Here is a 72,089-nt window from a genome sequence, read left to right as displayed (position 1 = left end):
GGAACAGAACCAGGACACACTTGATGATACAGTGACAGATACTGATCTTTTATGATTATATTGCACATGTATTGATAGAGACTAATGCATTTTCTATGATTATCCTTGATTGAGTTGCATTGATATATGCTTTACTTGTTGGGTCTGAATTTACTGTAGTATTGATTCCTTACCTTTTGGGGAAAGAATTTGATATCAGTGATATTCTGTGATATATTGTATACTGCAGTAAGTTGAGAATGAGATTGAATTAGACTAGATTGTACTTGTATCGTCTCATGATGACTGCATGATGGATATTGATATATCGAACAAGTACAGAGCTATTTTTGATTCTTGCCAGGAGATGGTAAGATTCGGACCTGAAATGGCCAAGGAATGAATGATATACGGTAACGGATTTAGATTTTAAATTCCTTGATATCCGTATTAGGTCTGATTCGATGATTATCGAAAGGAATGGAGTTATTCCTTTATGTTCGTTGATGACTGAAGTAGAGCCTATCAAGGATTGATTTACTAGTAGCATGAAGTTTGCTATAGTCTTGCAGATGAGATTTCAGGCTTGTCCTATATCAGGGAGAGTGATTTCAGCCTTGATTTGATTTCAGGTATTGTTTCATTTTAGAATTCCTTATGGACTGATACTGATTGAATTGAGAAAATTGAGATATCAGTTGAAAGATTTATTGCCTGAAGAGTTAGAGTTACATCTGATTATATGTTTCTCTGTAAAGTACTTCAGTTCCGTTTATGGGTTGATAAATCATGTGCTCGGAAGTGTTCTGATGATTTTATGCTCGGTTTATCTATGATATTTTGATATATTCGCAGCATATGATTGATTGAATTGAACAGTTGAAATGGTATTGAGTGTTCTGGGAACTGAGATTGTTGTATACAGAATTGTTCGGATATGAATCGGGATTGTAACAGATTGTATTCAGAGTCTGTGATATCTGAAAATAGTATACTGATTGATTGTAGCACAGTGAGACCGTGATCAGTGGCTGAGAATGACATTGAATATGGCAGAATTTTCGAAATGTCAGAAATTGCGTTCTATGCAGTTATTAGATCAGTATTGCGTATTGATATTTTGAATCTGATCCGATATTATTATCATTCTGAGTCCGTGTTTGATACCGATTGTTATGAACCGTTGAGCTTATATACAGTTCAGTCGAGTCAGAACTGATTGTGAAAATTAAAGCAGTTCAGAAGTTTGATCAGACTGTCCAGAACTTGATTTTGATAGTCAGAACCGAATACCAGGTAGGTATTTTTCTTTAATTTATATTATTAGCTGATTTGTTTGTGTCAGATATTCGAATTTGAAATGACAGGTATTGTCAGATGCACACAATGGTAGATTCAGTATTATTCTGGTAACAGGAAATGTGTGATAATTTGAATAGACAGTTTTGATATAAACAGATGAAATCAGTTAAGTCAGAATTTGTATTGGAATGTCTAAATCGCTGACAGATGAAGACAGAAAGATAGAAACTTTTAGATTAATGATCTTGATTATTGATTTCTAAATAGAAATGGGAGTACATTTCTATGGATTGTGTGATGACACTACTGCAATCTTGCAAAATAGTGATTGTGATTGAACGATTGTTCAAATCTGTACATGTTATATTATACAGGAAGAGGTACATACATGACCAGATGATGGGGATTTATGTCAGAAACAGAGGTTAGATTGTATTGAATGCCAAAGTTAATTATGGTAGACTGTGATTTTCGTTTGATTTTGTACTTTTGGCAGAATGTATATCATGAATTTTGATCTATGATTTATAGATTGAAGGATAGTCGGAGTGAACTATCCGGATACTGGAGAATATCCAGGAATTGTAGTGCTAGGTTTTATCACTAGTTGACATGATTGATTGTCATTTATGAAGTATTGTACCATAATAGCTATCAGATGAGTATCGAAATAGCTTTAGTCGAAGTATTGTACAGTGAGAACTGCGAATTTCCTTCGTATGGGAATGATATTGCAGTGATGCTTGAAAGCGGATTTGATAAGATCAGAGATCTGATAAAGAAAATGAAACTGATTCAGAAGGAAATGAAGATAACTCAGAATACATAGACTAAATAAGTCCAACGTCGGATGATGACTGTGGGAATTGAAGCCAAAGATTATATATATCTTTTACAGGTATTAACAAATTTGGTAGCAAATACCCATATTGAATTGTTATGGAACTGTTGAACTGGTGATTGGTATATACGGATGTTGTATAGCCAGTATTGCGATATTGATTTTGTCAGAGCTATTTTGAGAGATAGAATCTAATATAAGATTGAAATTCCAGAATAGATTCCTTGAGATGAGTTTTGATTTAAACTCTGTATACATTTCTTCTGATATATCTGAATTAATTGTTTGCGAGTTGGAGGACGAACTCAGATCTAAGAGGGGGAGAAATATTATGCCCGAGACTTAATTACTGTCATCATACGTTGATTATTGACATGATTGAGGTTATACGAACTTGAATGAAGAAGTCGGGCATCGTTACATTATAAGCCAAGATGTTCAACCGAACATCTCAAGATGTTCGGCCGAACATCTCAACGGCTGGCGCACATGCGCGAAAAAACACGCGCATATGCGCGAGGGGTCCAGAAGGACTCGCGCATATGCGCGAGATGAAGCGCGCATATGCGCGAGTAGATGAACTCAGAAGTGCCGGGCAGAAAGCCAGGCACATATGCGCGGTAGAACAAATGATCAGCACTTGTCATAACCGTGCACCGTGTATGTATGTATATATGTATACACGATTCCTTCCTCATTTCCTTCAGTAGAAAATCGAGAATTCGAGGGAAGTTTACTTCTTGATTTTAGAATTCGATTTACGTGAAATCCGTCCGTTAGATTTTGAATCCGACTTCAGTATTGTGTTCCTATCGACGCAGGCTACAACAGGACGTAAGTTTTGTTACGTTTAGATATGATTTGAAATTATGATATTGTCAGAATTGAATAAGAATCATATATGATGTTCTCGACATAGTAGACATCGTATAATTGAAGCCAGAGTAAGGAACGAACTGTTTATGTAATTGTTATGATTTTGGGAATCGATTTGACTGAGAATTCATATCAGATATGTATTCTTATTGAGATTATGACTGGTATCGATATTGATTATGAGTTCTTGTATTATATCTGTGATGTTCGGACTGACTGGGATTATCGAGACTGTATTGTTATACCGTCGAAACATCATTTAATTGATATTGATCAGATTCAGTAGTGATTTCGATTATATCGTGATATCGTCGATATGGATTAGATTGTATCTCAATTGACATTGATCAGATTATGGGTTTTGATTTGAGTATTGATCAGAACAGGTTCTGAATTGAGTTGTTTATTGATATTATATCTGTTCGGTATTGTTATTACCAGATTGGGAATGGACCGAGATAGAGTCGGGACTTCTTCTTCTTCTTCTTCTGAGCGAGAAGATAAAGGTATAAATTAATGTTGAGTTGGGATTGCACAACTCGAGTGAGGTTTGGCTCGAGTTTCCCTAAATCACATACTTTATTTTATTGCATAGATAATTGCAATGAATGTATTGGAAATGCTTGTTTTCTTGATTTATAGTTAGCAGGTATTAGTCGAATAAGCTTGTGACATAAGTGCCTGATAGTGGCGGGATCGCCACGGGCACATTGCACGATGTCACAAGATAGTATAGAAATCTTGTAGACGGAAGTGCCTGATAGTGGCGGGATCGCCACGGACACATTGCACGATGTCTCAAGATAGGATATTAGCGATAGAGCTACAGTCCATGACGGTTAGGTCAGGACATCGGATGTTTGGTTATATCGAGTAAATAGAATCGGAATTTCTTCTATTACGGAACTCGATATAGGAACACCACATATGGTTATATCGAGTAAATAGAATCAATGTTCCTTCTATTACGGAATTCGATATAGGAACACCACATCTGGAAATCGGGATCCCTAGGCTAGGATTGAGTCTAGTCTAAAACGTAGAGTCACGAGTCTGAGTGACAGTTATATCGATTTATATCTATTGATGTTGATTTATGTTCCTGAATATGGTTCATGTCCCTTTATGTTCCTGATATTGGTACATGTTTAGAATAGGAGTTATTCTTGATATTGATTATGTTCCTGATTAGGGTACATGTTTAGAACATGAGTTAGTATGGTATTGATTCATGTTCTGATTTTGATACATGTTGGAATTGTTTGTTATATGCTTTTATATTGTTTATATGATTGCATATATACATGATTTATATTGGGAATGTAGTTCTCATCGGAGTTATCCGGCTGTTGTCTTGTTTGTATGTGTGCATGGCAACAGGTGGGATAGGATCAGGGTCAAGAAGAGAACGAGGCTGGACTAGATAGCGTGGAGATCCGGGCTTCATAAGCAACTTAGGATTCAGTACTGATATGTAGTTGAACCGAGTTGAATTATTGTAGATCATACAATAATTGTATGTTATGTTTAATATGTAATTTGAATTTAATTACATTACATTTCCGCATTGTATTTTTTTTAAAAAAAATTTAGACCCTGTTTATTATAATTGTTTGGGATATTCCTAAAGACGATTAAGGAATGAATTAGCGTCCGGGTCCCCACAACAGGTGGTATCAGAGCCGTAGGTCTTTGAACTGTAGGTTCCTTAGCACTGAGATAGAGGAGAGTGAGCGGGGTAGAATGAGTTTTCTTTCCTTGCATGTGGTTGCTAGCATGTGATTGGTTATAATGTGGACTTACATTGTGTATGCTAGCATAATATTATGTTTTACTGCCTGGATTTATATGGCATATGATTGAATATAATGTTGAAATTACATTGTATATCCTAAGATTTCAGTATGTTTTTACTGTTTAAGCTACATGTTACCTGAATATCTGAGTTGATTTGGTAATATGTATTATTTGAAACTGGATCAGAACCAGTTCTTGATCAGGGGTAAGCTGATCAGGATTGGGATTGAGACGGATTTGTCTCCTGTTACTACTAACATCTGTGATTATCAGATATTCCTCATAGAAGAGTTCCAGAAAGGGGTAGTACTTCGTCTGATCAGATAGATGTATCAGAAACTCAAATGGAAATAAAGTTGAAAGAGTTTCAGTTACTGCAGCCACCGATTCTGAGTGGTATCGAGACGCCTGAAGACTGTGAGAACTGGCTTGATGACATGGAAATACTGCTCGATTTACTTGATTGTACAGATGAACAGAGTGTTAAAATGGTGCCTAACCAGTTACGAGAAGCCGCCAGGAGTTGGTGGATTACAAGTAAAAGAATGTTAGAACAGAAAGGTACAGTGATTTCGTGGGAAATATTCAGAACTGAATTTTATCGAAGATTTTTCTCAGTTTCGTACAGAGAGGACAAGAAAGCAGAATTTGAGAACTTAAGGCAAGGTCAACTGAATATTGAAGAGTATGTTAATAAATTCTCTATTTTACTGCGTTTTGCTCCTCATGTAGCTGGGAATGATGAAGCTGTAACGAATCAGTTCATCAGAGGATTGAACTCAGAGATAGTTGCATTGATGAATATGCAGCGACCGTACCAGTTTACTGATGCCTTGAGTAGAGCGAAGAGAGCGGAGGCGAGTCTGATTAGACAATTAGGAAGTTTGTGTGCGATGCAACCCCAGACACAGCAATCCCCTCACAGATTTGATAGCGGTAGCACGAGTGGAAAGCAGGATTTGCTGAAAGCTCGAAAGAAGCCATTCAAGAAGTTCGGGAGTGGTTCATCTAGCTCCAGCAGTTCTAGTCCGAGTTATATTGGAACCTCACGGAGCAATGCCAGGGAGTGACTGGTAGGTGCAATATCTGTAAACAGCAAGGACATTTTGCTAGAGCTTGTCCACAGAGAGGTCCCCGAAGATTTCAGGGAGCAGAATCCTCTGGTGGGAGGGATCGAGGAACAGAACCAGGACACACTTGATGATACAGTGACAGATACTGATCTTTTATGATTATATTGCACATGTATTGATAGAGACTAATGCATTTTCTATGATTATCCTTTATTGAGTTGCATTGATATATGCTTTACTTGTTGGGTCTGAATTTACTGTAGTATTGATTCCTTACCTTTTGGGGAAAGAATTTGATATCAGTGATATTCTGTGATATATTGTATACTGCAGTAAGTTGAGAATGAGATTAAATTAGACTAGATTGTACTTGTATCGTCTCATGATGACTGCATGATGGATATTGATATATCGAACAAGTACAGAGCTATTTTTTATTCTTGCCAGGAGATGGTAAGATTCGGACCTGAAATGGCCAAGGAATGTATGATATACGGTAACGGATTTAGATTTTAAATTCCTTGATATCCGTATTAGGTCTGATTCGATAATTATCGAAAGGAATGGATTTATTCCTTTATGTTCGTTGATGACTGAAGTAGAGCCTATCAAGGATTGATTTACTAGTAGCATGAAGTTTGCTATAGTCTTGCAGATGAGATTTCAGGCTTGTCCTATATCAGGGAGAGTGATTTCAGCCTTGATTTGATTTCAGGTATTGTTTCATTTTAGAATTCCTTATGGACTGATGCTGATTGAATTGAGAAAATTGAGATATCAGTTGAAAGATTTATTGCCTGAAGAGTTAGAGTTACATCTGATTATATGTTTCTCTGTAAAGTACTTCAGTTCCGTTTATGGGTTGATAAATCATGTGCTCGGAAGCATTCTGATGATTTTATGCTCGGTTTATCTATGATATTTTGATATATTCGCAGCATATGATTGATTGAATTGAACAGTTGAAATGGTATTGAGTGTTCTGGGAACTGAGATTGTTGTATACAGAATTGTTCGGATATGAATCGGGATTGTAACAGATTGTATTCAGAGTCTGTGATATCTGAAAATAGTATACTGATTGATTGTAGCACAGTGAGACCGTGATCAGTGGCTGAGAATGACATTGAATATGGCAGGATTTTCGAAATGTCAGAAATTTCGTTCTATGCAATTATTAGATCAGTATTGCGTATTGATATTTTGAATCTGATCCGATATTATTATCATTCTGAGTCCGTGTTTGATACCGATTGTTATGAACCGTTGAGCTTATATACAGTTCAGTCGAGTCAGAACTGATTGTGAAAATTAAAGCAGTTCAGAAGTTTGATCAGACTGTCCAGAACTTGATTTTGATAGTCAGAACCGAATACCAGGTAGGTATTTTTCTTTAATTTATATTATTAGCTGATTTGTTTGTGTCAGATATTCGAATTTGAAATGACAGGTATTGTCAGATGCACACAATGGTAGATTCAGTATTATTCTGGTAACAGGAAATGTATGATAATTTGAATAGACAGTTTTGATATAAACAGATGAAATCAGTTAAGTCAGAATTTGTATTGGAATGTCTAAATCGCTGACAGATGAAGACAGAAAGATAGAAACTTTTAGATTAATGATCTTGATTATTGATTTCTAAATAGAAATGGGAGTACATTTCTATGGATTGTGTGATGACACTACTGCAATCTTGCAAAATAGTGATTGTGATTGAACGATTGTTCAAATCTGTACATGTTATATTATACAGGAAGAGGTACATCCATGACCAGATGATGGGGATTTATGTCAGAAACAGAGGTTAGATTGTATTGAATGCCAAAGTTAATTATGATAGACTGTGATTTTCATTTGATTTTGTACTTTTGGCAGAATGTATATCATGAATTTTGATCTATGATTTATAGATTGAAGGATAGTCGGAGTGAACTATCCGGATACTGGAGAATATCCAGGAATTGTAGTGCTGGGTTTTATCACTAGTTGACATGATTGATTGTCATTTATGAAGTATTGTACCATAATAGCTATCAGATGAGTATCGAAATAGCTTTAGTCGAAGTATTGTACAGTGAGAACTGCGAATTTCCTTCGTATGGGAATGATATTGCAGTGATGCTTGAAAGCGGATTTGATAAGATCAGAGATCTGATAAAGAAAATGAAACTAATTCAGAAGGAAATGAAGATAACTCAGAATACATAGACTAAATAAGCCAACGTCGGATGATGACTTTGGGAATTGAAGCCAAAGATTGAATATATCTTTGACAGGTATTAACAAATTTGGTAGCAAATACCCATATTGAATTGTTATGGAACTGTTGAACTGGTGATTGGTATATACGGATGTTGTATAGCCAGTATTGCGATATTGATTTTGTCAGAGCTATTTTGAGAGATAGAATCTAATATAAGATTGAAATTCCAGAATAGATTCCTTGAGATAGAATCTAATATAATATTGTATCAATATTAAACAGCAAATCAAGATAACCACTTCAATGGTATCAAGTATTTGAGGTAAATTTATAACAACAAATAATTCATTTTTATGCCTACAATAAAAAGAAGTTAGCTAAATGAAAAAAAATAAAGAAAGAATATACAAAATATAAACAATCTTACTTCACCAAGAATTCATCATCTTCACCTTTACATAATAGATTTAGCTTGTCCTGAGCTTACTTTTGATCAACACTAAAATCATCGCTCATAGTTGGGAAAATGAAAAATATATTGGAACTTAGAACTTTTATACACACACATACACTATATTTTACAATGGGATAGAATTCTCAAGCTAGCACAATGCATTTATTTAGAGGTCAAATGAGAGAAAAGGTCAAAAATTTTATTAATGCCATGTAGTTGTAGTAGTAGTTTTTGTCTCCTTCAACTTCAATTTCATGGCCCTTCTTTCAATGCTATGTTCCACGACTTTACTCTCCGAAGTTTGACTTTGCTCAAAACAGCAAACATGTAGGGCATTGTCTGTAGATGAATTTGGTCATTTGGTTCACCTCATTTGGTTAACTATTGAATTATTTATGATTTTTTTTTTACTATAAGCTGGTCATAGTAAAAGTAAATCTGTCCTCCTTTTGATATTTGCACAATTTGATCATCTTAATAAACTTTTTAAGCATTCATGTCTTCTGCAAAGTTGTAGATAATTTCTCAAGGATTCCAAACATGTTTGAATCATCTCTATTTAAGTTTTGTAGCTTGAGTTATCATTATTTTACCAACACGTACAAAACCTGAAAATAAAACAAATTTAGTAAGACATTTAAATATAAACAAACAATGTTAAAATAACATAATTTTATAATTTTAACGAAACTTAAATTTTAAAATAAAGGTTTTAACATATAATAAATAATTAATTTTAAATTTCATCACACTTCCACACTATCTTATTACTAGTCCCTTAGTAATAAAATAAAATTTATCGGAAAATCACAAGCTATATTCTTTATTCTTTTTATATATTCAAATATACAAAAATATTCATTTTAAAAACAAAATCATATACCGATATATATATATATATATATATATATATATATATATATTCCGTTTAATATATAATATATAATTAGATGTGTTTTTATTATTATTATTATTCTTATTTTAACATAATATATAAAGTAACAATATATATATATATTTTAAATTTCTAATTTTTTTTATAATAATATAGTCAAAAAGATAATTCACACCACCCACAATAACATGTATAATATCAAGAATATTATTATAGAAGCTCCAACTCCATATTTTTTTAGGTCAAAATATTTAATGAATAGCTAGTTTCCACTCATGGAGTTGGAATGAATATTAACTCTCATTGAGAAATGATAAGTATTAAAGCAAAAAATTAAATAAACAAATATTGAAAACAAAATAGGAAAATTTACAAAGAATAAAATCTCCATACTTTTTTTCCTTCTTTTTTTTTTCTTTTTTTTAAATAACGTGACTGCAAAATTTTCAATAACATAAAATTTTGGGGAAATTGCATATACTACCCCCGTGATATCTCGAGTTGACATAAATCTCCTCGTGAAAAATTTATCATCTAAAAACTCTCTGTGTTTTTAATGTCCAGCTCACGCATGACAACCATGCTTTTAGTCAAACAAAATTTTTTATTGTCCAAAATATCCCTCCTTAAATAATAAGTTCAATTATTTCATTTTCAGCCTCCGCCTCCTAATTATGGTTGGGTTGCTCCGAACTTGCAGAATTATGCAGCAAATTTCTCAAATTTAAATACCATTATACCAATGCTGCAGCTCAACCTGAATATCAGAGACCAGCTCAAAGTATTCAACCAAATATATATCCTCCTGCCGTGCTCGATGCTACCAACACTGGCTGGGGTACTCCACATGCGAACGCTAGCATGGGATGGGGGAATCCAGCACCGGCAAACTCAAATACGTACATGGGACCACCTATCCAACCCACAGTCAACACAAATTCCGGCTGGCTTGCTCCCACTGGAAATGCAGGGGATAATGTTCCAGGACAGGTGCAGGCTCTCTGGGCCCCGGTTGGGTTGCTCCGGCAGTTCAAGGTTCAATACATGGGAATGGGTGGGGCCCACCGAGTGCTAATTCGGGTGCTCCCGCTCCTGTTCAAGGGTCCACTTCGTTCGGCGGTGGAGGCTCTAGAGGTTCTTCTAATAGGCGAGACACTTCTTGGGTTTTGGTGGTGGCAGACCTTGTGGATATCTTACCTCAACATTTGGATTCATAATTTTGGATCAATCTTGGGTTTTTAAAAGGAGAAAATGCAGAAGTCCCGAAATGAAGAAGAAGAAGAGGTCTTCTATTTCTATACCGAACGAGGGCATTTTAGACAAAAAACCTCATAAAACAATGACAATTCGCAACTTTACGCACGTGTCGTATAAACCATACTGGCGAGGGGGCGTGAGCTGGACATTAAAAAACACAGGGAGATTTTAGATGATACATTTTTCACGAGGGGATTTATGCCAACTCGTGATATCACGGGGGTAGTATATGCAATTTCCCCTAAAATTTTTTATCCAAACATTCTACCATAAATATCAATATATATAAAAACATTTATATAATAGATATATCCGATTACCTTTGAAACTTATCTAGTACAAACAAATCTTTTTTTTAATACATTGATAGTATATCAATCAAATCTATAAAAATTACAATAAGCAAAGTACTTTGCAGCACGTTATTTATTTACTTTTTTTAATAAATATTTTTTTCTCTCTTTTTTTTAGGGGAGTTGTATTCTTGTAATTAACCATTTTCTTAATAATCAATAAAAGTTTATTACTTGTTTTCTCATTTCTCACCACTTACTCACAAAAGATGTGTGAGTATATATTATACTTTTACAAAAAGAATTCTTTCAATTATACATGTTAACAACCATACAAACCCTATCTTTTAATATATATATATATATATATATATATATATATATTTATATATATATATATATATATATATATAAATAAATAAACACATCTATTATACATTTTATATTAATTGATAATATATATATATATATTATATATATATATTATCAATTAATATAAAATGTATAATAGATGTGTTTATTTATTTATATATATATATATATATATATATATATATATATATATATATATATATATATATATATATATAAATTGGTACATATGAAAAACTAATGTTTTTTGAAGCATGTAATTTGAATATAATGAATGTTAAAACTAGAGTATTATGATTTTCCAATAATTATTAACTAATGCGTCTCAGGTGAATTTTACTGACACCTTACTCGAAATTAAATTAAAAATTATTATTATTATTACTATATATAAGTATATATTTTTAAAAGGAGAAGAAGAAGAAATTATTCATACTTTAAAAAAACACATTAAAACATACCGTTGAATTACAAGTTTAGCATCACATGAATTTTATTTTCTTACTCTTGGATGTTGGCCAATTAAGTTGAGATAAGAATGGATCTGGTTCATGACTAAATTCTTGCAGTAAATCAATAAGTTCACCTTCACTTGTAGCAGAAACTAACATCTTTCGTGAAGCTAATTAAATAAATCCATGTTCCACAACATCATCAAGAAACGATAATAGTTTATCATAATAGTTGTTAACATTTAACATACCAATTGGCTTATGATGGATATTTAATTGTGCCTAACAAACAGTATGAAATATTTCCTCCAAAGTACCTAAACCTCTTGGAAAAGAAATGAAAGCATCTGAATGTTCAATAATTTGAGTCATTCGTTCATAAATGTTGTCCACTTTCATTTCTTCTCCTATTGTTGGTCCAGTAAGACTGGCTAAGGTAATCGGAATAATGCCTAAGACTTCACCTCCACCTGCATGCGCAGATTTTGAAACTTTTCCCATGAGACCAACTTCACCACCACCATATACCAAATGAATCTTTTTTTTAGCAAGTGTTATGCCAAGATTTTCTGCTACTTCTTCATAAATTGAATCTTTTTCTGCACTAGATCCACAAAATACAGAAATATTTTTATTTTACTTACTTTGGATGTTGACATGTTTAGAAATATGTTTTCTGTAATTGTTAGATAACATCATATGAATTTATAAGTGAAATATTCCAAAAGTCAATATTTGAACAGAAAATTATTACTAATGAAATAAAATAAAATAAAAATGACATAAAATTAAAACACATATATACAGCGTAGTTGTGATTGTGGCTCACATATTTCTCTGATTTTACGTTCAATAACGACTTCAACGCCTTCTATGAGTCGAGGATATGCCTCCCATCCAATTTCCTCATGTTGAAATTTCCACCATAGTTTGAGAAGTTCATTTTACACATACCCACTAGAATGCGTATCAAAAACCTCTAGAAAATTATCCAAAAGCTCTTTACTCAGACCATTCGTAATGAATAAAATTTTATCTTCTCTATTCATTGATGTCATTCCAACATTTTTGCATTTTCCCTTACAAGTCCACCTTGCACATTTATGACATCATTCGGACTTTTACTTCAATTATCAAACGGACATCATTCGGTATGCCATAAGACATCATCAACCTTATTCACTCACATCTAGATTTATATTTTTTTCCAATGCATTATTAAATAAACAAGCAAAATATTTACGAAGATTCATAACACACTAAGACATCATCAACCTTAGTCACTCACATCTAGATTTATATATTTTTCCAATGCATTATTAAATAAACAAGCAAAATATTTACGAAGATTCATAACACACGCATCCATATTATTATTATTATTATTATTATTATTATTATTATTATTATTATTATTATTATTATTATTATATTTCAATTATTTTGAGGAAATTGAAAAAAACCGACTTAGACAGTTACGGAGTACCGTTATCTACCATTTAACTGAGAAATGAACTAGAATATGCAAAAACAGAATGAAAAAATCAAACAACTATTGTGGATCATATAAAGGCATAAACTCATCATTAAGAATTTCATTTTCTAGAAAGGGCTTAAGTCTTTGCCCATTAACTTTAAACACGTCATTATTTTTAGGATTTTCAATATAAACAGCACCATGAGGATAAACAAATTTAACTATAAATGGTCCTGACCACCTCGATCTTAGTTTTTCTGGAAATAAATGCAAACGAGAATTATAAAGTAGAACTTTTTGTCCGATTTCAAATGACTTTCTCATAATATTTTTATCATGAAAGGCTTTAGTTCTATATTTTTAAATATTTGAATTTTCATATGCATCATTTCTTAATTCTTCAAATTCATTTAATTGAAATTTTCTTAATTTAGATGCATCATCTAGATTAATATTAAATGCTTTAATTGCCCAATAAGCTTTATGTTCAAGTTCAACTGGTAAATGACAATACTTATCAAAAACTAACCTATATGGTGGCATCTCTAATCATGTTTTAAATGCAGTTCTGTATGCCCATAATGCATCAGTTAATCTTAAAGACCAATCTTTTCGAGTTGGATTAACTGTTTTTTCTAAAATTTGTTTTATTTCTCTATTTGCAAGTTCAACTTGACCATTACTTTGAGTATGATATGGAGTAGAAACTTTATGTGTAATGTCATATTTATTAACAAATAAGAAAACGATTTATTTATAAAGTGGCTTCTCCATCACTAATTACTGCTCTAGGTATTCCAAATCGGCTAAAAATATTTTCTTTTAAAATTTTTATAACAACTTTATGATCATTACTTCTACATGCAATTGCTTCAATCTATTTTGAAACATAATCAACAGTGACTAAAATGTAGGTAAATCCAAAAGATAATGTAAATAGACCCATAAAATCTATCCCCCAACTATCAATATTTCAATACCGTTTTGAAATTGATCTCATCTTCTAACAGTTTTCACAAGATTTGAAAAATAAATGTGTATCTTTGAATAAAGACGGACAATAAAATCCACATTGTAAGATTTTTGTAGTTGTTTTATTGGATGAAAAATGATCTCCACATGCTTCAGAATGACAAAATTTAATAACATTACTCATTTCATTGTCGAAAAATTTGGTCAGGACAATACTTAAACAAGAAAGGATCATCCCAATAAATTTTTTAAACTTCTATCAAGAATTTATTCTTATCCTGTGAATTCCAATGAGAAGGAATTTTATTTGTCACAAGAAAATTTACAATATTTGCAAACCATGGCATAATAGTAGCATAAAAAAACTGATCATCTGGAAAATTTTCATTTATTGGTATTTCATTATGATATGGTTCAGTCATTATTCTATAGAAATGATCGGCTACGACATTTTCTTTTCCTTTTTATCTTTAATTATAATATCAAATTCTTGTAACAATAAAATCCAACGCATTAATCTTGGCTTAGCATCTTGTTTATTTGTTAAATATTTTACGGCAGAATGATCAGTTTAAACAATAGTAGTAGAACCAATTAAATAAGATCGAAACTTATCTAATGCAAATACTACTGAAAGTAATTCTTTTTCTGTAGTTGAATAATTTATTTGAGCATTATTCAATGTTCTACTAGCATAATAAATTGCATAAGGTTTTCCTTCTTTTCTTTGTCATAACATAGCTCTTATAGCATAATCACTTGCATCACACATTAATTCAAATGGTAAAGACCAGTCCGTAGGTTGTAAAATAGGTGGTGTAATTAAAAGATTAATTATTTTTTTAAAAGCATTTTCACATTTCTGAGTCCATTCAAATTGTGTATCTTTTGTTAAAAGATTTGAAATGGTTTAGATATTATGCTGAAATTTTTTATAAACCTTCTATAAAATCCTGCATGACCCAAGAATGATCGAACTTCTTTGACCGTTTTTGGTGATATTAAATTAGCAATAACATCAACTTTGGTTTTATCAACTTCAATTTCTTTTTTAGATATCACACGTCCTAAAACAATCCTATATTTAAACATATAATGACATTTTTCCCAATTTAAAACACTATTTTTTCTTCACATCTTTTTGATACTTTTTCTAAGTCTTTAAGACAATTTTCAAATGAGTTTCCAAAAACAGTTATATCATCCATAAAAACATCTACAAATTCTTCAATTATATCACTGAAAATACTTAACATGCATATTTGAAAAGTAGCCAGAGTAGTACATAAATCAAATGTCATTCTTTTAAATACAAAAGTTCCAAAAAGGCAAGTGAAAGTAGTTTTTTCTTGATCTTCTAATGATATAGGTATTTGATAATATCCCGAATACCCATCAAGAAAACAGTAATAATGTAATGCCCGAGAATTTGGATATTGTAATTTGCAATGATTTATTGATAATTGGTGTGATTATAGACGGAAAGAATCAGACCGGGAAAGACGAGAAAAGACACGAGATATGTGCGAGGACAGTACCCCTCGTGCATATGCGCGGCACTGATGCGTGCATATGAGCGAGATGGGCAGAGGACCTAGCGCATATGCGCGAGCCTATGAAAGGAAAATTGCCAAGTACAGAGGACCTCGCGCATATGCGCGTAAGTGGTGCGCGCATATGCGCGAGCTGCCGAGAAGGAAATTGCCGAGACCAGTAGGTCTCGCACATATGCGCCGAGGTGGGTCGCGCATATGCGCGAGACGTGCTGAACCAAGAATGAGCCACTTGCCCCTCACCATGCATGATATATATACAAACTTCATTCCTCAGCATTTAGAAAAAGGAGAAAGAGAAGAACGAGAAGCTCCGGGGAAAAGTTTCAATTCTTGATACTAGAATTGTGATTTTGTGAAATCCGTCCGTCCGATTTTGAATCCGAGTTTAGCACCTTGTTTCTATCGACGAGATCTTCAACTGGACGTAAGTTTTACTATATTTTGATATGATTTGAAAATATGCTATGGAAGAAATTAGATATGATTCATATAGGGTGTTCTTGACATAGTAGACATCGTATAATTGAAACAGGATGGAAGAACATATATTGTATGAAATTTTTATGATTTTCAGAATGGATTTGATTGAGCTTTGATATCAGATTTGTATTGTTATTGATTATGAGTTATTGGTATATACTGATCTGTGTTACCGGTACTTTAGAATTTATACTGTCGTGCGGTCAAAATTTGATAAGACTGAGATATCTTGATTTGAATGCTATATTGATACAATATATTCGATATTGTCGTTGCCAGATTGATATTGACAGGCTTTGAATCCGAAACTTCGATCGAGTCAGATCGACAGAAAAAAAATATAAATCAATGTTAACCGGGAGATCGACTTGAGTCAGATTGAACTTGAGTTTCCCAAAAACCACATACTTTACTTTATTGCATTGATGTTTGCAATTTAATGAGATTGATATGCTTAGTCTATTGATTTATAGCAAAGCATGTATTGAGTCATGGGCGGAGATGCCTAGTCATTGGCGGATATGCCAAGTCTTTGGCGGATATGCCAAGACACTGGATGATTGAATTATATCGATGTTGCTTAGGAGTGGATAGACTCCTATCGCTGAGATTCGATATATGTTCAAATGTCCAAGAATTGGGATCCCTAGATTAGAGATGAGTCGAGTCTGAGATTACGAGTCACTAGTTGATTTACAGTTTTATATCGATATCATTTTTTCATATTTGATACATGTTATTGATGACTGTTTATGCTTTTATATTTTTTTTTATATGATTGCATGAATACATTGTTTATACTGAGATTATATTCTCACCAGAGTTATCTGGTTGTCGTGTTTGTATATGTGCATGACAACAGGTGGGACAGGATCAGGGTCAAGAAGAGGATGAGAGAGGACAAGTTAGCGTGGAAATCCGGATAGATAGGCTTCAGCACTTGATATATAGTAGTTGAACCCTAGTTTGATTTAAATGTAATTGTACAAGACTTGTACTTTTTTGTGAATGTTTATATTAGATGAATTCCATTACGTTCCGCATTTGTAGTTTTTTTAAAAAAACTTTAGACCATGTTTATCTTAATTGATTAAATTATTCCCACGAATGATTAAGAAATGAATTAGCATCCAGGTCCCCACAGCTAAGTACTACCTTCTATGTTTTCTAGAGTTTGATCTAAAAATGATAGTGAGAAATGATCTTTTCTAGTTGCATCATTTAATTTTCTATAATCAATACACATACGCCAATTAGATGGAATTTTAGCTTGTATTAACTCTCCCTTTACATTTTTTATAATAGTGATACCTGAATTTTTTGGTACTACTTGTGTTGGACTTACCCATTTACTATCTGAGATTGGATAGATAATTTCAACATCTAATAGTTTTAATACTTCATTCTTTACAACTTCTTTCATATGTGGATTATACTTCTTTGTGGTTGTTGATATGTTTTAGCATTTTCTTCCAAGTGAATTCTATGTGTGCAAATTAAAGGATTTATACCTTTTATATATTTCAAAGTCCATCCAATTGCATTTTTATTTTTTAAATTAAGTTAATTAGATCTTCTTCTTGATTTGGTATAAGAGTGGAAGAAATTACAACAGAAAACGTTTTATTTTCACCAAGAATTACATATTTCAATTTTACTGCTAAAACTTTTAATTCAAGTTTTGTATAATCATCTTCTTTAAAATTATTTTCAGACTCAAAACTTTTCTTTAAAAAAACTTCAGATTGTTGATTTTATTCTTGTATATTTTCTTCCACAATTGTTTCTATTTCATTATCATATTCATTTTCATTTATACTTGGTTGTTTACATAAATTGAACACATTAAGTTCTATAGTCATATTTCCAAAAGCCAATTTCATTATTCCATTTCGAAAATTAATTAAAGCATTTGAAGTTGCTAGAAATGGTCGTCTCAATATTACTGGAATTTCATTATGTACTTCTATTGGTTGTGTATCCAAAACAATAAAAAATACATGATATATAAATTTATCAACTTGAACCAACACATCTTCTACAATACCTCTAGGTATTTTGATTGACCAATCCGCTGGTAAGAAAGTAACAAAAGTGTGTTTTAAATCTTCTAAATTAAGTTTTTCATAAACTGAATAAGAAAGTAAATTCACACTTGCTCCCAAATCTAACAGAGCTTTTTTAATTTTATTTTCTCCAATAATACATGAAATTGTTGGACAACTAGGATCTTTATATTTTAAACTAGAATTATTTTGTAGAATAGAAATTACTTGTTCAGCCAAGAATGCTTTCTTCTTCACATGCAATTTTCTCTTCACAGTACATAAGTCTTTTAAAAATTTTGCATATGAAGGTACTTGTTTAATAGCATCTAATAATGGAATATTTATCTTTACTTGTTTAAAAACTTTATAGATATCATAATCACTTTTTTGTTTTTTATGATTTGTTAATGTAAGAGGAAATGGTGGAGGTTTATTTGACTCATTTACTATTTCAGATGATTTACCACTCACTGTATTATTCTTAGAATTTAAGGTATCATTATTCTCAAAAGTATCAGGATTATCATCATTAATATTTGATTTTAAATGATCTTTGTTTTCATTACTATATGGATCATTAACTATTGTTAGGTGCAATAATTGTCCATGTTTGGTAGAGCGATCAAATCGTGGTTCTTGAGCCGTTGTGTAGTTTAAAAGATTTGAGTTGCACCATTACCACCAGCTATAGCTTTTGGTAAAGCGGCAAGCGCTCGGTCCTACGATTGGTATAAGAGCCAAGGTCACAGGTTCGATTCCCATTACTTGCAAGGAGTGCAATTATTGGGAGGGAGATTGTTGGGTTCAATAATTGTCCCTGCTTGGTAGAGCGATCAAACCATGGTGCTTGAGCTGTTGTGCGGTTTAAAAGATTTGAGTTGCACTATTACCACCAGCTATAGCTTTCGGTAAAGCGGCAAAGGCTCTGTCCTACAACTATTTTACCACTTCTAAGGTAATAACATATTTTATTTGATCAATTTTGTCATTATTTAATTCTTGATTTTGATTTTTAGGATTAGGTTGAGGTTGAGATGGAATTTTCCTTTTTCATGAATATTAATTGCAGATGCAAATTTTGCAAGGGTTTCTTTCGAATCACTCATAGATTGACTGTTTTGAATATTGATAGACTCTTGCTTTTGGATAAATGCATGAATTACGTCTTCAAAGTTTTTTCTTGAAGGTGAAACATAAGGAATATAACCTTGATGATTTTGGTTATTTTGAAAATATTGTTGTGAAGGTTGTGCATTATTATCATTCCTCCAACCAAAATTTGGATGATTTTTCCATCCAAGATTATATGATTGTGAAAACGGATCTAAAATTGGTTTTTTATAATTGTTAACATAATTTGCTTGTTCATGGTGACATTCTTTAAATGAATGTAATGTTGGACAATATTTTGTAGAATGGTCATGTGTATCACATATAAGACAAACAATTTCATGAATACTTTTTTAATTGACCACTCTTTTTCATTTCTAATGACTCGATTTTTCTTGCTAAAGATGCAAGTTTAGCTTGAATATCTATATCATCTTTAAGATTTTAGATAGCACCCTCATTTGTTGAATTATTGATTTTAGTTGTTAGTGGTTCTATTGTTCCTATATTACCTCAATTTTGAGCATTTTCTGCTAATGAATCCAAATATTCCATAACTTCATTTGGGTTTTTATCTTCAAAAGTTTCATTATACATAAATTCTATCATTTGCCTATCTTTAGGTATTAGACCTTCATAAAAGTGAGAAACTATTCTCCATGTTTCAAAACCATGATGTAGGCATGTATTATGTAATTCTTTATATCTATCCCAACATTGATAAAATGTTTCTCCTTGTTTTTGAGAAAAAATTGTAATTTGTCTTTTAAAAGAGTTTGTTCTATGGGAAGGGAAATTTTTTTTGAGAAATTGTTGTTGCATTTCTTCCCATGATCTTATTGAACTTGATCTCAAATTTTGTAGCCATGTTTTAGCTTTATCTTTTAAAGAAAAAGAGAAAAGATTTAATCGATTTATATCCATGATAAAATTTTGATCATTATAAGTGTTACTAACTTCCTCAAATTCACTTAGATGTAAATATGGATTTTCAAAATCTAAGCCATGAAAATTTGGTAAAAGTTGAATAATTTGAGGTTTAAAATTGAAATTAGATGCATCAGGAGGAAAAACTTAACAAGATAAAGCACTAGTTCTAATAGGGTTCTTATGGTGCCTAAGTGTTCATAATTGATTATGTTCTTGATTATTATTATAATGATCATTTTCTTGATTATTAGAATTATCATCCATGTTTAAATTATTTTCAGATACTCGAATAATTCTACCACTTTTTTTACGACTCCAAACACTCATACAAGTAAAAACAACATAATACTTAAACATAAATGAAAAATGTAAACTTAATTTATACCTCCCCGACAACAGCGCCAAAAACTTGCTACTACTTAAATTTTAATTCACCCAAGTGTAAATTTTCTGCAAGTGATATATTTCGTAAGTACGAGATCGATCCACAGAGAGGTTATTTTAAATTTAAATTTATTAATTTATAAATTACCGAATGTAAGAATGAAGTTTACAAATTATAAATTTGTCAAGGCTCAAATATTTATTATTGGTTTATTTAATATTGTTTAACTAACATTAAAACAAAGGAAACCACAATAAATAATGGTTCCAAGAATTAAACACACACATAATATAATATAGTTCCACTATAAAAAATACCGAATTAAACGATATTTTATATATGGCACCTATGATTATCTATATAACTATATAAATGTATAATTACATAAAGTAAATATTAAATTAAATCATTATATTTCATTTAGAATAACCGGCAGAGCCACGCTATTGCCTAAATGAAATATATGATTTAATAAGTTAGTTGCAGTAAAGTAAAAGTTAGTTGCGAAAAATAAAAGTTATTTGCGGTAAAATAAAAGTTAGTTGCAGTAAAGTAAAAATTAGATTATGTTAGTATTAAATCATAATATTGCATTTAGAACAACGGCAGAGCCAAACTATCGTCTAAATGAAATAAATGATATAATTATATATATATATATATATATATATATATATATATATATATATATATAATATAACAATAATAATAATTGATGAAATATTTATTGTATCAATATTAAACAACAAATCAAGATAACCACTTCAATGGTATCAAGAATTTGATGTAAATTTATAACAACAAATAATTCATTTTTATACCTACAATAAAAATAAGTTAGCTAAATGAAAAGAAATAAAGAAATAATATACAAAATATAAAAAATCTTACTTTACCAAGAATTCATCATCTTCACCTTGACATAATAGATTTAGCTTGCCATGAGCTTACTTTTAATCAACACTAAAATCATTACTCATAGGTGGGAAAATGAAAAATATATTGAGACTTAGAACTTTTATACACACAAACTCTATATTTTACAATGGGATATAATGATTTTCTAGCTAGCACAAGGCCTCTATTTATAAGCCAAATGAAATAAAGGGTCAAAATTTTTATTAATGCCATGTAGTTGTAATAGTAGTTTTTGTCTCCTCCAACTTCAATTCTATATCCCTTATTTCAATGATATGTTCCACGACTTTACTCTTCGAATTTGACTATGCTTAAAACAGCAAACATGTAGGACATTGTCTGTATATGAATTTGGCCATTTGGTTCACTTCATTTGGTTAAATATTGAATTATTTATGAATTTTTTATTATAAGCTGGTCATAGTAAAAGTAAATCTGTCTTCTTTTTTATATTTGCAAAATTTGATCATCTTAATGAACTTTTTAAGCATTCATCTCTTCTGCAAAGTTGTAGATAATTTCCCAAGGATTCCAAACATGTTTGAATCACCTCCATTTGAATTTTGTAGCTTGAGTTATCATTATTTTACCAACATGTAGAAAACCTGAAAATAAAACATATTTAGTAAGACATTTAAATATAAACAAACAATACTAAAATAACATAATTTTAGTGAAACTTAAATTTTAAAATACAATTTTTAACATATAATAAATTATTTAAGTTTCATCACTCGCTCTCGAGCAAAATAGGTGACATGACACAACTTATTATCAATATTACCTCTCTCAAATTGCATTATGATCCCTCACTAATTTAGATTATTTTATTAAATTAAACATGAAATTAAACATTTAATAAAATAATAAAAAATTCATATAAATTACAATTATAATGTTATACACAAATCGTGTGTGCATAATTTACTAGTTAAAAATATTAATCCATCGTAACTGTAATAATAATTTATTTCATTCTCTCTAGTTGGGCTCAAATTCAATCGGATCGTGGCCCTTCCGAAGCTGCTTCTTCTCCAAAACCCTCGCAGTCACTCCAAAGGACAATTTCAAGCTTCCGTTCTCTCTAGTTGGGCTTAAATTCAATCGGATCGTGGCCCTTCCAAAGCTACTTCTTCTCCAAAACCCTCGCAGTCACTCCAAAGGATAATTTCAAGCTTCATATAGCTCTAGGAACAATCACCCGTTCTTGTGAAATGGCGTTGACAAATTTCCTACTGACGGTTGCCAGAGTAAGCACTGTGATTTTGCTGATGAGGAGTGACGCCAAACAGTCAGCTTCCATCTTCCGCCGCAACGTCGGTCACATCCGTAACTGGCTTGAAGAAGAGTATACCGCAGACGCCAAGTATGCTCCTTTCAAAATTATTGTTTTTTTTTTGCATCAAAGATGATTAGTTTTTCGTTGTTTTCATTTCACTTTCGTTATGTTTCACTATATTTTCGACTTCTGTTAGGTTATGGTTCTCTGGATGTTTACATTTATTGCTAATACTAGGCAATCAATGTGCTTTGGCTACTGCGTAATTTTTTTGCATAGAAGATAGCTTATGAAATGTGGGCTTGGATGCTTTGGTTTGATAAGGCCGTCCAAATAGGTTTATGTTATTTGTTTCCTTTGGTGAAATGCTGATAAAATTAACAATAATTCCTTAATTAGGAGTGTCCTTAGGAACATGACGATCTTCTTATTTTTGTAAAAGCTAATCAAGTTTTTATTACCAAAATATAAATTTTTTTGGTTTGTGCATGAATCCTTTACCTATGTGCGACGTAATGAAGGGAAATGTAGAAGGAAAGATCCAATGAGATACCTGAGAAAGACATTCCAACAGAGAACAAGCACCAGAGCTTCTTGATATCTAGGAGGATGAGCATGGTTGAAGTGTGACTCCATATGAAATTTTTTGAGCATATCTGTGTACATTTGTTTTAGAGTAATTGATCCTTTGTTTTTACCTTCATGTTGTTGGATCTCGGTTTTCTATACGCCCAAAACGCAGCGGAAGTTTAAAATTTTTTATTTTATTTTGACAATCAAAATATGTTTTGCTTTGGGCCCTCGTATGATTTTAACAAAATCAAACATTCATAGGGCGTTAGAATCGTTATAACTTTGGTGAATAAATCACATTACTACAACTACTCCGGTATTAGCGGACGTAGCTCTTGTTGTAAATCCATACGAATGTTCTTCGATCTCCTAATCCTGTCCACGACTAGGATACATGTTCCTCTTCTAACTTGCACTAGAAAGCATAGAAGATATTTGCGTTTGAGATCAAAAACTCAAAAATTGTTCAAAACCCATTTGAGAGCAATTTTAATGGCCGGGAGAATTTTTCTTTTGAAAGCAACATCAATGAATTGGGAGGAGCCGAAAGATTCTAAATTGATATCTATCAAAAATCTTTTTGGATGCCTGTACACGTAAAATAAGATTCAAAAATCTTATTATATTTCATAATCTTATATTTACTTAATTAATCTCATTAATTAAGTTAATTAAAGATCCTAAAATTGCATGCCAACTTAAAGTCCTTTTCCTTTTCAAATCATTGACCAAACTTTCGAAATGCATGTATGTGCAAATAAGAATAATGAAATCCTTATTATTTCTTTAATCCATCATTTACTTAATTAATACAATTAATTAAGTTAACTATAGATTTTAATTGCATGTCATATCAAAAGCCAATCTCGATTTTAATGCATATCTATATATTTTGAGAATATCATGCATTAATATTATATTGCTTTGTGTGAAAGTTTTTAAAATTATGCTATCATGGATATTTTCATAAATCAATACCATATTTAATAAAAAAAACTTAATGGGCTATATTATTAAAATATAATTAAATTATTAAAACTCATTTAAACTTTAATAAATTAGCATGATGGGCTTATACTCCTACAAGCCCATGATTCATGCTCCCATTATATTAACATCATCATAATCCTGATCGATGTGACAATTTCAACTTATTTGTTATTATGATGCACACTTTAATTACGAGATCACCAATGTTTAAATAAGACATGTGTACTCCTTTGACTGTCTTAACAGTCATGCTCTCAAAATTTCTATAAGCTTTCATAAACTTTATTTATAAGCTTATCGATTGATCATATCAAACTTTTTTCTTATAAATTCAACTCATTGAATTTATTATCTCAACGGGAACAAGTAAACCAGTGTTTGTGTGACCCTCAATGGTTCAGAGATACAACTAGCTATGGGTTCACTACTCTTTGTGATTCAGGACATAATCTTTTATTCGGGCTTAGCCCCATTCTTTTCATCAACACCTTGATCGAGAATGTCAGAACTCATTTCTGATTAAACCCATCGAATCATGGTAAGAGCGTCTAGTAGCATCGCCCCATGACTCCCTAGGTATCACTGACATTGCCTGTAAGAACCAGTCGATTATGATTAACGTACAGTACGGTCCCTTCATCTCATATATTCCGATCGAATCTGCAACCATTGGTTCATCGAGGGTTGCATATTAATTCAATAACTAAGTGATAACTATAATAGTGGCTTCGCGTGTACTATTCGAGAACTCCTTCTCTAACGTACATCTCGTACTCTGGCCAGAGATTCCATGCACTATTATTTCATCAGATCATTTAGGATATCCACACCAGCAGGTGAGCGGTGAATCCCCGACCACAATGCACTGGCTCCTACATGTGTCGTAACTATACCCAAGTTCGCCACCTGATGACTCTTCTGGAGCCGGTAAACGAGTCAAAGCACAGTCCTAGCATATAGAGCCTCAGTGTTGTCCCGGGTCGTAAGGACTAATGGTGTACAGTCATAACCACGGACTTATCCTCTCGATGAATGATAACCACTTGGAAAGTCCGAAGGAGGGTTGTTCGTTATAATCATCATATGACTACCCATCTGCATGTTTTGGACATCTCCATGCCCTTACCAAGAAACGCAGTACACAATATCACAGATGCTAGTCTCGAGCTCAAGCGACCTTTATCCATGTTTTAGGCGGCTAAATCGAATAGGAACGAATTTAGATTATACAGTGTTTACAAATGAGTTCCAACATCGAATTACGATTCATTTGTATTAAAGTATATTCAAGAACTTTATCTATGCTGATTGCATGGGTATACATATAAAGTATAACGAAACCATTAAAAAGTTAAATTATATTAAATAAAGATTGTTTATTTCACTTGAGTCAATAAATTCCCTAGCCAACCGTTGGCTTGCATGGCATCTACTCTAACAATCTCCCACTTGCCCTAGAGCCAATTACCCTTAATCCTATTGCTTCGCGATGCTTTTCAAACAATGGTCCTGGCAAGGGCTTTGTAAGTGGATCAGCAACATTATCTGCAGAGGGGACTCTTTCAACTGATATGTCTCCTCTTCTCACTATCTCCCTTATGATGTGGAACTTCCTCAGTACATGTTTGGATCGCTGATGAGACCTTGGTTCCTTTGCTTGCGCAATGGCACCAGTGTTGTCCCAGTACAAGGGGACTGGATCAACTCCATTAGGAATAACGCCCAACTCTTGGACAAAATTCCTCATCCAAACTACCTCTTTGGCTGCGTCAGATGCAGCAATGTATTCAGCTTCAGTGGTGGAATCCGCAACGGCGTATTGCTTGGAACCATTCCAAGAGACAGCCGCACCATATAGCATGAATACAAAGCCAGAGGTCGATTTCGAATCATCTACGTCACATTGGAAGCTAGAATACGTGTACCCTTCCAATTTCAATTCTCCACCCCCATAGATCATAAACAAATTCTTAGTCCTTCTCAAGTACTTAAGAATATCTTTTACTGGCCTTCCAATGCATTGGACCAGGGTTTGCCTTATATCTGCTTGTAACACTCAAAGCATAAGCAACATCAGGACGTGTCGATATCATACCATACATGATACTACCAATAGCTGACGCATATGGAATACGTGTCATCATCAATATCTCTTCATCAGTTTTGGGACACATAGCTTTAGATAGAGTAATACCATGACACATTGGTAAGTATCCTCTCTTGGACTCTTCCATAGAAAATCTATTTAGAATGATATCAATATAAATCGCTCGGGTGAGCCCCAGCATCCTTTTGATCGATCTCTATAGATGTGGTTCCAACTGCTTGACTCCTACTTGAGACCATATATTGATCTCTGAAGTTTGCATACCTTATGCTCACTTCCTACTGATGTGTATCCCTCAGGTTGAGACATATAAATTTCCTTTTGATATCTCCATTGAGAAATGCAGCCTTTACATCCATTTGCCATATCTCATAGTCATACCATGATGCTATGGCTAGTAGTATTATAATGGACTTAACATAGCAACTGGTGAAAATGTTTCCTCATAGTCAACTCCTTGCCTTTGAGTATAATATTTTGCAACCAGCCTTGCTTTGAAGGTCACTACCTTCCCATTCGCCCCAAGCTTTCTTTTTTAGATCCATTTGCACTCTATAGGAACGATTCTCTCAGGTTGATCCACCAATGTCTAGACTTGGTTTGAATACATAGAGTCCATTTCAGACTACATGGCTTCAAGCCATTTGGATGAATCAAGATCAGATATTGCTTCTTTAAAATTCATTGGATCACATCCAACACAATGCTCATCAGGGCTTTGTTCATGAAGAAGCGTATATCTTGCAGGTGATCTAATAACCCTATCAGACCTTCTAGGAGCTTGTACTTCAACTACTGGTTGTTGGAGATTACGTTCAACTACTATAGTTGAGAGATTATCTTGAATTTCTTCAAGTTCTATCATCTTGCCTTTTTCTATATAATAGAAATTCTTTTTCCAAAAAAAAAAGTGGCATTTCTTGAAACAAACACTTTTGCTTCATTGGGATAATAGAAATGATATCCAACATAATTCTTTGGATATCCTACAAAGTAGCACAAAGTGGATCTACTATCCAATTTGTCTCCCACTGTCTGATTCACGTAAGCAGGACATCCACATATTCTCTCGTAAGAATATTTGGGAGTTTTTCTCATTCATATCTCATATGGTGTTTATCCACTGCTTTAGTATGTACATTATTCAACAACATTGCCACAGTTTCAAGCGCAAAGCCCCAAAACGATGTAGGCAATTCAGTAAATCCCATCATAGATCGAACCATGTCTAACAAGGTTTGATTATGACGTTCAGAAACACCATTCAATTGTGGTGTTGCTGGTGGAGTCCACTGTGATAGAATCTCATTCTCTTTTAGATAACCCAAAAATTCAGCACTTAAGTATTCACCATCTCGATCAGATCGAAGTATCTTAATACTCCTTTCTAGCTATTTTTCTACTTCAAATCTGAATTCTTTGAACCTTTAAAATGTTTCAGATTTGTGTTTTATCAAATAAACACACATACCTCGAATGGTCATCAGTAAAGATATTGAAGTAGGATTGCCCATATTTTGTGCTAACACTTAGCGGGCCACAAATGTCTGTGTGGATGAAATCCAATAGACCATACGCACAGTTCCACGTTTCCATCGAATGGAGTCTTGGTCATTTTTCCTTTTAGACAGAACTCACAAATAAGTAGGGAATTTATGTTTGACAAATCAAACATGCCTTCTCCCACTAGTTTGTACATCCTTCTTTGGGAAATGTGACATAGTCTAGCGTGCCATATTTGTGTGGATTTGGATCATCTAACTTTCTTTTGTTGAAATTGCGTGTACTTGGACATTCAATTATTATTTTCAGAACATTTCTGACGCATATAATTTCTTATGTCCGAACTTCTTGCAGTGAAATAAATATGTTCTGACTTATCAGGCTTTGTAGACCCTTTAAGTGTCCTTCAGAGTTTGCCTCTTATTGGGATTGTTTTTCTTTTGAGGGGCAGAACATTTATTTCCCTTACATTGTGGGTCATTTTTCGTCCGACGAAAGGTCAATTAGAAAAACAATAATTTTCTATTTTATGGTGATCTCATAAGGTATAAGCGTATTTACTAGCTCTTCAAGGCTATCATCTATCTTATTAAATTCACCATAACCCCGTCAAATGAGGAAGAGAAAGACAACAAATTGATGTTATCAATTAACTCGTTAGTAATCACTTATTCCAGACCCACCACATTCTCAATAAGCACAGTCATACGTACACTACGCTCATGAGCCAAAGCCCCATCTTGCATACGTGTAGTCGTGAGCTCCTTGAAAGTGGTGTGCATTATTGTATGAGTTTCATAAACCATGAAACTTTTGCACGTGTATTTGAATGTCATCAGCATTCAACATTTCCTCAAACTGTCCCTACAGTTCATTTGACGTAAAAGCAAGCATGTTACACTTTAGCTTGCATACTATGGTCCTACCATCTTGCATGCTTTGTCAGTTCAGCAGGACTGACATTAGTGTGTATGCCATTTTCTCCGAATTCAGAACAATTTTCCCAACCAGTCTTGAAAATTAGATTCGGTTACCTTGTTAATAACAAAATTGGATTATGTGACGAAATCGAAAATATACTGATATGGAAACAGAATAATAGTTGTTGATTATTTTAAAATAATTTTAAGATATAAAATATGGATTTTATTTTATAAATCTCACTCCTACTATTTTGACATTTTCACCACTCTCTGATGAAAAAGGGAAATCGTATTTCCTTAGTGGGCACGTAGAGTCCAATTAGCGAATTATAATCCCGAATAATATCAGCCAACTATAATTTCTAAAAAGTATAATCCAATTGCATCTCTATGCAACCTCCGAGTGTTTTGCCTCACGTTTAATAAGGACCCAATAATATGACATCGTTTATTTTTGCGTGTCAAACCAACCTATCAATGTTGAATTGTAGTAGACGGTCGCCATGATCTCCCAATAATATGAGCCGAAGTCATGGGAGTTCCACTCAATTCACATCATATGTCCAGTGGAAGTCACAGCTTTCCGGCGTACAGGCCTCCCCAATAATGTGAGCCAGACACTGTCCGCGGGTAGCGATCAACATGCAACCACGGTTGATGGAAGGCAAGGAAAAATTAAACTCTTTTAATTTTTATTTTTCGGTCTGATATAAATTTTGAATCTTATTCAAAATGAGGGATTTTAATTTTAAAATTATCTCATAATTTTAATTTTAAAAATCGCGTTCCACGAGTTTGTATGTTTGTCGGATTCATGCAACTATATTATTTAATAATATACATACATGCATACAACTATATATTGCATATATCATAATATGACATTCAAAAATAAACAAGGATGATCGATTGCCAGCACTATTAGATCAATGTGAGCCAAACATGGATCCAGGTCCAAAACCTAGGTGAATGCAGGGATACAAATGCAACAATTACAAGAGCTTCCAATATTTTACATGTCTTCATCTTGATCATCGGGCCCACCATCTTCCAGTCTTGATCTCTCACTATTTCTAATAATTACATTTAAATAGTCATGACACATAAGGGATACATCTCATGGGGTTGGGAACGGGCCATAAACCAGGCCCACTTTAATACTATCAAATATTATAAAATGAATAAAAACAGTAGAATATCCTAACATACACCTAACACATTGGTCAAGGCTCTCAATCATCCTTCATGCATTTAATATCAAATATTAACATTAATTTAATTAAACAATTTAATTAATTGATAAATCATATATCTAATAATTTATCACTAACCACCACAATTATTAAAAAAATTAATAAATTAAATAAACACCTTTATTTAATTTCTAATTAATTCAATATTATTGATTTCTTGTAAAAACTTATTTTTACCATAAATAATTAAAATCATATTCCAATTATTTATTTCACAAGAAAATTATTAATTTTCCAAAATAAAAATTGAACCATTTTCCAAAAATAACAATTTTGTCCAAAAATTTTAAAAATCAGAAAATTGCATCTTGGGCTCAAACAATTCAAGCCCACCATTCAGCACGCTTCCCGAGACAATCATGGGCAGCCGTCCGCGCTGTCCGCCCGCTGCCCGAACGTTTCGGGCAGTGGCGGCACTCCTAGTGCGCGCAGCGCGGCGTGCTGACGATCCGCATGCTGTGCGCGGCTGACGATCCGCATGCTGTACGCTCAGCGCAACGCGCGTACTGCACCTCCGAGCGCTGCGCGCGTAGCCCTGCGCACGGGATCTGCTTGAAACAGTTCTGGGCAGATCCGAATTTGAACTTTTTTTGAAAAATACTTTTTATGGTGCTACAATTTTTTGAAAAATTTTCTTATCTGGTTAGAAATAAATTATTCTATATCAAAACCATACGATTTAGAAAAAAAACTTAGGCTCTGATACCACTGTTGGATCCCGGTTTTCTACACGCCTAAACGCAGCGGATGTTTAAAAATTTTTATTTATTTTGACAATCAAAATATATTTTGCTTTGGGCGCTCGTATGATTTTAACAAAATCAAACATTCATAGAGCGTTAGAATCGTTATACCTTTGGTGAATAAATCACATTACTCCAACTACTCCGGTATTAGCGGACATAGCTCTTGTTGTAAATCCTTACGAACGTTCTTCGATCTCCTAATCCGGTCCACGACTAGAATACATGTTCCTCTTCTAACTTGCACTAGAAAGCATAGAAGATATTTGCGTTTGAGATCAAAAACTCAAAAATTGTTCAAAACCCATTTGAGAGCAATTTTAATGGCCGAGAGAATTTTCTTTTGAAAGCAGCATCAATGAATTGGGAGGAGCCGAAAGATTCTAAATTGATATCTATCAAAAATCTTTTTGGATGCCTGTACACGTAAAATAAGATTCAAAAATCTTATTACATTTCATAATCTTATATTTACTTAATTAATCTCATTAATTAATTTAATTAAAGATCCTAAAATTTCATGCCAACTTAAAGTCCTTTTCCTTTTCAAATCATTGACCAAACTTTCGGAATGCATGTCTGTGCAAATAAGAATAATAAAATCCTTATTATTTCTTTAATCCATCATTTATTTAATTAATACAATTAATTAAGTTAACTATAGATTTTAATTGTATGTCATATCTGTGGGGACCCGGACGCTAATCAAGTTCTTAATCATCATTGGGACTAATTAATCAATTATAAAACAGGGTCTAAAATTTTTTTTTTTAAAAATGCGGAACGTAGTGAAATCAAACTCATATACATATCAGTATAAAATACAATACAAGTCCTGTACTGCATGCATTCAACTAAACTAAGGTTTAACAACTAATGTCAAGTGTTTCAACCCTATTATACATCATAATCAAAGTCCGGAGCCTCCACTCTATCACGATCTCTCCTCATCTCCTGGACCCTGATCCTGTCCCACCTGTTGTCATGTACACATACAAACAAGACAACAGCCGGATAACTCCGGTGAGAATAAATCCCAGTATAAATCAACGAAACATGCAATCATATAAACAAATATAAAGCATGTAATCAGGTAACAGATATATGTATCAAAATCTGAAACATAAATAATCATAAGATGTCTAACATATACGTGACTCCACGTCTCAGACAAGACTCAATCATAGTCTAGGGATCCCGGTTTCCAAATGTGGTATTCCTATATCGAATTCCGTAATAGAAGGAACTCTTATCCTATTACTCGATATAACCAAATATGGTGTTCCTATATCGAATTCCGTAATAGAAGAATTCCAATCCTATTACTCGATATAAACAAACATCCGGCATCCCGACCCAACCGTCATGGACTGTAGCTCTATCGTTAATATCCCATCTTGAGACATCGTGAAATGTGCCCGTGGCCATCCCACCACTGTCAGGCACTTCCGTCCCAAGATGTCTACACTATCTTGTGACATCGTGCAATGTGCCCGTGGCGATCCCACCACTATCAAGCACTTCTGTCACAAGATTACTCGTCTAATATCTGCTATCTATATTCAAGAGAACAAGTACATCAGTCAAATCAATGCGAATATCGATGCAATAAAGTAAAGTATGTGATTTAGGGAAACTCAAGTCTGAACCGACTCAAGTCGATCTCCCAATACCACATTGACTTATACCTTTCTTTCGTCGGTTTCTAGCTCAGTCGAAGTCCTGAACTCATAGCCTGTCTGGCAATGACAATATCAATAATCTCATGTCAATATACCTTTCAAATCAATAACAATCTGATCAATCTAGATTTAATTCAAAATCAACGGCATAACGGTACAATTTCAATATTCCCGTCAATACAAAATCCTCAAATCACAGTTACAATCCATAACACATATTCAATACAATTCGTGATCCAATCACAATTCAAATCTGTCAGGTATAAAGCGATATACCCTAAAAATTCATAGCAATCCCATAATCAGTCCGTTTCTTAATCTGACTTCGATTCTACGATGTCTAACATGTCAAGAACATCATATATGAATTCCATTCAATTCTGACAATATCATAATTTCAAAGCATGTCAAAACATAGTAAAACTTACGTCCAGTTGTAGCCTACGTCGATAGGAACTCAATACCGAAGTCAGATTCAAAATCAGACGGACGGATTTTTCGCAAAAGGCGTAAGGATTTTTCTTAAACTTCCCTCGACCCTTTCTCAATTTCTTACTGATTCTGAAGGATTTCGTACGTTTGTTTATATATATATACCATGCATGATTTCCAAAACGTGGCCCCTTCCTTCGCAAAACACGTCGCACCACGGGTGCGGTAGCTTCAAGACCGCGGGTGCGCTCATGCTTCGGCAGTCTTTTCATTTTCTGAATTTCCACGACCGCGGGTGCGGTCTCAATTTTTCAAAAATTGCTACCCTACTGGACATGCACCGCGGGTGCGGTGTCTTCCTGAGCGCGGGTGCGGTGTTGCTTCGACAACACATTCTGAAATTCAAAATAAATAGCCGCACATTCTCTTAAATCGTGTCTCAGTTAGCCCTTTCGTAATCACGTTAAATTATATGTCAATAATCGTTAATGAACAGTGATTAATTTTCGGGCATTACAATATCAAAAGTCAATCTCGATTTTAATGCATATCTATATATTTTGAGAATATCATGCATTAATATTATATTGCTTTGTGTGCAAGTTTTTAAAATTATGGTATCATGAATATTTTCATAAATCAATACCATATTTAATAAAAAACTTAATGGGCTATATTTTAACTCAATTAAAATATAATTACATTTTTAATGCTCATTTAAACTTTAATAAATTAGCATGATGGGCTTATACTCCTACAAGCCCATGATTCATGCTCCCATTATATTAACATCATCATAATCCTGATCGATGATCCAACATCATCGATGTGACAATTTCAACTTATATGTTATTATGATGCACACTTTAATTTCGAGATCACCAATGTCTAAATAAGACATGTGTACTCCTTGGACTGTCTTAACAGTCATGCTCTCAAAATTTCTATAAGCTTTCATAAACTTTATTTATAAGCTTATCGATTGATCATATCAAACTTATTTCTTATAAATTCAACTCATTGAATTTATTATCTCAACGGGAACAAGTAAACCAGTGATTGTGTGACCCTCAATGGTTCAGGGATACAGCTAGCTGTGGGTTCACAACTCTTTGTGATTCAGGACATAATCCTTTATTCGAGCTTACCCTAATTAGCCCCATTCTTTTCATCAACACCTTGATCGAGAATGTCAGAACTCATTTCTGATTAAACCCATAGAATCATGGTAAGAGCGTCTAGTTAGCATCGCCCCATGACTCCCTAGGTATCACTGATAGTGCCTGCAAGAACCAGTCCATTATGATTAACGTACAATACGGTCCCTTCATCTCATATATCCCGATCGAATCTGCAACCATTGGTTCATCGAGGGTTGCATATTAATTCGATAACTAAGTGATAACTATAATAGTGGCATCGCGTGTACTATTCGAGAACTCTTTCTCTAACGTACATCTCGTACTCTGGCCAGAGATTCCATGCACTATTATTTCATCAGATCATTTAGGATATCCACACCCGCAGGTGAGCGGTGAATCCCCGACCACAATGCACTGGCTCCTATATGTGTCGTAACTATACCCAACCTCGCCACCTGATGACTCTCCTGGAGCCGGTAAACGAGTCAAAGCACAGTCCTAGCATATAGAGCCTCAGTGTTGTCCCGGGTCGTAAGGACTAATGGTGTACAGTCATAACCACGGACTTATCCTCTCGATGAATGATAACCACTTGGAAAGTCCGAGGGAGGGTTGTTCGTTATAATCATCATATGACTACCCATCTGCATGTTTGGACATCTCCATGCCCTTACCAAGAAACATAGTACACAATATCACAGATGCTAGTCTCGAGCTCAAGAGACCTTTATCCATGTTTTAGGCGGCTGAATCGACTAGGAACGAATTTAGATTATACAGTGTTTACAAATGAGTTCCAACATCGAATTACGATTCATTTGTATTAAAGTATAATCAACGACTTTATTTATGCTGATTGCATGGGTATACATATAAAGTATAACGAAACCATTAAAAAGTTAAATTATATTAAAATAAAGATAATTTATTTCACTTGAGTCAATAAATTCCCTAGCCAACCGTTGGCTTGCAGGGCATCTACTCTAACACATGTATCTACTGCTTATAATGTATTTTGAAGATGGAATTCTGAATATTCAGAGTTATTACTTACTTTTTTCCTTAATAATTTGGTGTACAGTAGTTGATTAGCGGAATTATCATGCAAACTTGCTTCTTATGTTAGTCATAGTGAATCAATGGTGGTTTGATGATAGACACATACTCCCCTTAGAATGATTGATGCTAACAAATAACAATGATTGTCATGTATAAAATCTGAGTGATGCAGGTTGTGTTTTGGTGTCTGGGATAGCATCTTTGTTGTGATTTATAGGCTACTCAGTTACTTCTTGTCCCGTTTCAAAAAATGGACATTATTTATGAAATGAAATAAGTGTTGGTGTACGATCTACAAGTGATCCATGTTTGTCTAACTGTTATGCTGACTTTTGAATCATCAAAGGCATGGTGCCTCTTCCCCTGATCAGCTGATGTTAGAACCCTCGAGTCGTTATGTGATAAATTGTCATAATTTTTTTTCTCTTGTTATGATGTTCTAAATTATTGTTGATGCATTTGTTTAAACTGGATCATTCAGCTGAGGAAAACAGTTAAATATAAAAAGCTCATTTGGGTCTCTACTTCAACAAAAAGATTGATCAAATCCTCACTTGCAGTGGTGCTACAATTCATGTTCATTTCATGAATCGTACATATTACAAATTTGAATGTTGTAACATAAACCTGAACTAAGATGATATATTGTTGGCGGAATATACGACGATTAATCACATTTTTTACTAGTGTCCCAACTATGAGTAACTTGGGCTACATGAAATTATTAAAGATGTGTACTTATGTGTAGAGCCCAAACTCAATACACGTAAAACTCATGCATTTATTTAAATTGTTAAACTATTTATTTAATCTTAAAATGATTTTAGCGATGCATGATTTATGAATCTGCATTATTTTAATTATTTATGTTATGTGATGCACGTTAAAATATTTTCTTGAGCTTCATGTTTTAGGAGATTATTTGATGCGGGATACTGGCGACGATTTGGGCGATTTGTAAAATGTGGTATTTTATTTCAAGTCGAGAAAGTGTCATTTTAATTGATTTATTAAGTTTTTAGCATTTTTAAAGCCTAGTTTATTTATTTGGAGATTTTAAGATTTTAAACTTTTAAAGTTTATTAATTGTGTATTTTATTTTTATTCGGGGATTTTTGTAAAAGTTTGTGTGGATTAACTTTTAATTAGTTTGTAAATTAGTTAATTAAGCATTTTTCCCCTTATTAACCACAAAACACACGCACACACAAACTCACACACGCACACACAATTACACGCGCACACACACACACCCAAATCCCTTTGGCTTCCATTTCATTTCTTTTGAAGAAACTAGGGTTCTTGTTACCCTCTCTAGCAACCACCTTCCTCTTCAAAAATTTCAACAATTATCGTCCATTTTTCTTTAAGAAATCGTGCCGCAATTCGTCTCGGATCAACCCTCACATCTTTCCGCTTTGGTATCGTCATTTCGTGAGTATATTCATCAAAAGCGTGTATATCCTTTCATTTTTGCATCGATCTCGTCATAGTAATTGTTTTGATGTTAATTGTATGAGAAAGTTCATGTATTTTGTGCAACGTTCGAGCAAAAATAGTTGAAATGATTTTGAAACGATTTTTAGATCTTAAAAACCAAGTTTACTGTTATTTTTATTACTGTGCAATTTCGGTTGATTTTTTGGAAAAACTTTCAACATATAAAACGTAGTACTTTTTGATACGTTCGATTTGACAGTAAATTCGTAATTTTTGGCAAAAAACGAGTGAGTTATGTTCATTTTCGTTTGACTGCTCAAGCTTCTACATTTTGAAAAATGTCCCTCATGTTTTCTTGAGTTTATTTTGTTGTAGACTTCGTTGGGAATTTTTGATTGGTCATTCCTGCATTTAGGTGTGTCAAGTGGGGTGATCATATGAGTTTTGGTGTCTCGTTTCGGGTTAGTAAGGGTGAGGATGCATTAGAAGTCATAGGAAATCTTGTGTGCAGATTTTGGTGGAGTTCGCCCAGGGTTAGAGCCGCAACGCTATGCTAGGAGCAACTTCAAATGGTGCAGTGCCACGGCGCTATAGGTAGTGCCACGGCGCTATAGGGTGGTGCCACGGCGCTAGACAGGCGCTGCAGTGATGCCCCTCAGCGCGTAGGTGCTGGTTCTGGTATTTTTCGGGCTTTGATTTTAGGTGCTATTGCTTCCTTTGGGTAATATTACGCTGTTATGTCCTAGCATAGTGAGGGTTAGATTAGATGTTATGAAGTTTGATTGGGGAACGTTGAACTATGGTTTAAGCGAGGTCCGTCTCTTCCTTTGCTTGGGAAATTTCTTACTCCATATCAAGGCTTGCTTCGGGGTTCGAGTCATGGGTTAGCATGTCGACTAAAAGTGGTCAAGTCCCTAGGGGTCTAAAAGGTCATAAGTTGTTTAACTACTTCGGTGGTGAGTTTGTCTAATACTGTAAAGTTATGAAATTTTAAGTTGTTGGAATAATGTACTAGTACGCATGTGCATCAATAGACCCAAACAAGATCCAACGAATCCCTCAACGCCATGTAAGTATGTTCGACGTGCAAAAAAAATGTTTTGATGTCTTGTGACCAATTATGAACAGGTTTGGAAGCCCGTGAATGTGGCCGGTGACCACTCCACCCCGGTAAATCATGACCATGTTAAGATCAGAATTGGAAAACGGTAAAGGATGACCAGGGACCAATCCACCCGGTAAAGCATGACCGAGGATCTCATGTATCTGGTAGTTGACATCTCTGCTAGCCCAGTACTGTAGTTTAGTCTGATCAGGCGAATTTATGTATGTATCACTTGCTTTGAAACATATTTCTACGCAAAATGATGATGTTATGTATGTCCAAGAATGTATGATGCAAGTATGTTTATGAAAAGTTTTACGATATGATGGCACATCTATGTTTATGCAAATACTTTCAAGTCTAAGTATGGATGCTCTACTTCAAAAATTCATGCACTTTTATTATGTATTACTTGTTATCCCTATTTTATATATGTTGAGTCTTTAGACTCACTAGACTTCATCGATGCAGGTGAGGACGAGTATGAGGAGACGAGAGGTGGGAACCAATGAGCCAGCTCGGACTGTGCGGAGGCTAAACCCGAGGACCGCCTATGTTTTTTAGAAATTTTTGCATGTTTCATATGCTCTAATTTTCACGCTATTGTTTACAATGTTTAAACGATTACCTTTTTACGAACTTTGTTTTCAATTGTTTTATTTCAAATATTTTTAGAGGAGCATATTATTTTTAACACAATTTGAAGGTTTATTATTTATCTAAGAAAATTTTTATTTTTCCGCAAATTTTAAGTAGTTTAAAAGTACGGTACGTTACATTATATATGAGTGTACATTAATGTGAGTACATATCTTGCTAGATGGTATAACTAAAAGGGTTGCGAATTGGGATCAGCGAGGAGGATAAATGTGCATCTTATTGAGAATTTGTTCAAAATCGTCATCATGCTTTTGAACTGGATGCTGGTGAAGTCCTTCATAGCTTGTGACGACAATGCCCTCATCTGTCATAGCCTCTGTACTTTCTTATTCACATTGTATCCTTTGTGAGTACATCTATAGTAGCTCCAGCGTGCAGCATAACATAGTTGTAACCTTTAAACACCTATGCTAAAATCGTGCATAATTTGTCCTGAAAAATTACTGAAATACGTTATGTGACATACCTGGGAAATTTGTTGTTTTTGACTCTTTTTTGTCCATACTTTCTCCACCTAAAGCCATCATCAAGTATGTCAACTCGACTTTGTGTTTAAAATGAAAATTTTGTCCTTTAAATTTTGTTTTTTGTACTGCTTGTGTTCTTTAGAAACGGTGAATATTTATTCTTGTCCCCAAGCTTCTCATCGTGTGTTGTATCTGGTTTTGACTCTGTTGTATCGGATGAAATATTGTCCTTGTTGAATGATCGAGCAAATCTTGCATTGTAAAATCCTTAGTAAAAATTAATAATATTCAGGCTCGAAATAATCGCAAATGCACGATGTCAAGTAATAATATAGTGTACGAGAGTACGAGTATGTTCCTCTAGGGACTTTATTTCGCAATTGTTATTATCAATTATTAAAATCTTTAGCAACGATAATTTGGATGTTGTTTACTACTATAATGATTAAATAAAAACTCAATGAAATGGTTCAAGGATTAAATGATTAAATAAATAAGCTAGAATGATTGACTAAAGTTCAATGAGAAATGAATTTGTTGGGAATCTCGGTTCACCTACCCCTCGCTAATCTACTTAATGCGCTCAACAATGATCTATGCTTTCGACGGGATTTCCTATCCAATTGAACACGCCCTCTCGAGCTATGCCAAACTAATTCAACTCAGTGAAGTAATTAGATCTCATTAATTATTTATCAAGGGTGAATTGAATGTCGTTCTATGAAATCCCCTAGCTTTCGACCTACTGGACTATGACTATCGACGTGTATCCGATTTCGTATTTCTATGTAAATTGTAAATCCACGGATTATGCTACTCGTTCCTATCACGAGTTATTCTCTCGAACTCATTCGCAACATGATATCGTTATTAAAGTTATCTACGCTTCAACAACACAACAAAAATAATAACACAATCAAGAATAAATCAAAAGTCGATAGATGGATTAACTATACTCGGTTTCATGGTAGAATCCCCTTAAATTCCAACAAATAATGTAAATTAGCTACTAGAATTCATGATCAAACTAAGCAAAATAATATTTAAACAAGAGAAATTAAATTAGAAATACTAGACGTGACGAAAACACGAAGAATGTTGCCCGAAAATCTTGTAATCTTCAACTCCCAGCTTTCTCCAAGCCTTTCTCTCTCTTCAAAACCTTGGTGGCTGCTGAATAATGTATCTTTTTGTCCTCTAGGGTTCTTTTGTACAGCCATACACCTTCCAAGTTGAATACAAGCCAATTAAGATTATTTACTGGCGCCGGGGCAGTCATGTTTTACCGCCCTATCGTGAGGTCTTCTGCAATGTTGCTTGCTTCAGATGCCTCTCGCGCGCAGGGTGGGTGGGGGTCAAGTTTTACCGCCCTAGTGCGAGGTCTTCTGCTCGGCCTCTTTAATTTTTCTTTGCTCGCGCTGGGGCGGTCAAGAATTACCGCCCTAGCACGAGGCCTTCTGCTCAACGTCTTTTTGGCTTCTGCATGCGCTAGGGTGATCAAGTATTACCTCCCCAGCGCTAAGTGGTCTGTCCTCAGAGTTGAATTTTCTCCTTTTCCGTCATTTTTCCTCGTTTTTCCTGCACATTCATACAACTCGGTGAGCGATGATAAAATGCAATAACTTAAGATGAAATGAAAAAAATTTAGACTTCATACAACCAAAACGATGCAAACTAAGACTCGCACGATGCACTAAAATACGTAAATATGACCTCTATCAACCCCCTACCATACTAACCTTTTGCTCGCTCTCGAGAAAATAGGTTGCAAGACACAACTTATTATCAATATACCTCTCTAAAATTGCATTATGATCCCTAACTAATTTCTATTAATTATTATCAAACTAAACATGAAATTAAACATGAAATAAAATAAATAAAAAATCTCATATTAATTACAATTATAATTTTATACACAAAACTTATGTGCATAATTTACTAGTAAAAAATATTAACCCATCGTAACTGTAATAATAATTTATTTAATTCTCTCTAGTTGGGCTCAAATTCAATCGGATCGTTGCCCTTCCAAAGTTGCTTCTTCTCAAAACCCTCGCAGTCACACCAAAAGACAATTTCAAGCTTCCATTCTCTTTAGTTGGGCTCAAATTCAATCGGATCGTGGCCCTGCCAAAGCTGCTTCTTCTCCAAAACCCTCACAGTCACTCAAAAAGACAATTTCAAGCTTCCAATAGCTTTAGGAACAATTACCTGTTCCTATGAAATGGCGTTAACAAATTTCCTATTGACGGTGGCCGGAGTAAGCGCCGTGATTTTGCTGATGAGGAGTGACATAAAAAAGTCAGCTTCTATCTTCCGCTGCAACGTCCGTCACATCCGTAACTGGCTTCAAGAAGAGTCTACCGCAGCCGCCAAGTATGCTCCTTTAAAAATTATTGCTTTTTTTTTCATCGAAGATGATTAGTTTTTCGTTGTTTTCCTTTCACTTTCGTTATGTTTCACTATATTTGCGACTTTTTTTAGGTTATGGTTCTCTGGATGATTCCATCTATTGCTAATATTAGGCAATCGATGCGCTTTGTCTACTGCATAATTTTTTTGCACAGAAGATAGCTTATGAAATACGGGCTTGGATGCTTTGGTTTGATAAGGCCGTCCAAATGGTTTTATGTTATTTGTTTCGTTTGGTGATATGATGATTAAAATTATCAATAATTCCTTGATGAGGAGTGTTCTTAGTAACATGACGATCTTCTTATTTTTGTAAAATCTATTCAAGTTTTTATTACCAAAATATAATTATTTTTTGGTATGAGCATGAATCCTTTACCTATATGTGACTTAATGAAGGGAAATGGAGAAGGCAAGACGGAAGGAGATACCTGAGAAAGACATTCCCAAAGAGAACAAGCACCAGAGCTTCATAAGAGATCAGTGTTGGTCAGACCGATAGTACTGGAGCAGTTCCTATTTGAGCCAGACAGGTGGAGAAGTTTCCCTCGCATGATCTCTTGCATGCAGGCACGGAAACTTATTTCTAAGGGGTGTCAGGCCTTCGTGGCCAGCATCATTTCAGCACCTGAAGCACACGCTCCGTCTATATCAGACGTACCAGTAGTCAGAGACTTCCCAGACGTCTTTCCTGACGACGTCACAGGTCTACCACCAGAGAGAGGTAGAGTTCGCAATCGATCTTATGCCAGGCACAGTGCCAATCTCTAAAGTACCATACCGATTAGCCCCAGCTGAGATGTTAGAACTCAAATAGCAGATTCAGGAGCTTCTTGACAAGGAATTCTTCCGCCCCAGTTTCTCGCCGTGGGGCACACCAGTGCTCTTTGTGAAGAAGAAGTATGGGAGTACGTGGTTGTGCATCGATTACCGAGAGTTGAACAACGTAACGATAAAGAAAAGTACCCACTTCCTAGGATCGAAGACTTGTTTGATCAGTTGCAGAGAGCTACAGTGTTCTCTAAGTAGATCTTCAATCAGGTTATCACCAGCTGAAGGTGAAAGATGCAGATGTGCACAAAACAGCCTTCAGAACCAGATATGGGCATTACGAGTTCTTAGTAATGCCATTCGGACTGAATAACGCCCCAGCTATTTTCATGGACCTCATGAACCGAGTATTTCAGCCTTACCTCGATCAGTTTGTCATAGTATTCATTGACGATATTCTCATTTACTCAAAGTGCCATGAGGGGCATAGCCAGCATTTGAGGACAGTGTTGCAGGTTTTGCAGGGTCGTAAGTTGTTTGCGAAGTTCAGTAAGTGTGAGTTTTGGGTGGAGAAGGTAGTGTTTTTGGGTCATATTATTTCTAGCAGTGGAATTGAGGTGGATCGAGCCAAGGTAGCGGCAGTTAAGGATTGGGTTGAACGGAAGAATGCATCGGAAATCCGCAGTTTTCTGGGTTTAGCCGGTTACTACCGTAAGTTCATTCAGGGGTTTTCGTCCATAGCAGTGCCACTCACTTCACTGACCAAAAAGAATGCTAAGTTTGTGTAAAGTGATGAATGTCATAAGAGATTTGACACGTTGAAGCAAGCCCTTATTTCAGAGCCAGTGTTAGCCATGCCAACAAGGCAAGGGGATTTTGTGTTATACACCGATGCATCTAAGCTCGGGTTACGCGCGGTATTGATGCAGCATGGTCGGGTGATAGCTTATGCGTCCAGGCAGTTTAAGGTGCACGAGAAGAACTAACCGACTCACGATCTTGAGTGAGCCACGGTTGTCTTTGCATTGAAGATTTGGAGACACTACTTGTATGGCGAGAAGTGTCAGATATTCACTGATCACAAAAGTTTCAAATATTTCTTCACGCAGAAGGAACTGAACATGAGACAGAGACGGTGGTTAGAGTTGGTGAAGGACTACGACTGCGAGATTAGCTACCATCCGGGAAAGGCTAATGTTGTCGCAGACGCGTTGAGCAGGAAAGTGGCAGTTGTAGCACAGTTGTCAGCACAAAAACCTCTTCAGTCTGAGATTCAGAGGTTTGATTTAGAAGTTTACCGCAAGGGCAGAGCTCCGAGGCTGTGTAATATGACAGTCCAATCTTCTCTGCTAGACCGTATTCGTGCAGGTCTGTCTTCAGATGAGCAATTACAGAAATGGAGACTGAAGGATGAAGCTAAGGGCAGTGTTCTCTACACAGTGTCAGATGGTATTGTGAGATACAGAGACAGAATGTGGGTGCCTAGCGTTGATTCGATCAAAGAGGATATTCTTTCAGAGGCACACGCATCTCCGTATTCCATTCACCCAGGAGGTACCAAGATGTACAAAGACCTGCAGATTTTGTATTGGTGGCCAGGGATGAAATGAGACATCCTCAGATTTGTGTATGAATGCCTCACTTGTCAGCAGGTGAAGGCAGAACATCAGAGGCCAGCAAGATTGATTAAGTCACTCCCCATCCTAGAGTGTAAACGGGAGAATATTACAATGGACTTTGTGGTTGGTTTACCGAGGTCAGTCAGAGGATCGAATTCTATTTGGGTTATAGTGGACCGACTCACTAAGTCAGCGCACTTCTTGCCAGTGAAGACGACCTTCTCCATGACGCAGTACGCGGAGCTTTATATCAAGGAGATAGTTCGATTGCATGGGATCCCAGTTTCTATTGTGTCCGAGAGGGACCCGAGATTTACATCGTCCTTCTAGAAGAGCCTACATGCAGCCATGGGGACGAAGTTGCTTTTCAGCACAGCTTTTCACCCGCAGACAGATGGCCAATCTGAGCGAGTGATTCAGATTTCAAAGGATTTATTGCGAGCCTGTATGATCGATTTCCAGAGGACTTGGGAATCAAATTTACCTCTAGTGGAGTTTACCTATAACAACAATTTCCAATCATCGATAGGTATGGCTCCCTATGAGGCATTGTTGGAAGGAAGTGCAGATCACCAATTCATTGGGATGAAGTCGGTGAGAGAGCAGAACTTGGTTCAGAGATTTTTCAGCAGACTGCAGATGTGGTGGTCAAGATTCGAGATAGAATGAAGACCGCCCAGAGTCGTCAAAAGAGCTATGCCGATAAGAGGAGAAGAGACCTCGAGTTTGCCGTAGGCAATCACGTTTTTGTCAAGATAGCACCTATGAAGGGTGTCATGAGATTCGGGAAAAGATGCAAACTGAGTCCGAGGTTTATCGGGCCGTTTGAGATTCTTGACAGAGTTGGGACACTAGCCTATCGCATTGCCCTTCCGCCGAATCTAGCCGGGGTACACAATGTGTTCCACGTCTCGATGCTGAGGAAGTATCTAGCTAATCCATCGCACGTGTTGAGTTATGAGCCACTGCAGCTTGCTCCGGACCTGTCATATGAGGAAAGACCCGTCTAGATCCTAGACAGGCAGGAGCGGAGACTTCGAAACAAAGTGACTAAGCTAGTCAAAGTCCGGTGGCTAAGAGGCCACTTGGGAGTCAGAGGTAGATATGAGAACTCGCTATCCAAAGTTGTTTTGTAAGACTTAATTTCGAGGACGAAATTTTTATAAGTGGGGGAGGAACTGTAGTGCCCAAATTTAGTACACGTATAACTCATGCATTAATTAAATTGTTAAATATTTTATTTAAGTTTAAAATGATTTTTGGGATGCATGATTTATTTAAATTGCATTATTTTAGTGTTTATGTGATGAACGTTAAAATGTTTTTCAAGTTTCATGTTTCAGGCGATTATTCGAGGCGGAATCGAGGAAAAGAGACCGGTGACGAGTTTGGCAATTTTTAAGCGTGATATTTTATTTTAAGTGGGGCATTTTAAAAGTGTTTAATTAAATTTTAAAATTTTAAAGGCCTAATTTAATTATTAGGTGATTTTGTGATTTTAAGCTTTTAAAGTCATGGCATCTGTGCATTTTATTATAAATTAGAAGATGTTATTTAAAATTTATAGTGAGTTAGCATTTTTAATTATCATTTAAGTGGCATTTAGTTAGCCTTTAATTTCTTTGTTAATTAGGTAAATTAGCTAAATTATTTAACCTTAATTTTAGTAAACACACACACTAACACACACAACTTCACGGCACACAACACACACATTTTTCACTTCTTTTTTTTTCAGATTTTTGAGAGACAAAACTTAGGGTTCTTGGTAAGTGTATCAGCCGCCCCTCTCCTACAAAATTTCCAGCAGCTTTTCTTTAATTTCGTTGCAAGATTTTAGTGCGACAATCGTCCCGGATCGCCCCTAACTCTGTTTTCGCTTCGGTATCGTCGTTACGGTATTTCTAATCATCAATGACACGTATATTCTGTTATTACTGCATCGATCTCATCATATTACACATGTGTTGTCATTTAAGTGTAAAAATACATGTGTTATGCGTAGAAGTTTGAGCCATTATGTTTAGAACGTTTTTTAAACCATTTTAGATCTAGATTTTCGATTTTTGCTGTCTTTTAAATGCTGCGTTTTTTTGGTCGCCTTTTTGAGAAAACTTTCAACACAAAAATTGTATAACTTTTCGATACCTTCGATTTGACAGTAATTAGAAATTTTTGGATGAAAATTGAGTGAGTTATGATGTTTTTCGTGAGACTGCTCAAACTTCGTTTTTCAGAAAATTTTGTATTGACGCGTTCTTGAAGTTTACTTGTTGCAGGCTTCGTTGGGGATCGACGGGTGATCGTGTCTGCATCTAGGTATGCTTAGTATGATGTTGGGTTGCTATTTGACATGTCGTTGAGTTTCAATAGGCAATCGAGCACACTAGAAGTCGTAGGAAACGTTTCGGTGTCAATTATCACGTTATTTGAATTGTATGTGTCGTAGGGTGAACATCGTTGCTTTGGGTGTTGTACGAATTTGGAATTGGTGTTATGGCATGCTAGGATGGGTCTCGGGGTGTCGGTTCATGGTGCATATAATCAAGTCTAAAGTGATAAGCACCTCATGTATTGAATTCTCGTTGGTTTCCGATTAGCGCAGGTACACGGACTCGCGGACGGACCCTGGCACGGGGTCCTTGCCTTTGTTTTCTCCTTGATGCCATTTCTGCGTGCCAACACGGACCCCCACACGGACCAGGGCACGGGGTCCGTGCCTTTGCTTTCCTTCGAAGTGTCAATCAACCGAGTCTGCACGGACCCTTTAACGGACCCTGACACGGGGTCCGTGTCCCTTCCTTTTGATTGGTCCTTTCTTTGCGCACACACACGGACTCATACACGGACCCAGACCCGGGGTCCGTGTACTTCATATTTTGGGAAAAAAATAATGTTTAATTTGAGGTTTGATGTCATGGTTTAGTGCAATGATTTACAAAGTCGAGTCATGGGAATTTTAGAATATCCTAAGGAGTTGAATGAACTCGCAATTAATCATGATCAATACGTCTAAGCTATGAAAGTTAAGTATGTGAATATATGTTAGTATGTGCAGCAACGGCCCCAAATTGAAGTCCAACGAATCCCTCAACGCCAAGTAAGTATGTTCGACGTGCAAGAAATTATTTTCAAGTTTTTGAGGTATGCTAAATGTCTTGTGACCAATGTATGTATGGGGTTGGAAAGCGTTAAATCATGAACGTGGATCAACCCACCACGTTAAAGCATGGACAGGTTTAGATCAGGATTGGAAAGCGTTAAAGCATGAACGGGGACCAATCCACCCGTTAAAGCTTGAACGGAGATCTCATGTATGTGGTAGTGGGTTCGCCCCTGTCATCTCAGTACTGTGGTTTAGTCTGATCAGGTGATTATGTTATGGAGTGATATATCTCTACGCAAAATAATGAAGTTCATGTATGTTTATGTATGCACAAGTATGCAAGCATGTTTATGAAAGTTTTCACGTTATGGCACGTCTATGATATGTATGAATGTTCAAGGTTGCTTCAAGTTCAAATTTCAAGTATGTATGTTCTATTTTTAAGCTGCATGTGGCTTTATTATGTATTATTCGTTATTCCCAGTTTATACGTGTTGAATCTTTAGACTCACTAGACTTGATCGATGCAGGTGAGGATGTTTAGGAGGAGACTGACGGTGGGGACCGAGGAGCAGGCTTGGGCTGAGCGGGAGGCTAACCCGAGGATCGTCATGTTTTACTTTTTATGCAAACATTCAATACTTTTGTCAAACTTCAACTTTCAAATCTTTTGTTGCAACAACTCGTGAGACGTACAGATTATTTCACGTTTATTTAAGAAAATTTTTAATTTTTCCGCAAATTTTAAGTAGTAAAAAGTACGGTACATTACACTTAAACTCCATACATCTCCATTCTTTTAGCCTAGGAATAAAATTTCATTCTTTTATTTGGCTCCCCGACACATAACGACACCAATTTTTTTTCGTTCAGCTTATTTTTCTGTCCTCCCTCAGATAAGAACAAGAAATATGGGTGTGTGGCTTTGGTCCAATCTCAAGGGTACATCAATAAGGTTAGACACGGCTAGATATACGGGTACAAGTATCGAAGTAAAATTATTATCAATAATCTCGGTTCAATGAATTGGTCTAGCAGAGATGTGCCTAACTCATCCTCGTCCTGCTGGACAGTGTTCGTGTCAAGGGATGTGTTCAAGTCACCTAGTGCATCACAAATTCCCCACAAACAATGTCCAAGTTCACTATGTCATGTATTTTCTTTTGCCAAATTGTGCTGAAATTTCATTATCCAATGAAGATTTTCATGCATCAACCACTCGTGTGATCTAAACTAGTGCCGTGACAACATTGGACATTCGCATGTATGACCCATTCAACATCATCATTGGCTACCACATACGAATCTAGCACCAACTATAAATCACTTCTCAAATGACAACACAAATAACACGAGACAAATGCAATACGAAAGACGAACTAAACAAACAACCTAAACACAAAATAACCAAACTAAACACCCACCCCCCAAACAGAAACATGCCATGTCCCCAATGAACAAAACAACTAAACAAGTAGACAAACGAACAGAGTAACTAAAATGGATGCTAAACAGAATGCATTCAAAATGAAGTAGATAAAACGAATGCAAAGAAAAGGAAAACACGAAGACTCCCCTGATCACTGCTCATTTTCCTCGTCCTCGGGCGGTGCAACTCCTGGCTCCTGATTGTCCGGCTGAGGGTAAGCATAGCGGAATGGGAACGGGGGCGGGTATGCTGGTGTGGTGGATAGGGGAAGAATAGGGCAATTCTAGAGCTTTGTATGTACTACTGGATTTGAGAGAAGACCAGTCAGCCCACATTAATCGGAATACCCACCATCAGTGCGTAGACTAGGATGGCTCGGTCTTTTTGAATGTCACTGGTATGGGACACCTACATCAACCGCTTGGATATAAAAGCATACCGCATCGTGGGCCTGGACAATAAATATGTTTCAAGAAAATAACTCGGAGTCTTCCAAATAGCCACCAGGTAATAGATAGTTTGCACAATTAACTCAAAATCCGGGTTGGCTATCAAGTCCTCTAAAGCAGATTCATCAACCACAGGGGTAACCAACAATTCATTCAGGGTGGCTGAGTCAAAAGATATTAACTTACCCTGTACCATAGCCATTCCATCAGTCCGCTCGGCGGCGTTGGCATAAAATTCACACAATCGGAATCACCGCGGCCTTGGGTGTAGCAAAAAAAGACTCCCAACCTCGTTTCTAAATATCATGCAAAAAATGTAATGCTCTAGATGAGAAATCAAACCCCTGTTCCGGAATGAGGCGCCTATGCACTTTGGCGTGTTCATACCGATTTCGGGATTTCTCATTCACAAATTTACCTCTATTATCGGACAAAGAGGAGGAAGATACATGTGTTACCTTAGATTTATTTGGAGCCATTTTTGAATGCGGAGGTGGGCGAGATAAACGAAGCACGAAAAGTGCCTTGCCACTTAGGAAATGGGAGCGGAGTCACCGGCTTGCGTGAATGGCGTGGGAACTTAGGGACTCAAGTACCTGAAAATTGAGAGGGAGAGACGGATGGTGAGGGATGAATTTCAGAGGAAAATTGCGAAGGGGAGGGTTTGTGTGTGCACATAGTGAGAGAAAGAAGAGAAGGGGGCGGCTTTATAACGCGGCGCACTGGGGCGGTCCAATTATACCGCCCTACCCTCTATCAAAACAAATTTCATTGGCGCGCTGGGGCGATCAAGTTATACCGCCCTAGCGCGAAGCTCTCTGTCCACGAAGTGCCAGTGAGGCGCACTGGGGTGGTCAAGAAGTACCGCCTAGCGCGAACTCCTCTGCTTCTGACTTATCTTTCATATATATATATATATATATAACAATAAAAACAATATATAACAATAAAAACAACCAAAATCTAGTTTAAAAACTCAACTAAATAAAAGAAAATTTTAAAAGCGAGTATGAAGAGAAAGAAATTAGTTCTCAATTTATATTTGAGAGCTAGACTGTAGGTTCCTCTCAGTTCTAATTGTTTTGGAATCAAGCGACTCCAATTTGGGGCTCCACTGTGCCGCCCAAATAATGCTTCAGTCGTTGAGCATTGACTGTGAACGGCTCATTTGTTTCATCTCTCAAAGTTATGGCTCCCGAGGGGAACACTTTGGTGATCATGTAAGGTCCCGTCCATCTTGACTTGAGTTTTCCAAGAAACAGGCACAACATGGAGTTGTTTAGCAGCACCGCTTCACCTTATTTGAATTCCCTTGGCAATATGTGTTTGTTGTGTGCTTGCTTTGTATGCTCCTTGTAGGTCAACGTCAGATCATAGGCTTGACCTCTGAATTCTTCCAATTGGTCCAACTGGAGCAATCCGTGTTCATCTACAAGAGCAAAATCAAGATTTAGCGCTTTTGTTGCCCAATAAGCTCTATGTTCTAAATCAACAGGTAAATGACATGCTTTTCCAAAAAGTAGCCTATACGTTGTCGTGCCTATAGGTGTCTTAAAAGCAGTCCTATATGCCCAAAGTGCGTCATCTAACCTCAACGACCAGTCCTTTCGATTTATCCCCACAAACTTCTCCAAAATCCTCTTGGTCTCGCGATTCGACACCTCAACTTGACCACTTGTTTGAGGGTGATAGGGAGTGGAGATTTTATGAGTGACCCCATATTTACCCAAAAAAATTTCAAAAATTTTATTGCAAAAATGGTGCCACCATCACTCATGATCGCTTGTGGTGTTCCAAATCTGTTGAAAATGTTTTTCTTTGAAAATTTCAGCACCACTTGAGCATCATTCGTTGTATATGATTTCTCCTCCACCCATTTGGAAACTTAGTCAACCGCAACCAAAATGTATTTTTCTGTAAACAAGTTGGAAACGGTCCCATGAAATATATCCCCCAAACATCAAAGACTTCGCAATCGATAATATTATTTAAAGTCATCTCATGGAAAAAGGAACGTGAATCTTTAAATAGAGTTGGCCAATAAAATACACATCTGAGTAACTTGGATGCCATTCGTGTGGATAAAAAATGACCACCTACGTCGCGGTCATGACAGTGGATAAGAATCGATCACATCTCTTCCTCCATTACACATCTCCTTATCATGGCATCTGCACAGATTTTGAAAAAGAAAGGTTCCTCTTTCACGTCCGTGAAGAATTTCTTTCTTTGGTGGGTGAGCCTGTAACAAGAAAATTTGCATAATCTGCATACCATGGACAATTTTTCATCAAGAACAATTGTTCATCAGGAAACCAATCATCTACCTTATCCTTTGCACATTTGTCGCTAACATGTTCAAGTCTAGCTAAATGATCAGCTACCACATTCTCTACACCTTTTTTATCTTTTATTTAGAGTTCAAACTCTTGAAGAATTAAAATCCATCTAAGCAATCATGGTTTGACCTCTTTCTTAGCAAGCAAATATTTAAATGCAGAGTGGTCAGTAAACACAATAACTTTCGACAAAACAATGTATGAATAGAATTTATCAAATGCAAATACTACTGAAAATAATTCTTTTTCAGTTGTTCCATAATTTAAATGTGCTTCATCTAAAGTCCTACTCGCATAGTATATAGTGTAAAATACATTGTTCTGTCTTTGGCCTAGAATAGCACCAACCGCCGTATCATTGGCGTCGCACATTACCTCTAAGGGAAGTTCCCAATCCGGTGCCACGAACACATGAGCTGTCACCAAGCGCTCCTTTAGGTTCTCGTATGCCTGCAAACAATAACAATTGAAACAAATGGCACATCTTTCATGAGTAGGGAAGATAGGGGCTTAAAATTTTTAGAAAAATCTCTAATGTAACGCCGGTAGAAATCGGCATGTCCTAGGAAACTTAACTCCCTTCACAGATGCTGGTGTTGGTAGGTTTTTGATGACTTCCACTTAAGTTTTGTGCACCTCAATCCCTTGTTCAGAAATCTTTGCCCAAGCAAAATTCCCTCTTGTACCATGAAATGGCACTTCTCCCAATTTAGCACTATGTTTGTCTCCTCGCACCTTTTCAATATTGTGTTCAGATTCTACAAACATTCATCAAATGTTGCACCAAAGATAGAAAAGTCATCCATAAATATTTCAAGAAAAGTTTCGATCATATCATGGAATATAGCAGTCATGCATCGTTGAAACGTAGCAGGGGCATTACAAAGAGCAAAGACATACGTCGAAAAGAAAAATTTCATAAGGACAAGTGAAAGTGGTTTTCTCTTGGTCCTCCGGTGCAATAATGATTTGGTTATACCCCGAATACCCATCTAGAAAACAGTAAAACTCATGCCCCTCTAGTCTCTAACATCTGATCAATAAAGGGGAGGGAGAAGTGGTCCTTACAGGTGGCATATTTCAACTTCCTATAATCAATACACACTCTCCACCCCATAACAGTCCTAGTGGGAATAAGTTCATTATTTCCATTAGTGATCAAAGTAATCCCATATTTCTTCGGCACACACTGAACAGGACTTACCCAAGCACTATCGAATATATGATAGATAATACTTGCATCGAGAAGCTTGATAGTTTCAGCCTTCAGTACCTCTTGCATCTTTGGATTGAGTTGTCTCTGAAGTTGCACGAGGGGTATATACTTCTCTTCCATCAGGATTTTGTGCATGCAGATAGATGGACCTATTCCCTTGATGCCTGGCACCTTCCAGGAGAACGCCTTTTTGTTCTATTTAAGAACTTACAGCAGTTTTTCCTCAATATAATTTGTCAAGACATCATAAATAATGACAGGTAAAGTGTTATTCTCACCTACATATACGTACTTTAGGTGCGGAGGCAATGGCTTGAGCTCAAGCGTCGATGGTTCCTCAATGCTTGACTTCGGAGGGGTAAAGTCTCTTCGCTCTCCCAAATTCTCCAATATCATCCTCATTGGCTTCCTCCATAGATAATTGGCATTAAAGTATGCCACTATTTCAAATTTTTTTATCATCTAGCTCATCCTCCTTCAATTCAGTCATGAGGGTGGCTCTTAATGGATCTTTTACAGCATCCTGCACAAAATTGTTCACAAGTGAATCCAAAGCATCGATTTTAAAACAGTAATCAGTGTGGCGTGTGTGCTTAAGAGCATTATAGACATCAAAAGTAATTTCTTCCTCCCCCACTCTTAGTCTCAACTTCCCTTCTTGCACATCAATCAGAGCCTTGACAGTTGCAAGAAACGGTTTCCCCAGAATTAAAGGCATCACCATATCCTCCTTCATGTCTAGCACCACAAAATCTGCAAGAAATATAAATTTGTCCACCTTTACCAACACGTCCTCTATGACTCCTCGCGGATATTTGACAGATATGTCTGCTAGTTGCAAGGACATCCTTGTTGGCTTAGGCTCTCCTAATCCGAGTTTCCTGAATACAAATAAAGACATAAGATTTATACTTGCACCAAGATCACATAAAGCATTATGAAAAATAACATCACCAATCACACAAGTAATAGAAAAACTCCCTGAATCTTTTAGTTTCGGGGGATCTTGTTTTGTACCAATGCAGAGCAATTTTCAGTTAAGCTTACAGTCATGTGATCTTCTAACTTCCTCTTATTTGCTAAGATGTCGTTCAGAAATTTATCATAGCTAGGCATTTTCATCAAAGCATCAGCAAAGGGAATATTAATGTGCAATTTCTTGAATACTTCTAGGAGCTTACCGAATTGCGCATCTATTTTCCCATTTTTCAATGATGCTGGAAAAGGTGGAGGGATAACAATTCTGGATTGTGTAGTGGGTGCGGGTGTAGAGTTAGAAGACTTACCCATGGACGTGTCAGCTGCTCCCTCTCTTGGCTCCTCTTTTTCCTTCCCCTCTTGTTCAAGTTCCTTTCCATTCCTCAATGTTATGGTCATCACTTGCTCTTTTGGATTAGTTTCAATGTAGCTTGGCAAGGTGTCCGGATCTCTACTGGCAATCATCTTAGCTAACTTTTCTATCTGATTTTCTAAACCCTTTATCGATGTATCCTGATTCTATAGTCTAGTTTCAATGGATGAGATAAATTTAGTCATCATTTGCTCCAAACTAGACTTCTCCTCTCTAGGCTCAGTTCTATACATCGGTTGCTTACCATATTGTTGTCCTCCCTGCGGTCGATTCTGGCTATTTTGACCACCACATGAGAATTTGGGATGTTTTCTCCATCCAAGATTTTATGTGTTCGAATACAGATCATTTCTAGGACGGTTTTGAATCCTCATTTGATTTACTAGTGTCTCCTATTGCACATAGAAAGGACCACTGTCTTGACAATCCTTAACATAATGTTCTGCTTCGCATTTATCACAGAATATCTCTTGCAGGCGCATCGCTGTCCCGTTTACATTCATGATGTCTATTTTCTTGTTAAGTGCTTCTAATTGCGAAGTGACAACACAAAGGTCAGTTACCTGGTGAACTCTTGCACTCCTCTTTTGATTGTTCCTCTCAGATTGAGAGTGATAACTGCTAGCAGCCATCTCCTCCAGTAACTCATACCCTTCTTTGGTAATTTTCCTCAACAGATTCCCACAAGCTGCAACCTCTACCATGGTACGTTTAGACGAAATTAAACCATAGTAAAAAGTTTATACAACTAACCCAAGAGGCAACTCATGATGTGGGCATCGCCGTAATAATTCCTTGTAGCGCTCCCAAGCCTCGTAGAGTGACTCTTGCTCAAATTGAGAGAAGATGGTTATGTCTGCTCGCAGCTTCATGATTTTTGATGGAGGAAAGTATTTCAAGAGGAATGCTTTGGTCATATCTTCCCAAGTTGTGATGGAACCTACAGGAAAACAATTCAACCAAGATTTAGCTTTGTCACCCAAAGAGAAAGGAAATAAACGCAATTTAACATCATCAGACACTCCATTAAATTTAAAAGTGTCGCAACTTTCTAAGAAGATGGTGGTGTGAGTGTTTGGTGAAAGGGATCGATTTTAGGTGCCCGAATGCGTAACGGAAGTTCAAAATTTTCGATTTTTACAAGAAAAATTCGAGCACCTCTTGTACTAGCATGTAACATATACAAATCACATTTGTCATACATAGGGTGTTAAGAAATTATACCTATCAACCTCTTGAGGTTGATGATGGCTCCTAACTAAGATGTAAACAACTTGGCTCTTGAATGGCAAGACAATCTTCAAGCTTCCTTTGAGCCCACCTTGCTCAAATATTAAGCCCACCACCAACTAGCTAGAACCACTCTAATTTTGCACTAGAAAAATTAGAGCATTTTTCTTTGAGAATTGTATTGTTTCCTCAACAATTGAAGAACAAAAATGAGGGAGAAAGTGAAGTGAATTTTCGGCCATTGTGAATGGAATGAAGGGGAGGGAGACTAGTCTTGGTAGTGAAAAAGTTGTTGTTGGCATGTGTGACACATGTCTTGAATATTGAGAAAGTTGTCTCCCAACTCTTCACCTCCTCATGCATGCTATTTATTTGATTTTTAACAATTAAAAATCCATGGACTTATTTTAATTATTTCAAACATATTTGAGACTAATTAAACATTACTTGAATTCACTCAAGTCACTAGTTCCATAATTATTTTACTATTGGGCTCTACAAGACCCAATATAATTTAATTAATTCAACACTTGAATTAATTTTATTATTTGGATTCTACTAGGCCCACTAGTGTTAAATTGATTCAACACTTGAATTAATTTAATTTAGTCCATAATAATTTTTATGAAAATCACAATTTTCAAATACATTATTTATTTGGCCAACTTTTAATTTAGGAACACTTCCACAAATTAAAAGTTACATTTCCCTCATAGAAGTCATACTTCTATTTTTCTTACGCTTATAAACTCATTTATAAGCCGTTCAACACTTTGAACTATTTTAACTTCTCAACGGGATCTAGAAAGCCAGTACTTGTGTGGCCCTCAATGGTTCATTAATACAACTAGCCGTGGGTTCACATTTCTATGTGATTCGGACTAAACATGTCCTTATATGAGCATACCCCAATTGCTCCATTCTTACTTATCAACTCCTTGATAACAAGAACGTCAGAACTCAAGTCTGATAGTATCCAACCAATCATGTTAATCACCTAGCAGCATCGCTTACATGATTCCCTAGGTATCATATGATAGTGCCTGCAAGAACCATTCAATTATGGTTAGCGTACATTACGGTCCCTTCAACTCATATATCCCGACCAATTCGACAACCATTGGTTTACCGAGAGTTGTCAATGAATCGGTACTATGTGTCATGTTGTAGTTGCATCGATTGTGTAATATATAAAACCCCTTTCATAATTACCACCATACTCTGATCAGAGATTTCATACTACATACACATAGGATATCCATACCCGAAGGTAAGCGGTGAATCCCCGACTACAATGCATCGACTCCTATATGTTTCGACAAAACACCCAACCTTGCCACCTGATAAGTCGGTAAACAAGTCAAAGTGCAATGCTAGCACATAGAGTCTCAATGTTGTCCCGGGTCATAAGGACTAATGGTGTACAACCATAAACTAGGATGTTTCCACTCGATAAGTGAGAACCACTTGGAAAGTCCTTTATGGAGGGTTGTTCAGTGCACTCTACCAAGAGCACCTATCTGCATGCTCGGACATCACAATGTCCCCTACCAATGAAACATGGTACTCACATCGCAGATACTAGTGTCGAACTCGAACGGCCTATATCCTTCTTAGCGGCGGCTGAATCGACTAGGAACTGTTTAGAATATACAGTATTCCAAATATGAGTTTCATGATGCTCATCATATGAGCATCTCATATTCTTTCTACTATTTGTGTATTCAAAAGCTTTATCTATGCAACTAGCATGGGTATACAGATAAAGATGTGCCAAAATAATAATTTGAAATATTATTAAAATAAAGATTGTTTATACATAGAGTTTCATTGTGAACACTCGGCCAACACTTGGCTCGACGTGCACCTACTCTAACATTTGGGTCATCTAGTGCGTTTCAACAAAAGTGAACCGTGTTCCGAATCATTTGAATAATGGCTGGTTTGTAATGCCCGAGATTTATATCCTGTTAATCTGCAATTATTGATTTTGAATTGATGTGATTATGAAAAGGCCACCCGAGACCCGATAGGATTTACCATGAGAAGATTTGATGTGCGAGGACAGAAGGTCTCGCGCATATGCGCAATGCGACCCGCGCATATGCGCAAGATGGGCAGAGAACCTCGTGCATATGCGTGAAGCGCGCATATTCGCGCATATGCGCGAGCTGCTGTGATGTTTAAGCGCCGAGACATGCGCATATGCGCCGAGGAGGGTCGCGCATATGCGCGAGATGTGCAGCACAAAGAGATAAGCCACGTATTGTGCCATGCAATTTGATATATAAAATCTTCATTTCCTTCAAAACTTCTACAAGAAAGAACCGATGAAAGATTCGAGAGTTTCAAACTTTTCCTTTTAGAAATTTGAATCTTGCGCAAAATCCGTCTGTTCAAATTTTAATCCGAGTTCAGTACCAGACTCCTCTTGACAAAGGCTTCAAAAGGACATAAGTTTTATTATGTTTTGTTATGATTTGGAAATATATATTGAAGGAATCAAATATGATTAATATATGGTGTTCTCGAGATATTAGACATCATATAATCGAAACCGGATTAAAGAACAGATACCATATGAAATTGTTACGATTTTCAGAGTTGATTAGATTGAGATTATACAGATTTGATATTTGATTGTGTTTATTGATTGATTATGAGTTGTTGAGATTGGCCGTCTGTTATTTATATTGCCGGTGTATCGAGATTGTGAATGTTATGCCGTCAAAACAGAATTAGATTGAGATTGATCAAAATACATATTTTTGTTGAGTTGTATAATGATATTATACTTCTTTAATGTTATTCCAGATTGGTATTGAAGATTTCGAAGATAGAATAAAGCCATAACCCAACAAAGAAAGGTATAAATCAATGTAAACCGGGAGATACGACTCGAGTTAGATTGGACTCGAGTTTCCCTAAACCACATACTTGTTTATTATTGTTTTAATACCTTTGTATTATTTGAATGTATACGCTTATTCTATTGACTTATAGAATAGTAGAGGAAAGAAGAAAGATATTGAGAACAAGTCATTGGCAGAGGTTCCAAGTCTTGGGAAGAGGTGCCTAGACAGTGGATGTTTGGTTATATCGATGTTGCTTAGGAGTAGATCGACTTCTATTGCAAATATTCGATATAATATGCCAACGTCCGGGAACCGAGATCCCTAGACTAGACTAGATCAGAGTCGAGTCAGAGATATGAGTTTGATTTACAGTTTTATATTATTTCATGTTTTCAGATTTGATACATGTGATTGATATCTGTTATATGCTTTTATATATGTTTATATGACTACATGTATATGTTGTTTATACTGAGAATTATATTCTTACCGGAGTTATCCGGCTGTTGTTGTGTTTGTATGTGTGCATGACAATATGTGGGATAGGATCAGGGGTAAGAAGAGGATGAGAGATCAAGATTAGTGTGGAGATCCGTACCCAGAAGTAAAATAGGTTTCAGCACTTGGTGTATAGTGATTGAACCCTAGTTTGACATTAATGGATTTTGTACGTGACATATACTTTTAATTTTGATGTTTATATCAGATTGATTATAATATGTTCCGCACTTGTATTTTAAAAAATAAAAAAAATTTAGACCCCGTTTATTTAATTGATCCAATTATTCCCAAAAATGATTAATAAATTAATTAGCGTCCTGGTCCCCACAGCATGTGGTATCAGAGAAGTAGGTTCCTTAGACTGAGATAGAAGAGAATGAGTGGGAGTAGATTGTGTTTTCTTTCCTGCTTCTACGTGCTAGCATTGCATTATGTTTTACTGCTTTAATACATGTTTACCTGATTATCTGATTTGATTGGAAATATGTATTGTTTGAGAATGAATCAGAACCGATTCTTGATCAGAGGTAAGATGATCAGAAGGAGAATGAGACAGTTTTGTCATATTTGATTACTAACCCTTTTGATAATCAGATATTCCTCCTCGAAGAATCCCAGAACAGGGTAGTACCTCTGCGAATCCGATGGATGTGACAGCAACACCGATGGAAACGCTGCTGAACAGGTTTCAGTCGTTTAAACCGGCTACTCTGAAAGGCAAGGAAACTTATGTTGATTGTGAGAGTTGGTTAGATGACATTGAGATACTGTTTGATTCATTGGCTTACACTGATGAGCGTCGAGTCAGACTGATTGGGCATCAATTACATTATGTTGAAAAGAATTGGTGGCTCACGACAAAGAGAGCTTTGGAGCATCGAGGTATGACTATTACTTGGAACATCTTTAAAACTGAGTTTTATCAAATATTTTTCCCAGTATCGTACAGAAAGGACAACGGTGCAGAGTTCGCAAATTTGAGACAGTGCCAGTTGAATATAGAAGAATATGTGGCCAAGTTCTCTACCTTGCTATGATTTGCTCCACATGTTGCTGAGAATGACGAAGTTGTTGCTGATCAGTTCATCAATGGGCTAAATCCTGAGTTCTTTACATTGGTGAACACTGGGCGACCAAATAACTTTGTTGATGCTTTGAACAGAGCCAAGGGAGCTGAAGCGGGCCTGATCAGACAGAGAGGAGCTTCATATGTTGCTCCAGTACAGAAACAACAGCCACCACCTTCGACTCAATTCCACCAACCCCCTCGCAGATTTGATAGCAGCAGTAGCAGTGGTGGGAAGAAATATCAGTTGAAAGCCAGAGAAAAACAGTTTAAGAAGTCTGGAAGCAGTTCTTCTAGCTCCAGTGGTTCCAGATAGAGTTATACATGGGCTTATTGCAGAACTTGCGGAGGGAGACATCCCACAGATCAATGTAAAGGAGTGTTTGGTATTTACAATATCTGCAAACAATATGGACATTTTGCTAGAGTTTGTCCACAGAAAAGTTCCCAAAGATCCCAGGGAGCTGAATCATTTGGATCAGTGGCACAGCCTAATCGACGATCATTTGCTGTTCACACATTCCAGCCAAGACCAAATCAGTCACAGCCAAGGCCAGGAGGAAGCCAGACAGTTATCCAGACTCCTAGATAGCCGGTCAGGATATTTGCTTTGACTGAAGAACGGGCCCAAGAAGCACCAGATGATGTTGTTGCAGGTAACTGTTCCCTTTGTGGTTACCCTGCTTACGTATTGATTGATACATGTGCTTCTCATTCTTTTATATATGAAAGTTTTGCATTGATACATGCATTGCCTGTTGAGTCTTTACCTGATGTAGTATCTGTCTCTTCTCGTTTGGGGAAAGGTTTGATATCAGTGAATTCTGGTAAACATTGTATGCTACAGTATGACGAGCATGAGATTGAGTTAGATTGTATTATACTTGGGTTGTCTGATTTTGACTGCATTATTGATATCGATATGCTGACCAAGTACAGAGCTACCGTAGATTGTTTCCATAAAATTGTGAGAATCAGTCCTGAGATGGCTGAAGAATGGAAATTTTACTGGTAAGGGTTCTAGATCTAGAATTCCTTTGATATCTACGTTATCTATGACTCGATTATTACAGAAAGGAGCAGAGGGATTCCTTGTGTATTCAGTAGACGTACTGAAATCGAGCTCATTATTGACAGACTTGCCAGTGGTATGTGAGTTTGCTAATATTTTCCCATATTAAATTCCAGGGTTTGCTCCAGTCAGAGAGATAGACTTCAGCATTGAATTGGTATCAGGTACAGTTCCTATTTCTAAAACTCCATACAGAATGACACCAATTGAATTGAAAGAGTTGAAAGAGCAGTTAGAAGATTTACTGGCCAAGGGGTACATCAGACCGAGCGTTTCTCCTTGGGGTGCTCCAGTATTGTTTTTCAAAAAGAAGGACACTTCAATTAGACTCTGCATTGACTACCGTCAACTAAACAAGGCTACGGTAAAGAAAAAATACCCTATGCCTTGTATCGATGATTTATTTGATCAGTTGCAGGGTTCTTCTGTGTATTCCAAGATCGATCTGAGATCTGGATATCATCAGCTGAGAGTTCGAGATTCTGATATACCAAAGACAACTTTCAGAACTAGGTATGGCCATTATGAGTTTATAGTCATGTCATTTGGTTTAAAAAATGCTCCAGCTGTGTTTATGGGACTGATGAACCGTGTATTTCAATAGTATCTTGATGATCTTGTGATTATTTTTATCGATGATATTCTGATTTATTCAAAGAATTTGAATGATCATGCCGAACATTTGAGAATTGTTTTGAGAACTCTGAGGGCTGAGAACTATATGCCAAGATTTCGAAATGTGAATTTTGGCTGAGACAGGTTGTATTTTTGGGTCACATTATAGCTGGAGATGGGATTTCTGTCGATCCTAGCAAAGGTGAGGCCATGATCAGTTGGCCTAGATTGACATCAGTGCCAGAGATACGCAGTTTTATGGGTTTAGCGGGATATCACCGAAGATTCATCAAAGATTTTTCCAGTATTGCTACACCTATTACGCAGCTGACTCAGAAGAATGCACCGTTCGTTTGGTCAGAAGAGTGTGAATCAAGTTTTCTAGAGTTGAAGAAGAGGTTAACCAGTGCTCCGGTGTTGACTATCCCATCAGGTACTGGTGATTTTGTTTTTTATTGTGATGTTTCTCACAGAGGAGTGGGTTGTGTTTTGATGCAGTGAGGACATGTTATTGTCTATGCCTCTAGACAATTGAAACCACATGAGACTCTCTACCCAATTCATGATCTTGAATTGGAGGCCATTGTTTTTGCACTGAAGATATGGCGGCATTACTTATACGGTGATAAGTTTGAGATTTATTCTGATCACAAGAGCCTGAAGTATCTATTTTCACAGTCTGAATTGAATATAAGGCAACAAAGATGGCTTGATTTTCTTAAAGATTTTGATTGTGAAATCAAGTACTATCCTGGAAAATCTAATGCAGCAGCTGATGCACTAAGTTAAAAGGTGTGTTCTTTATCCTTATTGATGATTGGTGTTTCGAATTTTATTGAAGATTTCTGTTTGTCTGGATTAGTACTTGAGACAGATTGTAAACCGTTGAGACTCTATATTGTTCAAGTCGAACCAGAGCTGATTTTGAGAATTAAAGAAGCTCAAAAAGTTAATCAGAATGTTCAGAACTCGATTGTGATTGTCAGAGCAGGACATAAATCCGAGTATCAAGTTTGTAATAGTGTATTATATGTGAATAATCGTCTTGTTGTGCAAGATGTTTCAGATTTGAAACGACAGATATTGTCAAAAGCGCACAGTAGTCGATTCAGTATTCATCCTGGTGGCAGAAAAATGTATAATCATTTGAAAAGACAGTTTTGGTGGAAACAGATGAAAGCAGATATTGCAGATTTTGTATCCAAATGTTTGAATTGCCAACATGTGAAATCCGAAAGAAAGAAACCAGGAGGTTTGTTGCAGAGCTTATCCATTCCAGAGTGGAAATGGGATCACATTTCAATGGACTTTTTGACGAAGCTACCACGTTCCTCCCGAGGTTGTGATGCAATTTGGGTCGTGATTGACAGATTGACCAAATTAGCATGTTTTATTCCGTACAAGATGACGTACAAACATGACCAGATGGCAGATATTTATGTCAGAGAAGTGGTCAGATTGCGCAGAGTGCCGAATTTGATTGTATCAGACCGTGATCCTCGGTGTACTTTGCACTTTTGGCACAGTGTGCAGCAAGCTTTAGGTACGAAGTTACATCTGAGTACCGCATATCATCCTCAGACCGACGGACAGTCAGAGCGGACTATCCAGACACTGAAAGATATGCTCAGAGCTATAGTGCTAGATTTGGCATTAGTTGGCCAGATTCTTTGCCAGTTTGTGAGTTTTCGTACAACAACAGCTATCAGACGAGTATAGAGATGACTCTGTTTGAGTCGTTTTATGGTAAGAAGTGCAGACCCCCTCTTTATTGGGATGATATTTTTGAGGTACCTGAGATTGGGCCTGATATGATTAGAGATATTACAGAGAAAGTGAAGCTGATTCAGAAGAGAATGAAGACAGCTCAAGATAGAGAGGTCAAATACGCCAATGTTCGTCGTCGACCTCTAGTATTTGAGGCAGGAGACCGGGTATTTCTGAAGATTTCTCTTTTTAGAGGCGTTGTCAAATTTTGGAAGAAAGGGAAGTTGTCTCCCCGATATATTGGGCCATACGAGATTCTCGAGAAGATAGGTGATCGTGCATATCAACTCGCATTACCTCCTTCGTTATCTGGAATACATAATGTCTTTCATGTATCATTATTACGAAAATATCTTCCTGATGCATCTCATATTCTTCAGCCAGACGAGGCCGAACTCAATGAGGCACTGAGTTATTTTAAAAACCGATTCAGATTCGTGATCGTAAAGAAAAGCAACTCAGAACGAAGACTATTCCGCTTGTGAAAGTTCAGTGGAGTCGTCATGGCATTGAAGAAGCTACTTGGGAGACTGAATCAGATATGAGGTAGTGATTCCCAGAGTTATTTCACTGATATGAGTTTTCTATTTAGCTTCTGTTATACATTTCTTATTTGATATGATTTGACTTCCTGTGATTTCGAGGACGAAATCGTATCTTGGGGGGAGAAATGTAATGCCCGAGATATATATCCTGTTAATCTGCGATTATTGATTTTGAATTGATGTGATTATGAAAGGGCCACGCGAGACCCGACTGGATTAACCATGAGAAGATTTGATGTGCGAGGACAGAAGGTCTCGCGCATATGCGCGACACGACCCGCACATATGTGCGAGATGGGCAGAGAACCTCGCGCATATGCGCAAAGAGAGTGCGCGCATATGCACGAGCTGCTGTGATGTTTAAGCGCTGAGGAGGGTCGCGCATATCCGCGAGACGTGCTGCACAAAGAGATAAGCCACGTAATGTGCCATGCAATTTGATATATAAATTCTTCATTTCCTTCAAAACTTCAGCAAGAAAGAACCGAGGAAAGCTTCCGAAAGTTTCAAACTTTTCCTTTTAGAAATTTGAATCTTGCGCAAAATCCGTCCGTTCAAATTTTAATCTGAGTTGAGTACAGGACTCCTCTTGACAAAGGCTTCACAAGGACATAAGTTTTCTTATGTTTTGTTATGATTTGGAAAAATGATATTGAAGGAATCAGAGATGATTAATATATGGTGTTCTCGAGATATTAGACATCGAATATGTTGGATAAGGGTTTTCTACACGCCCAAACGCAGTGGAAGTTTTAAAAAATTTAGATCTTGACATTCAAGATATTGTTTGTTTGGGCGCTCGTACGATTTTAACAAAACATACATAGGATGTTAGAATCGTTATACCTTTGGTGATTAAATCACTTGGCACCAACTGATCCGGTATGACGGATCTAGCTCTTGATGAATCCCTACGATCTTTCTTCAAGAGACTCCTTTCCTTTTCTTCTAATCAGGTCCACGACTAGATTGTTTGATCCTCTTCCAAATTGCACTAGAAATATTGGAAGATATTTTTCCTAGAGATAGAACACAAAATTGGTTCAAAACTTTTGAGAGCAAACAATCCAGTACTTGTGTGACCCTCAATGGTTCAGGGATACAGCTAGCCGCGGGTTCACAACTCTTTGTGATTCAGGACATAATCATTTATTCGGGCTTACCCTAGTTAGCCCCAATGTTTTCATCGACACCTTGATCAAGAATGTCAGAACTCATTTCTGATTGCACCCATCGGATCATGGTAAGAGCGTCTAGTAGCATCGCCCCATTATCCCCTAGGTATCACTGATAGTGTCTGCAAGAACCAGTCGATTATGATTAACGTACAGTACGGTCCCTTCATCTCATATATCCCGATCGAATCTGCAACCATTGGTTCATCGAGGGTTGCATATTAATTCGATAACAATGTGATAACTTTAATAGTGGCATCACGTGTACTATTGGAGAACTCCTTCTCCAACGTACATCTCATACTCTGGCCAGAGATTCCATGCACTATTATTACATCAGATCACATAGGATATCCACACCCGCATGCGAGCGGTGAATCCCCGACTACAATGCACTGGCTCCTATATGTGTCGCAACTATACACAACCTCGCCACCTGATGACTCTCCTGGAGCCGGTAAACGAGTCAAAGCACCGCCCTAGCATATAGAACCTCAGTGTTGTCCCGAGTCGTAAGGACTAATGGTGTACAATCATAACCACGGACTTATCCTCTCGATAAATGATAACCACTTGGAATGTCCGAGGGAGGGTTGTTCGGTATAATCATCATATGACTACCCATATACATGTTTGGACATCTCCATGCCCTTACCAAGAAACGCAGTACACAACATCACATATGCTAGTCTCGAGCTCAAGCGACCTTTATCCATGTTTTAGGCGGCTGAATCGACTAGGAACGAATTTAGAATATGCAGTGTTTACAAATGAGTTTCAACATCGAATTACGATTCATTTGTATTAAAGCATAATCAAGGACTTTATCTATGCTGATTGCATGGGTATACAGATAAAGTATAACAAGACCACAAAAGGTTAAATTATATTAAAATAAAGATTGTTTATTTCACTTTAGTCAATAAATTCCTAGCCAACCGTTGGCTTGCAGGGCATCTACTCTAACAATCTCCCACTTGCTCTAGAGCCAACTACCCTTAATCCCATTGCTTCGCGATGCTTTTCAAACAATGGTCCTGGCAAGGGCTTTGTAAGTTGATCACCAACATTATCTGCAGAGTGGACTCTTTCAACTTATATGTCTCCTCTTCCCACTATCTCCCGTATGATGTAGAACTTCCTCAGTACATGTTTGGATCGCTGATGAGACCTTGGTTCCTTTGCTTGCGCAATGGCACCAGTGTTGTCCTAGTACAACGGGACTGGATCAACTACATTAGGAATAACGCCCAACTCTTGTACAAAATTCCTCATCCAAACTACCTCTTTGGCTGCATCAGATGCAACAATGTATTCAGCTTCAGTGGTGGAACCCGCAATGGTGTATTGCTTGGAACCTTTCCAAAAGACAACCGCACCATATAGTATGAATACAAAGCCAGAGGTCGATTTCGAATCATCTACGTCACATTGGAAGCTAGAGTCAGTGTCGCCTTCCAATTTCAATTCTCCACCCCATAGACCAAGAACAAGTTCTTAGTCCTTCTCAAGTACTTAAGAATATCTTTCACGGCCTTCCAATACATTGGACTAGGGTTTGCCTGATATCTGCTTGTAACACTCAACGCGTAAGCAATATCAGGACGTGTTGATATCATACCATACATGATACTACCAATAGTTGACGCATATGGAATAGGTGTCATCATCTCTATCTCCTCATCAGTTTTGGGATACATAACTTTAGATAGAGTAATACTATGACACATTGGTAAGTATCTTCTCTTGGACTCTTCCATAGAGAATCGTTTTATAATGGTATCGATATAGATGACTTGGGTGAGTCCGAGCATCCTCTTTGATCTATCTCTTTAGATTTGTATTTTTAATACGTAGGATGTTTCACCCATGTCTTTCATGGAGAATTTACTGGCTAACCATACTTTATTTGATTGCAGTAATCCTACATCATTCCCAATGAGCAGGATATCATCAACGTAAAGTACTAGGAATGTCACTACACTCCCACTAACTTTCTTGTACACACATGGTTCCTCAGGATTCTTAGAAAAACCAAACTCTTTGATAGTGCTATCAAATCTGAGGTTCCAACTCCTTGACTCCTACTTGAGACCATATATTGATCTCTGAAGTTTGCATACCTTATGCTCACTCCTACTGATGTGTATCCCTCAGGTTGAGACATATCAATTCCCTCTTTGATGTCTCCATTGAGGAATGCAGTCTTTACATCCATTTGCCATATCTCATAGTCATACTATGTTGTTATGGCTAGTAGTATTCTAATGGACTTAAACATAGCAACTGGTGAAAAAGTTTTCTCATAGACAACTCTTTGCATTTGAGTATATCCTTTTGCAACCAGTCTTGCTTTGAAGGTCACTACCTTCCCATCCGCCCCAAGCTTTATTTTGTAGATCCATTTGCATCCTATGGGAACGATTCCCTCAGGTGGATCCACTAATGTCCAGACTTGGTTTGAATACATAGAGTTCATTTATGACTGCATGGCTTCAAGTCATTTGGTTGAATCAGTATCAGATAATGCTTCTTTGAAATTCATTGGATCACATCCAACACAAGACTCATCATGGCCTTGTTCATGAAGAAGCGTATATCTTGCAGGTGGTCTAATAACCCTATCAGACCTCCTAGGAGCTTGTACTTCAACTACTGGTTCTTGAGAAATGGGTTCAACTTCTATAGTTGAGGGAGTATCTTGAATTTCTTCAAGTTCTATCATCTTACCTTTTCTATCTAATAGAAATTCCCTTTCCAAAAAAAGGTGGCATTTCTTGAAACAAACACAGTTTGCTTCATTGGGACGATATAAATAATATCCAACAGAATTCTTTGGATATCCTACAAAGTAGCACAAAGTGGATCTACTATCCAATTTGTCTCTCACTGTCTGCTTCACGTAAGCAAGACATCTTCAGATTCTCTCGTAAGAATATTTGGGAGTTTTTCCCATCCATATCTCATATGGTGTTTTATCCACTGCTTTAGTATAAACATTATTCAACAACATTGCCGCAGTTTCAAGCGCAAAGCCCCAAAACGATGTAGGCAATTCAGTAAATTCCATCATAGATCGAACCATGTCCAACAAGATTTGATTACGACGTTCAGAAACACCATTCAGTTGTGGTGTTGCTTGTGGAGTTCACTGTGAGAGAATCTCATTCTCTTTTAGATAACCCAAAATTTCAGCACTCAAGTATTCTCCACCTCGATCAGATCGAAGTGTCTTAATACTTCTTTCTAGCTGTTTTTCTACTTCAGATCTGAGTTCTTTGAACCTTTCGAATGCTTCAGATTTGTGTTTCATCAATTAAACATACCCATATCCTCGAATGGTCATCAATAATGGTAATAAAGTAGGTTAGCCCATATGTTGTGCTAACACTTAGCGGGCCACAAACGTCTATGTGGATCAAATCCAGCAGACCATGTGCACGTTCCACGTTTCCATTGAATGGAGTCTTGATCAATTTTCCTTTTAGACAGGACTTACAAGTAGATAGATAATTTATGTCTGACAAGTCAAACATGGTTTTTTCAACTAGCTTGTGCATCCTTCTTTGGGAAATATGACCTAGTCTAGCGTACCATATTTGTGTGGGATTTGGATCATCTAACTTAAGTTTGGTTTTTGTTGAAATCATGTTTACTTTGGACATTCACTTATCATTTCCAGAACATTTCTGGCGCATGTAATTTCTTATTTCTGGACTTCTTGCAGTGAAATATATTCTGACTTATCGGGCTTTGTAGGCCCTTTAAGTGTCCTTCAGAGTTTGCCTCTCATTGGGATTGTTTTTCTTGTGAGGGGCAGAACATTTCTTTCCCTTACCTTGTGGGAAATTTTTTCGTCTGACGAGAGGCCCATTAGAAAAACAATAATTTCCTTTTTTATGGTGATCTCATAAGTTATAAGCGTATTGACTAGCTCTTCAAGGCTATCATGTATCTTATTAAAATTGAAGTTCACTATAACCCCGTCAAATGAGGATGAGAAAGACAACAAATTTATGTTATCTAGTAACTCATTAGGAATCACATATTCCAGGCTCATCACATTCTTAATAAGCCCAGTCATATATACACCATGCTCATGGGCCAAAGCCATGTCTTGCATGCGTGTAGTCATGAGCACCTTGAAAGTGGTGTGCATAGTTTCATGCACCATGCAACTCTTGCACGTGCATTCGAATGTCAGCAGCATTCAAAATTTCCTCAAACTGTCCCCACAGTTCATTTGACATAAAAGCGACCATGTTACACTTTAGCTTGCATACAATGGTCCTACCATCTTGCATGCTTTGTCAGTTCAGCAGGACTGACATTAGTGTGTATGACATTTTCTCCGAACTCAGAACAATTTTCCCAACCAATCTTGAAAGTTAGATTCAGTTAGCTTGTTAATATCAAAATTGGATTATGTGACGAAATCAAAAATATACTGATATGGAAACAGAATAATGGTTGCTGATTATTTTAAAATAATTTTAAGATATAAAATATGGATTTTATTTTATAAATCTCCCTCCCATTATTTTGGCATTTCTACCACCCTCTGATGAAAAAGGGAAATCGTATTTCCTTAGTGGGCACGTAGAGTCCAATTAGCCAATTATAATCTCGAAGAATATCAGCCAATTATAATTTCTAAAAGGTAGAATCCAATTGCATCCCTATGCAACCTCCGCGTGTTTTGCTTCACGTTTAATAAGGACCCAATAATATGACGTCGTTTATTTTTGCGTGTCAAACCGACCCATCAACATTGAATTGTAGTGGACAGTCGTCATGAGTTCCCCCAATAATATGAGCCGAAGTCATGGAGTTCCACTCAATTCACATCATATGTCCAGTGGAAGTCACAGCTTTCCGGCATACAAGCCTCCCCAGTAATATGAGCCAGACACTGTCTGCAGGTAGCGATCAACATGCAACCATGGTTGATGGAAGGCAAGGAAAAATTAAACTCTTTTAATTTTTACTTTTTCGGTTTGATATAAATTTCGAATCTTATTCAAAATGAGGGATTTAAATTTTAAAATTGTCTCATCATTTTAATTTAAAAATAGTGTTCCATTAGTTTGTATGTTTGCCGGATTCATGCAACTATATTATATAATAATATACATACATGCATACTATTATATATCACATATATCATAATATGACATTCAACAATAAATAAGGATGATCGATCGCCAACATTATTAGATCCATGTGAGCCATACATGGATCCAGGTCCAAACCTAGGTGAATGCAGGGATGCAAATGCAACTATTACAAAAGCTTCTAATATTTTACATGTCTTCATCTCGTTCATCGGGCCCACCATCTTCCAGTCTTGATCTCCCACTATTTCTAATAATTACATTTAAATAGCCATGGCACATAAGGGATACATCTCATGGGTGGGAACGAGCCATAAACCAGGCCCAATTTAATAATATCAAATATTAATAAAAAACGAATAAAACAGTAAAATATCCTAACATACACCTAACACATTGGTCAAGGCTCTCGATAATCCTTCATGCATTTAATATCAAATATTAACATCAATTTAATTAAACAATTTAATTAATTGATAAATCATATATCTAATAATTTTATCACTAACCACCACAATTATTAAAATATTTAATAAATTAAATAAACTCCTTTATTTAATTTCCAATTAAATCAATAATAATTGATTTTTTGTAAAAACTCATTTTTACCATAAATAATTAAAATCATATTCTAATTATTTATTTCACAAGAAAATTATTAATTTTCTAAAAATCAATTTTCCAAAATAAAAGTTGAACCAATTTTCAAAAATTTCAATTTTACCCAAAAATTTTAAAATTCAGAAAATTGCACCCTAGGCCCAAACAATTCAGGCCCAATATCCAGCACAGTTCCCGAGACTATATCGGGCAGCCGCCCTCGCTGCCTGCCCGCTCGCTGCCCGAACGTTTCGGGCAGCGGCAGCGGCCTTGTGCGCGCAAAACGCGCACAGGAGCGCGCCGCCGACGCCGCGTGCGCGCGGTGCGTGCAGGCGTCCGGTGCCTGCGCTTGCGCGTTGCACGCAGGTGTCGGCGTTGCGCAGGCGTCCCATGCCTGCGCGCAGGCTGCGCGCTGCCGTGCACGGCCCTACTCGCACAGACTGGCCGGAACAGTTCCGGGAAGATTTAATTTTTTTTTTTTGTTTCGAAAATCTGAAAAAAATAAATTTTCGAGGTGCTAAATTTTCTGAAAAATTTTCTTGTGTGGTTAGAAATAAATTATTCGATATCAAACCATACGATTTAGAAAAACCTGGCTCTGATACCACTGTTGGATCTGGGTTTTTTACACTCCCAAACGCAGCGGAAGTTTAAAAATTTTTAGATCTTGACATTCAAGATATTTTTTGTTTTGGCGCTCGTATGATTTAACAAAACATACATAGGATGTTAGAATCGTTATACTTTTGGTGATTAAATCACTTGGCACCAACTGATCCGGTATGACGGATCTAGCTCTTGATGAATCCCTACGATCTTTCTTCAAGAAACTCCTTTCCTTTTCTTCTAATCAGGTCCACGACTAGATTGTTTGATCCTCTTCCAAATTGCACTAGAAATATTGGAAGATATTTTTCGTAGAGATAAAACACAAAATTGGTTCAAAACTTTTGAGAGCAACAACAATTGCCGAGAATTTTCTTGCGAAAAATTCCTTGAAACTCACGAAGGAATCATGGTGCAATAAAGAAATCTTAATATATCTTTAATCATCATTTACTTAATTAATCTAATTAATTAAGTAAACTAAAAAATTATGGAGGAATAATTATTGTGATTCTCGAAAATAACCATGACATTAGTGGAGGCTAGGTTTTTCAGAATTAGCATTAATGAGCTTGATTTAATTAATTGGGCTAGTCCAACTAGTTTAATTAATTTAATCAAAGCCCATTAAAACTTTAATTATTTAATATGTTAGATTTGTATCCCTACAAGCCCATTAAACATATTATCCACCATATTTAATTTTTTAATTAATCAACTCAACTTGTGAGCCTAATAAATTAAATACATTATAAATTTAACATTTGAATTTATTATTTAAATTATAAATTCAACTCCTTGAATTTTTATCACCTCCAAAATTTAATATTTAATAAACCCAACATTTGAGTTTAATATATTAAATTCTCAAATTTTATAAATTCAACTCCTTGAATTTATTCTCTCAAAATTTAATTATCATAAATTCAACTCTTTGAATTTACTATATAATATAAATTCAACTTCTTGAATTTATTCTCTCAACGGGAACAAACAATCCAGTACTTGTGTGACCCTCAATAGTTCACGGATACAGCTAGCCGCGGGTTCACAACTCTTTGTGATTCAGGACATAATCCTTTATTCGGGCTTACCCTAGTTAGCCCCAATGTTTTCATCGACACCTTGATCAAGAATGTCAGAACTCATTTCTGATTGCACCCATCGGATAATGGTAAGAGCGTCTAGTAGCATCGCCCCATTATCCCCTAGGT

General features: G+C 36.1%; 1 protein-coding gene and 1 long non-coding RNA gene across 2 annotated transcripts; both read right to left on the bottom strand.

The window, feature by feature from the left end:
- Positions 1 to 35,900: 35,900 nt before the first annotated feature.
- LOC140837301 (uncharacterized) lies at positions 35,901 to 39,266 on the bottom strand. The gene is made up of 2 exons (XR_012119284.1): positions 38,685 to 39,266; positions 35,901 to 36,099 (listed from the first exon to the last, which is right to left on the bottom strand). It is a non-coding gene; the product is annotated as an uncharacterized lncRNA (long non-coding RNA).
- Positions 39,267 to 52,823: 13,557 nt separating this feature from the next.
- Positions 52,824 to 53,821, bottom strand: LOC140835783 (uncharacterized). The gene is made up of 2 exons (XM_073201190.1): positions 53,445 to 53,821; positions 52,824 to 53,259 (listed from the first exon to the last, which is right to left on the bottom strand). Exons 1-2 carry the CDS (start codon positions 53,819 to 53,821, stop codon positions 52,824 to 52,826), a joined length of 813 nt encoding a protein of 270 aa, XP_073057291.1.
- Positions 53,822 to 72,089: the final 18,268 nt, after the last annotated feature.

Source organism: Primulina eburnea, chromosome 7 (genome assembly GCF_022965805.1).
Source record: "Primulina eburnea isolate SZY01 chromosome 7, ASM2296580v1, whole genome shotgun sequence".
Lineage (NCBI taxonomy): Eukaryota > Viridiplantae > Streptophyta > Magnoliopsida > Lamiales > Gesneriaceae > Primulina > Primulina eburnea.
The sequence above is the reverse complement of the archived record's forward strand: the minus strand, read 5'-3'. Positions and strand labels throughout refer to the sequence as shown.

Coding starts and splice junctions, on each gene's coding strand:
- LOC140835783 (XM_073201190.1), bottom strand. CDS start 53,821: ATGATTGCCAGTAGAGATCCGGACACCTTGCCAAGCTACATTGAAACT. Junction 53,260..53,444: donor ATCTTAGCAAATAAGAGGAA/GTTAGAAGATCA, acceptor ATTTGTATTCAG/GAAACTCGGATTAGGAGAGC.